Here is a 72,089-nt window from a genome sequence, read left to right on the forward strand (position 1 = left end):
AAGCTCTGTGTGACGTGGGAGGTGCTGATGACTACAGGCCTTCAAGACCAAGCTGTTCATTTTCCAGGGGACGAAACAGATCTGTCGGCTGGTGATCTGTCCAAGACCACAAGCCTAGTTAACAGCCAAGGTAGTATGAGACACTCTTTTATTAGTAATCCAGCATCAAACGTTTTCATAGTTTACCTAACAAAGTCAGCTACCACATGAATTTAATTATGTCAGCAAGTTTCTTTTGTAACTTTTATCCAAGCATATGATTTTTCTTCTGTAACTTTTATCCAAGCACGTGATTTTTTTTTTTTTTTTACCATTTTAAAAACATTTACACTTTGTCTTTTTAGACTGTCTAAGGACAGGATTCAAATTTATCCAATAACCACTAATGCCAAAGATGAGGAAATTGAAGATTTTTACCAACTCCTGCAGTCTGAAATTGATCAAACATGGAATCTAGATGCATTGGTTTGATTGGAACGTGAAAAATGGAAACAAAAAAGAAGGATCAGTAGATGGAAAATATGGCCTTGGTGGTAGAAACACATCAGAGATCGAATGACAGAATTTTGCAAGACCAATGACTTCTTCATTACAAATACCTTTTTTCAACCACATTAACGGGGACTATACATGTGGACCTCACCAGATGGAAAACACAGGAATCAAGTTAATTACATATTTGGAAAGACACAGTGGAAAAGCACCATATCATCAGTCAGAAATAAGGCTGGGGGCTGACAGCAGAACAGACTATCATTTGGTCATCTGCAAGTTCAAGTTGAAGCTGAAGAAAATTAAAACAAGTCTATGAGAGCCCAAATATGACCTTGAGTATACCCTACCTGAATTAGAAGGTCATTGCTAGAATAGATCTGATGCATTGAACACTAACGTCTGAAAACCAGACTAACTGTGAGAAGATATCAAGGGCATCATACATGAAGAAAGCAAAAGACAGGAAAGAAAGGATAGAACAAAATGAATGTCAGAAGAGACTCTTAGAGATGGGACCAAGATGGCAGAGTAGTCAGACACTTCCTGTGGTCCCTCTTACAACAAAACCAAAAACCAAACCAAACTCATTGCTGTGGAGTTGATTTTGACTCATAGCAACCCTATAGGACAGAGTAGAACTGCCTATAGAGTTTCCAAGGAGCACCTGGTGGATTTGAACTGCTGACATTTTGGTTAGAAGCCATAACGTGTAACCACTACACCACCAAGGTTTCGTCTTACAACAAAGACCTGAAAAAACAAGTTGAAATACTAAAGAGAGTCCTCTGGTTAGAAAATCAATACTATCAGATAACAACCCAAGACTAGAACACAGGACAGAAAAAACAGATATCAGTCCAGATAGGGAAGTCACAAAAATAGATCAAAGCTAGAACACTGAAAATAGGAAGACAGACGTCAAAACGTAAAAGACGGCAACATCAAAACAAAAAAGAGGGACTAAATAATGTAGCCATAGATCTTTCATATGGAGAGGAAGTCAAGGCGATATAATTGGTTTAAACTTAGAAAGATAGAGGTAAATTTTAAGGTAACCACAAAGGAAACTAATAATCCTACAAATTAAAATAAAAAAGAAGGAAAACGTAAAGATTCAGCAAATACGAAGTCAACGAAAATGAAAAAGATGAAAAGAAAATACGTAAAGAAACATGACTCATTGCAAAAAATTAAATGAAACAAAGAAACTGTCAACACACACAAAAAAAAATACATCAAAATGACAGCACTAAACTCATACCTATCAATAATTACACTGGATGTAAATAGACTAAATGCACCCATAAAGAGAGAGTGGCAGAATGGATAAAAAACCAAAATTCATCTATATGCTGCCTAAAATATGCTCACCTTAGACTTAGAGACACAAACAAATGAAAACTCAAAGAATGGAAAAACATATATCAAGCAAACAACAACCAAAAAAGAGCAGTAGTGGCAATATTAATCTCTGACAAATTAGATTTTAAACCAAAATCCACTGTAAAGAATAAGGAAAGACACTATATAATGATTAAAGGGTCAATACGCTGGGAGGACATAGCCATAATAAATATTTATGCACCCAAAGACAGGGCTCCAAAATACGTAAAACAAACTCTAACAGCACTGAAAAGAGAAATAGACAGCTCCTCAGTAATAGTAAGAGACATCAACACACCACTTTCAGTGAAGGACAGAACATCAAGAAAGAAGCTCAGCAAAGACACAGAATATCTGAATGCTGCAATCAACCAACTTGATCTCATAGACATATACAGAACACTCCACCCAACAGCAGCCAAGTGCACTTTCTATTCAAATGCACATGGAACATTTGCCAGAACAGACCACAGATTAGGCCACGAAGCAAGCCTTAAGAGAATCCAAAACATCAAAATATTACAATGCATCTTTTCTGACCACAAAGTCATAAAAGTAGAAATCAATAACAGAAAAAAGCAAGGAAAAAAAATTAGACACATGGAGACTTAACAACTTGCTCAAAAACTACTGGGTTATAAAAGAAATTAAGGATGGAATAAAGAAATTCACTGAATCAAATGAGAATGAAAACACATCCTACCAGAACCTTTGGGACACAGCAAAAACAGTGCTCAGAGGTAAATTTACAGCAATAAATGCACACATCCCAAAAGAAGAAAGGGTCAAAATCAAAATATTAACCGTACAACTCAAACGGGTAGAAAGAGAGCAGCAAAAGAAACCCTCAGGCATCAGAAGAAAGGAAATAATAAAAATTAGAGCTGAATTAAATGAAATAGAGAATAGGAAAACAAGTGACAGAGTTAACAAGACCATAACCTGGTTCTTTGAAAAGATCAACAAAATTGATAAACCATCAGCGAAACTGGCAAAAGAAAAACATGAGAGGAAGCAAATAACCCCAATAAGAAATGAGGTGAGTGATATCACCACAGATACACCTGAATTTAAAAGAATCATTTTAAACTACTATGAAAAATTGTATTCTAAAAAATTTGGAAACCTAGAGGAAACGGACAAATTTCTAGAAACACACTACCTACCTAAATAACATGGAGCAGAAAAACTAAATAAACCTACAACAAAAGAAGAGATTGAAAAGGTAATTAAAAAAACTCCCCCCTCCCAAAAAAAAAAAAAGCCCGGGCCCTGACAGCTTCATTGGAGAATTTTACCAAAATTTCAGAGAAAAATTAACACCACCACTACTAAAGGTATTTCACGGCATAGAAAAGGAGGGAATACTCCCAAACTCATTCTACAAAGCCAGCATAACCCTGATACAAAAACCAAGTAAAAGACACCACAAAAAAAGAAAATTACAGACAAATATCCCTCATGAACATAGATGCAAAAATCCTCAACAAAATTCTAGCCAACAGAATTCAACAACATAGCAAAAAAATAATTTACCATGACCAAGTGGGATTCATACCAGGTATGCAGCGGTGGTTCAACATTAGAAAGGTAATCAATGTAATCCATCACATAAATAAAACAAAGGACAAGAACCCCATGATCTTACCAATTGATGCAGAAAAGGCATTTGACAAAGTCTAACAACCATTCACCCATTCATGATAAAAACTCTCAGCAAAACAAGAATAGAAAGGAAATTCCTCAACATAGTAAGGGCCTTTATACAAAGCCAACAGCCAACATCATCCTAAATGGAGAGTCCAAAAGCATTCCTCTTGAGAACAGGAACCAGACAAGGATGCCCTTTATTAGCGCTCTTATTCAACATTGTGCTGGAGGCCCTTGCCAGAGAAATTAGGCTAGAAAAACAAATAAAAAGTATCCAGATTGGTAAGGAAGAAGTAAAAGTGTCCCTATTTGCAGATGATATGAGCTTATACACAGAAAATCTCAAAGAATCCACAACTGGAACTAATAGAAGATTTCAGCAAATAATCAGGATACAAGATAAACAAGCAAAAACTACTTGGATTCCTCTACACCAAGAAAGAGAACTTTGAAGAGGAAATCACCAAATCAATACCATTTACAATAGCCCTCAAGAAGATAAAATACTTAGGAATAAATCTATTCAGAGACATAAGACCTATGCAAAGAAAACTATGAGACACTTCTGCAAGAAACCACAAGAGACTTATATAAGTGGAAAAACATACGTTGCTCATGGACAGGAAGACTCAACATTATGAAATGCCAATTCTACCCAAAGCTATCTACAGATACAATGCAACCCTGATCCAAATTCCAACAACATTTTTTAATGAGATGGAGAAACAAATCACCAGCTTCATATGGAAAGGAAAGAGCCCCTGGATAAGTAAAGCATTACTCAAGAAGAAGAACAAAGTGGGAGGCCTCACACTACCTGATTTTAGAACCTATTATACCACAATGGTAGTCAAAACAGCCTGGTACTGGCACAACAACGGATACATAGATCAGTGGAACAGAATAGGGAATCTAGACATAAATTCATCCACCTATGAGCAGCTGATATTTGACAAAGGCCCAGAGTCTGTAAAATGGGAAAAAGACGGTCTCTTTAACAAATGGTGCTGGCGTAACTAGAAACCCATTGCATAACTGGATACCCATTGCATTAACTGGATATCCACCTGAAAAATATGAAACAAGACCCATACCTCACACCATGCACAAAAACTAACTCAAAATGGATCGAAGACCCAAATATAAAACCTAAAATGATAAAGATCATGGAAGAAAAAATAGGGACAATGCAAGGAGCCTTAATACATGGCATAAACAGAATACAAGACCAAACAACGCACAAACACCAGAAGAGAAACTAGATAACTGGGAGCTCCTAAAATTCAAACACCTAGGCTCATCCAAAGACTTCATCAAGAGAGTAAAAAGACAACCTACAGGCTGGGAAAATATTTTTGGCTACGACATATCCGATCAGGGAGTAATCTCTAAAGTCTACAAGATACCACGAAAATGTCAACCACAAAAAGACAAATAGCGCATTTGAAAAATGGGCAAAGGATATGAACAAGCACTTCACCAAAGAAGACATTCAGGCAGGTAACAGGTACAGGGAGCAAATGCTTATGAGATCATTAGCCATTAGAGAAATGCAAATCTAAACTACAATGAGATACCATCTTACCCCCAACAAGGCTAGTATTAATACAAAAAACACAATGTAATGAATGTTGGAGAGACTGGGACACTTATACATTGCTGGTGGGAATGTAAAATGGTACAACCACTTTGGAAACCAATTTGCTGCCTCCTTAAAAAGCTAGAAATGAAGTATCACAGGATCCAGCAATCCCACTCCTTGGAATATATCCTAGAGAAATAAGAGCCATCACACTAATAGATATATGCACACCCTTATTCATTGCAGCACCGTTCACAATAGCAGAAAGATGGAAATAACTTAGGTATCCATCAACAGATGAATGGATAATCAAATTACGGTATAGTCACACAGTGGAATTGTACACAACAATAAAGAACAATGATGAATCCCTGAAACATAACATGGATGAATCTGGAAGGCATTGTGCTGAGTTAAATAAGCCAGTCCCATGGGGGGTCACAAAAGGACAAATGTTGTATGAGACCACTATTGTAAGAACTCCAGAAAAGGTTTAAACACAGAAGAAAACATTCTTTGATGGTTACGAGGGAGGAGAGAGAGGGAGAGGGTTATTCACTAACTAAATAGTAGACAAGAATCGTGTTAGGTGAAGGGAAGGACAACACACAATACACAGGAAGTCAGCACAACTGGACTAAACCAAAAGCTAAGAAGTTTCCTAAACATAACCAAACACTTTGAGGGACAGTGAAGCAGGAGCAGGGGTTTGGGGACCATGGTTTCAGGGGACATCTAGGTCAATTGGCATGACAAAGTTTATTAAGAAAATGTTCTGCATCCCACTTTGGTGAATTGCACCTGGGGTCTTAAAATCTAACGAGCGGCCATCTGAGATGCATCAATTGGTCTCAACCCACCTGGAGCAAAGGAGAATGAAGAACACCAAAGACACAAGGAAAATATTAGCCCAGGAGACAAAGGGGCCACGTAGACCAGAGACTCCATCAGCCCAAGACCAGAAGAACTAGATGGTGCCTGGCTACCACCAATGACTGTCCTGACAGGGAACACAACAGAGAGTCCCTGAAGGAGCAGGAGAAAAATGGGGCATAGACCTCAAATTCATGTAAAAAAAAAAACAGACTTAATGGTCTGACTGAGACTGGAGGAACCCCAGAAGACATGGCCTCCGGACTCTCTGTTAATCCAGAACTAAAAGCATTCTCGAAGCCAACTCTTCAGACAAAAAATGGACTGGACTATAAGACATAAAATGATACTCGTGAAGAGTGTGCCTCTTAGTTCAAGTAGATACGTGAGAGTAAATGGGCAGCTCCTGTCTGGAGGTGAGATGAGAAGGCAGAAAGGGATAGGAATTGGTTGAATGGACACAGGAAATCCGGGGTGAAAAGGAGGAATGTGCGGTCACATAACAATGTGTGTATAAATTTTTGTATGAGAAACTAACTTGAGCTGTAAACTTTCACCCAAAGCAAAATTTAAAAAATAAAGAGGAGACTCTCAAAGTTGCTGTTGAACGTAGAGTAGCTAAAGGGAATGGAAAACGATGAAGCAAAAGAGCTGAAAAGATTTCAAAGGGCAGCCAAGAAGACAAAGTAAAATAATGAAATGTGCAAAGATCTGGAGTTAAGAAACCAAAAGGGAGGAATACACTTCACATTTTTCAAGGTGAAAGAACTAAAGAAAACAATTCAAGCCTTGAGTTGCAATTTTGAAGAATTCTATGGGCAAAATATTGAATGACACAGGAAGAATCAAAGCAGATGGAAGAAATACACAGAGTCATTCTGTCAAAAAGAATTGGTCAACATTCAACCATTTCAGGAAGTAGCATATGATCAAGAACCAATTATGTTGAAGGAGGAAGTCCAAGCTGCACTGAAGGCACTGGTGGAAAGAAAGGCTCCAGGAATTGACATAATACCAATTGAGAAGTTTCAACAAAATGATGCGGAGCTGGAGGTGCTCACTCGTTTATGCCAAGAAATTTGGAAGACAGCTATCTGGCCAATCAACTGGACGAGATCCATCTTTATGCTCATTCCAAAGAAAGATGATCCAATAAAATGCAGAAATTACCAAACAATATCATTAATATCACATGCAAGTAAAATTTTGCTGACAATCATTCAAAAGTGGTTACAGCAGTACATAGAAAGGGAACTGCCAGAAAGTCAAGCTGGATTCAAAAGAGGAGGTGCAACAAGGGATATCACTGCAGATGTCAAATGGATCTTGGCTGAAAGCAGAGAATACCAGAAAGATGTTTCCTTGTGTTTTATTGACTATGCAAAAGTATTCTGCTGCATGGATCATAACAAATTATGGATAATATGGCAAAGAATTGGAACTCCAGAACACTTAATTGTGCTCATGCAGAACCTGTACATAGACCAAGAGGCAGTCATTTGAACAGAGCAAGGGGATGCTGCAAGGTTTACCATCAGGAAAAGTGTGCATGAAGGTTGCATCTTTTCACAATATTTATTCAGTCTGTATGCTGAGCAAGTTATTTGAAGAAGAATGTAGCATCAGGATTGGTGGAAGACTCATTAACAACCTGCGATAGGCAGATGACACAACCTTGCTTGCTGAAAGTGAAGAGGGCTTGAAGAACTTACTGATGAAGATCAAATACTACAGCCTTCAGTATGGATTGCACCTCAACGTAAAGAAAACAAAAATCCTCACCAATAAGCTATATCATGATAAATGGAGAAAAGATTGGCCTTGTCAAGGATTTCATTTTTGTTGAATCCATGGTCAAAGCCCATGGAAGAAGCAGTCAAGAAATCAAACGACATATTGCATTAAGCAAATCTGCTACAAAAGACCTCTTTAAAGTTCTAAAAATCAACGATGTCACTTTAAGGACTAAGGTGCACCTAACTCAACCCATGGTATTTTCAATTGCGTCATATGAATGTGAAAGCTGGATAATGAATAAAGAAGACCAAAGAAGAATTCATGCCTTTGAATTACGGTGTTGCCGAAGAATAGTGACTATACCATGGATGGACTGCCAGAAGAACGAACAAGTCTCCCTTGGAAGAAATACAGCTCCTTGGAAGCAAGGATGAAGAGACTTAGTCTCACATATTTTGGACATGTTATGAGGAGGGACCAATCCCTGGAGAAGGACATCATGCTTGGTGAGTTTCAATGAAAAAGAGGAAGACCCTCAACAAGACAGATTGACACAGTGGCTGCAACAATGGGCTCCAACATAACAACAACTCTGAGGATGGCACAGGACCAGGCAGTGTTTTATACTGTTGTGCATAGGGTCACTATGAGTCAGAACTGACTCGATGGCAACTACTTTCAGCTAATAGCTCATTGAGACACGACCAAGGTTCCGGATTTTCCACACTGCAACTCTCCATATGGCAGTGGTTGAAGGATACACCACTGTATGTAAAAACCAAAGGAGTCATACCAATTCAGCATGCTGACAAGGAAGGCTTCAGAGGCCAAAGTTGTTTTGGATTTAGGCACCGCAACAATTTTTCATCTGTGTTGACTCTTTGGAATTGGTCCCAGTCAAGTTGGTAATGGATTTGCTGCCTTCCTCATCAGTTCCTTTTTTCTCTTCCCTGAAAAGAGGGAGAGGATTACTGAAGTATCAGAACTAAACCCCACATGCCTCTGCAGAAACACAAATAATGATGTTGAGTGCTTGCGGTAAATGCTTTACAGGTGTGGACTAATTTAATCTCACAAGAACCATATGAGTTTCTTGAACCCCATTTTACAGAATAGGAAGTGGAGGCACAAAGAGGCTGGAAAATTTCCCTTTGGTTGCACAGCCAGAGACGTGGCAGAGCTCAGATTCAAACTAGGAAAGCTAGTTCCAAGGCCTATGTTCTGAGCACCAGGCTACACACACACGCGCACATGTACGTAGAAGTACACATGTCACATGTGTGTGCACATATGCACATTGATGCACCCAGGAACACATGTATCCATAAACACACCATGGACACACATGCTCATGTATACGCACATAAGTACACACCACACACACACGCACACACCACACACACAGACATGCAGACGCATGTTCATGTACACATGCACACACACAGATGAACACACACACCACACACATGCATAAGCTCACACTTGCGTGCACACGTGTACACATATGCTACCCTTTCTCTTTCCCGCAGTTTCTGGATGCTTTATAATCGACCACGAGCATAGCTCAGCATGAGTCTACAAGGCCATCTCCGCTAATAGGTCCACACATGCTTATTAACATATTGCCTTCCTGTCTCCTTCACATCTTTCCTTCTCACTCAGGCTTCCCTTGACAATCTTATTTCAAGTTGCCAAGACCAGCGCAGCCTCCTCTCTTTGCTGCTTCATTTTTCTACATACTGTGAATCACCGTTTATGGTATAATTTACTTATTTGTTTTGTTTACTGTCTGCCTCCCATCTCCTTGGGTGCTCAGGAGGTCAGGGACTTTTATCTTATTCATTGCTGTATCCCCAGCATCTAGGCAGGGCAGATGCTCAGTCAATATTTGCTGGAGGAAAGAACATGTGGACGAATGTTCATATCCTATTGTGATAAACCCGATTCATTTACTCAACGCCAGCCTCGTGCCTTGCACTCTCTAGGCACTGCAGACACGCTGTAAGATAAAATGAATGCAGCCCCGACCTGTGTGGGGTTCACAACCCAGTGAGGAGCCCAACAATAAGTAAATAAGCAAGTAAATGAATGATGATACATTACTCTGAAGAAGGTCAATAGGGGAGAGTGATAAAGAACGATGGGTGTGTGAGGGGGTTTCAGGACACACCCTGATGTTCCAGGGAAAAGCAAGAGAACATCTAAGCCATCCAGACGGCCCTTGTCATTGGATATCTACCCCCACCCCACATTCACCCCCACACCAGCCATTCCTACATCTGGGAGCAGCCTCCCCTTCCTAGATATCCATCCTCTGAGATCAGGAAGCTTCTCTCAAGCCCGGGTGAGGATTCTACACATCTGCTCGAAGCCCCAGCTCTGCGAGCTTTTCCCGGGTGACCATGAGCTAACTGCGAAGCCACAGCCTGCTCAATGAGGGGCCCAGGAAGGGAAGGCGGGGTCCTGAGCTCTCAGCCGAGTGCAGGAATTGCCAGTTCTCTCCAGGAGAAGGCGCTACCTGGGCCTCTCCTTTCCCACCTGTTAGCTCCTTAACACTATGGGCCCTGGCTTCATCCCCAGCTAGTGCTTGCTGACCTTAACAAAAAAACAACAATAACAATGGATGGTTAAAATCCAGGGGTAAAAGTAACATTTTCCTTTCACCCCTTCCTGGATGTCTTTTACATTTAACTACTAGAGGCAACACTGACAAAAAAAAAAAAAAAAAGTCTTACTCTCCATTATCTGATGATAGTTCCCCAGAGAAGTATCCTTCAGCGTGCAGCCCCTGGGATGCTTGTGAAATACGCAGATCCTGAAGCCTCAGTTTAGGTACACAGAATGACAATCTGTGGTGTGACAAGTGTGATGGCTGGTCCTCAAGATGGCCCCAAATGATTCTGTCCTACCCTGTTAGGGCACAGAGCTCCCCCATCAGAGGGGGAGCCCATGTCCCCTTCCCTTGACCAGGGCTGGACCTGCAACTCCTTTGGCCAATAGAACGCAGAGGAAATATAACGTTCTGGGACTTCCAAACCTAAGTGTTAAGGGCCTTGTGGCTTCAGCTTCCTCCCCCCTTGGAGCCTTGAGCCCCCCTTTCCGAAGTCCAGGCTTCATCACTGGGGAGGCCAGCCTGGTGGCCCTGGAGGATGAGATGCCACGTGGAGAGCGTGCACCCAGAAGGGGGTGCATGCTGGTGTCAGCCTTGCAGACTTAGCCCCAGCCATGTGTTCATCTGACTGGAACAGCTGGAGAAATCCCAGCAAAGGCGTAGAGGAACTTTCCAGCTAAGATCCAGCTAACACTGGTAATTGTGAGATATAACAAAACAGTTGTTGTTTTAGGCGACTAAGTTTTGGGGTGGTTTATCATGCAGCAGTGGATAACTGAAACTCCTGGGAACGTGCATAGTAATGTCCTCGCTAGAGCAATGCTGTTCGATAGGAACATAAAGCGATCCATGCATACAATTTTTAATTTTCTGGTAGCCACATTTTAAAAATGTAAAAAGAAACAAGTTAAATTAATTTTAATAATGTTTTATATGTAATGGAATATATCAAAAAACATTATCATTTTAACACAGAGTCAATTAAAGTAATATTAATAAGAGGAGTCCCTGGGAGGTGAAATGGTTAGCCTGCTCGGCTGTTAACCAAAACATTGGAGGTTTGAGTCCACCCAGAGGCACCTAGGAAGAAAGGCCTGGTGATCTACTTCTGAAAAACCCTATGGAGCACAGTTCTACTCTTACCACTGTAGGGTTGCTGTCTTAGTCATCTGGTGCTGCTATAACAAAAATACCACAAACAGGTAGTTTTAACAAACAGAAATTTATTTTCTCACAGTTTAGTAGGCTAGAAGTGCAAATTCAGGGTGCCGGCTCTAGGGGAAGGTTTTCTCTCTCCCTCAGCTCTGGAGAAAAGTCCTTGCCTCTTTGAACTTCTGTTCCTGGGTGATCTTCATGTGGCTTGGCATCTCTCTTCCCCCATCTCTACTTCTCTCATGCTTGTTTAATCTCTTTTATATCTAGAAAGAGATTGACCCAAGACACACCCTACACAAATCCTGTCTCGTTAACATAGAAAGACAACCCATTCCCAAATGGGATTATGACCACAGGCATGGAGATTAGGATTTACAACACATATTTTGGGGTACGCCCGTCAATCCATAACAGTTACCATGTCAGAATTGACTTGACGGCAACTGGTCTCTTCGTCTCGCCACCACTTAAGGAGGAGGAAGCGTCAGGTTCAATGCTAGCAGCCACAGGTGATGGAGCCGCATGCCCATCAGAGCCTCAGCCCAGACCTGTCTTCACACTGGTCTTCCTGTGGTTCCTGTGGGCTGTGCTTATGGGATGACAGAGGAGGCGCTTCATGAAGTGGTGAAGCAGCTGCTCTTACCAGTGACAGTTCTGCCCTGGTAAGAGCATGCTTTCCCAGGGTGGGACCCTCGCCCGTGGGCACAGCGCACATTGTGCCTTGGGCTCTGCCACTGGCTGTTCAGTTCTGTGCTTTCAGTGACAAGATCACAGAAGAACAGTTCATTTTTTCTGCTTAGGGAGCCATATGCTCTTCATTAAAGGGATGACTCTAGAGAGTTTTTGTCGTTCTAAGGTGTTGGGTAAAGATTTAATTGATCTGACAGTGTTGACTTTTTGTGTCTGCAGTTAACTTCTTGCCTTCTGAGTTCCTATAAAGACTGATTTGCACTTATCACAGCTGGAAGGAAATACCAACCCAGATGTTGAAGTTTTAGGGGGGCAATAATTAACACCTCTTTCTTTCCAATTATGGAACCACAGGAGTCAGACAGAGAGAGAGGAAAATATCAGCTTTGTTAGCACAGCAGTGTGGCTCTGGCTATGGATGCAAAGTTGGCACCAGACTCAGGAGACACAAATAGGCCTTAGCTCTTCTGTCAGGCACATTGGAAAGAGAGAGGCCTAAGGGGTTGAGCAGACTTAGTTCTCTTTCAAAATTAACTAAAAAAGACTTGCCATCAAGTCGATTCTGACTCCTGGTGCCATCATGTGTGTCAGTATAGGATTGTACTGCACAGGGTTTTCAATGGCTGTTTTTCAGGTGTAGATGGCCAAGCCCTTCTACTGAGTTACCTCTGGATGGACTTGAATTGCCAACGTTTTGGTTAACAGCTGAGTGCACCAACCATCTACACCACCCAGGGACTCCATTACAAAATTACCAAACAGAATAATTCACACTCTCCAAGGGGTGAGTGATGGGTGGGAGAGAGAAAACTGAAGTCCCACCACTTAGAAGCATGGAGCCAGGAGGATAGAGGTTCCCCTGACACATGACCACCTTGATTTAGTGAGAAGATGCTGGCAGACCAAGTGCCTGCCCTGTAGCAGGCCTCCAGAGAAGGCCAAGTCTGTCATAGACAGTTGCAGTGTCACCTCCAAGTGGGAAAAGTGATGGGAAACACCCAGTGCCCAGATGTAGGTTTCTAGTACTATTCTTTGATAAAAGGAACCAAGACTCCTTGGAAAATGGCTGATGCTAGGACTGGAACAGGGAATATTCAAGTCTAGACAGTGAGGAAGTGTACAAGAAACCAAAGGATGGCGTGTGTCAAAGGAACACCATGTCAAAGGGAACCAACTGAAAGGGCCCCCAGGGCTGGAACTGGAGCAATCTGAGTAATAAAATACACAGCATAGTATTGGATTATAGCCCAAAGTATAAAATAAATATCCATGAGTCTACACTTATAAATGAATGAATGAGCGAATGAATAAGTGGAGTAGAAAAGCTAAATCTTCCTTAAAGAAGAATTCCAAATAGCTTTTGTATTAATCATTAATTTATGTAATAAGGAAGTGTGGGCTGTACTTAACAGCTTATTGGAGTATGGGAAAGGGGAAAAAGTAACCTTACAGTGGAGAAAACTGAGAAACACTACCTCAGCCAGGTGGTTAAGGTCAACATCATCAGTGACGATCACGTTGATAGCATATTCCCTTGATCTGATATGATAAAAATAGCACTTTAGCTCTCCTGGGACTTTCTCAAAGCCCAATGACCCCAGTTCAACCATGAGAAAAACATCAGACAAAGCCAAATCGAGGACCATTCTACAAAATACCTGACCAGTACTCCTCAAAACTGTTGAGGTCATTGAACACAAGGAAAGTCTAAGAAAATGTCAAACTGAGAGGAGACTAAGGAGACATGCTGACTGAATGTAATAAGGTATCCTGTGTGGGATCCTGGGATAAAAAAGGGACAACAGTGGAAAAATGAGTAAAATCTGAATAAAACCCATTGCCATCGAGTCAATTCCTACTCATAGCGACCCTATAGGACAGAATAGAACTGCCCCGTATGGTTTCCAAGGAAAATCTGAATAAAGCATTGAATTTAGTGAAGGGTAAACCACCAATGTCGGTTTCTTAGCTATGATGAGTAGACTGTGGTAATGTGAGATGCTGGTAACAGGGGAGGCTGGGTGAGGGGCAAACAGGAGCTCTCTGTACTGCCTTTGCAGCTTTTCTATCAACCTAAAACTATTCCAAAATTACAAGTTTATTTAGAAAAGTAATGGAGAGTTAGTAAGCATAATTTTAATTGGTGCCTGCCCCTTCATCACCCTGTAATGGGAAAACACAATCAGTAAAAGATGTCCCTTGAATACTGAAAAGCCATGCTCTTCGCTGGAGCCCTTGTTAGCAAATTGCTTTTCCTAGCGATTGAAATTCAGATACTGTGGATTCCAAAAGAGTGAACCAATCAGTCTTAGAAGTGTAACCAGAGGGTTCCTTAGTGAGAATGTTGAAACTTCAACTCACTTATTTTGGACACTCCATCAGGAGAAATCAATCTCCAGAAAAGGGCATTGTGTTTTGTATATTGGAGGGCCAACAAAAACGAGGGAAACCCTCAATGAGATGAATTGACGCAGTGGCCACAACAGTGGACTCGAGCATACCGATAATCGTGAAGATGGCTCAGGACTGGGCAGTATTTCTTTCTGTCATACATGAGATTGCCATGAGTCAGAACCAACTCCATGGCAAGTAACAACAACAACAACAGTGGCCGAAATTTGAAAATTCACAGACCTCTCACACTTTCCCAGGATAACTTTTTGCTTTCTTGAATTGGGTGTTGTTACTACGTCTTCCTTGGTTTGCAGGGACGTGTGTTCACTGGACTAGAGGGATTCATGGCTATTTGGTTTCCTCAGGTTGGATTTATGTGTGACATTTCTTATCTTCTAGGATCTGAGTAAAAATTCTTTTGCAATAATGTGCTTCAAGATGTGGAGAAAGAAAATGAGGAACCCAGGGCCTGCACTGTGTAAAAAATCGCCATCCTGGTTTCAGGATGCAAGCAAAGCAGGGGGCAAGGGAAAAGCCTCATTAGTGTAAGAAAGCCATTTGGTAATTCGATGGGGGTGCAACATGGTAGATTGGAGAGGCTGATGAGTCCCTGAGCTGTGGTTTTTCTTAAAGCCAAGGTAGGATTTCAGGTTGTTGCCCCCAACTGGTCACCGCTTTATCAGAGCTGTGGCATTTGGAGCGCAAGCGTCTTTAAAGTAGATGATTGATACTTATGTATGCTAACAAATGATTTAATGCAGGTGGGAACCTTGGCAGACAGCCATACCTTTTCCAGGTGTCTACTCTCTTGTTTAGACACCTTTGTTTTTTTTTCATTCTAATATGCAAAATTGGCATCATTAAGCACCAAGATTAAAAATGCAGCATGGAAAGAAAAAGTACTGAGTGCAGTGAAATCCGTAATCTTAAGTAAAATAAACCAATATAAACCTTAATCCTCAAAGATTTGAGGTTTTAAAAATGAGAGACAAGCTAATCAAAGAACAGGTGTTTTTCTTGTGCGTATGTGTGTATGTGTATGTGTGTATGTGTATGTAGATAGATATCCACTGAGCTAGAACTAAATGGATAATTTACCATTCACTTTCATGATTTACAAGTACATTTTAATATAGCTTAGCTATTCAATAAGACAGTGTACTTTCCCCACTGTTTTAAAGAACAAAGTTTCCGTGGGGTTTATATTGAATAGATAGTTCAGATGCAAATATTTCATATATCAGGAAAAACAAATTATTAATATAGCACCGTTTATAGCCTTTCTGGCTTCTTGACTCCTGAACATTTGTGTTGATGATTAGAATATTGTGGGGAAAGAGTTGCATAATTGGAGGAAGCCAAATAGGCCACTGGAATTTTATACTGGAAAGGGACAAAACTAAAAGAAGAAAATAATTAATCCAGAAAGGCAGGAGGATGAGAATGCACTGAGTGGGGAGAACACTTTTAGAAAGCTTGGAGAGAGCAGAGGGACAGTCTAGGGGGACACTCCAGAGTGAGAGGAAGTATGAAAGAGAGAGAGATGGGGAAGCAGGAGTTTAAGACGTTTCATTGGAAGTGGCTACCCTTTGGTATTTTTAGAAAGACTCTAGTAAATATTCAAATTGATTTTTAAATTATTTTTTATGGTTGAATTGATGTTTATTGGAATGAGACACACAGAGGCAGGCTCTAGAAGAGACACAATTACATTTTTGTTAAATGTAATGGGAGGTGAGCATCTCAGATTTATCCTGGAATTGAAACAAAAGTAGACTCTATCACATCTGCCTTATCTACGGAATTTACAAGCTTATGGAGTATGCAAAAATAAGGCGTGAAGCATCATCTTTGTTAGAGTTACTCTGAAAGCCAGAAGGTCACCATGCTGAAATTGGGACACAGATTTTCAGAGAACATGTGATTTATGACTAGATGGAGTCCCATCTCCATTTGGTTTCAGTGAAGTCCCAGTCCTGTGTGATATCATGAGTGATTTCTAAAATGAGGAAGCCTGAAAAACTTCTTCATGAAAGTCTCATTTGGGTATTGAATTTTTAAAATAACACCCATGGAAGCAGCAATCAGGAGATCAAATGACTTATTGCATTAGGTAAATCCACTGCAAAAGACCCCTTTAAAGTGTTAAAAAGCAAAGATGTCACTGTGAGGATTAAAAAGAACCTGACCCAGACCATAGTATTTTCTATCGCCTCATATGCGTACAAAAGCTGAACAATGAATAAAGAAGACCTGAGAAGAACTGAAGCTTTTGAATTATGGTGTTGGCAAAGAATACTGAATACACCATGGACTGCCAGAAGTACAAACAAATCTGTCTTAAAAGAATTACAGCCACAATGGTCCTTAGAAGCGAGGATGGTGAGATTCATCTCTTGTACTTTGAACAATTATCAGGAGGACCAGTTCCTGGAGAAAGACATCATGCTTGGTAAAGTACAGGGTCAGCGAAAAAGAGGAAGACCCTCAGGAGATGGATCGACACAGTGGCTGCAACAATGGGCTCAAACACAGCAATGATTGTGAGGATGGCGCAGAACTGGTCAGTGTTTCGTTCTGTTGTACATAGGGTCACTATGAGTTGCAATCAACTTGAGGGCACCTAATGATAACAACAAAAATTTTAGAGGGTGTCCCTGGATGGTGCAAATGGTTAATGTGCTTGGCTGTTAACCCCAAGTTTAGAGGTTTGTGTCCACCCAGAGGTGCCTTGGAGAAAAGACCTGGTAATCTGCTTCTGAAAAATCAGCCACTGAGAATCCTATGGAGCACAGTTCTACACTGACTCACGTAGGGTTGCCATGATTTGAAACTGACTTGATGGCGGCTAGTTCTATGTTTTAGAACATTTTTATATTTACAAGAAAAATTGCCCAGATAGTAAAGAGAATTTCCATGTACCCCACACCCAGTTTGGGATTGGATTTGAACCAAACCTTAATAGTAACCCAATGTCTCAGTAAACTGGAGTCATCCAAAGGAGGGGCTAGAAGGCTGGTGACAAACACTTTGACCAGTTCAAGGCTTCTTTCCAGCACTTGCAGTTGAGACTGTGTCTCTTATTGTGGACTGGGCTAAGGCTGTGGGACTGCAGTCCAGCAGAGACCCATGGAACCTCCCAGTACCCATGAGTGATATTTTTGGACAGCACTACACCAGAGGCCGGAGTTTAAGACCATGAGCTGTGGTTGACTAATGCCACTGAAATGCCCCAGGGTCACGAGCCCAGGAAGGTTTAAAAATCTTCGATTGGGCTTCTCTGTTGATTTTTTCAGTTTTGTTTCCAAACTTTGGAGTGTGGACTCTGTGTTGCGGATGAGGTGAGCCAAGGTAAGTAGTGGAGACATGAGATACCTGGTCTCCGTGCTGTATATGTGCTTTGTGCAAATGCTGTGCATTTCATCCTTGTTTTTAAGATGTGTGACCTTTCCTCTCTTCATTAGTCTTTTAGTTACACGTTGTCCTTTGTTCCATTCCAGGAGCACAAAAGAGATGGTGATTTCTCAAGGTGGCTACTGCTGCCTGAGGAAGTATGGATTTGCATTTTTCCCCTTTTGTCTTAGTTATCTAGCGTCGCCATAACAGAAATACCACAAATGGGTGGCTTTAACAAAGAGAAATTTATTGTCTCACAGTGCAGCAGGCTTGAAGTCCAAATTCAGGATGTCACCTCCAGGAGAAGGCTTTCTCTCTCTGTTGGCTCTGGAGAAAGGTCCTTATCATCAATTTTTCCGTGGTCTAGGAGTTTCTCAGTGCAGGGATCCCAGGTCCAAAGGATGCACTCTTCTCGTGGCACTACTTTCTTGGTGGTATGAGGTTCCCATGTGCCTCTGCTCTTTTCTCTCCTTTATATCTCAAAAGAGATTGACTTCAAACACAATCTAATCTTGTAGTCCTGACTCATTAACACAACTGTCTCTAATCCTGCCTCATTGACATCATAGAGGTAGAATTTACAACACATAGGAAAATCATATCAGATGACAAAATGGTGAACAATCGCACAATACTGGGAATCAGAGCCTACCCAAGTTGACACATATTTTTTTGGGGTGGCACAATTCAATCCATGACACCTTCCATAGCACAAGGAATTTGCTCCAGTTGCACAAGTCTGTCACCACTTCTACCAGTTTACAAGTGATGAAAGCTTCTGTAAGCAGAAAAAACAATCTTTGAAATGAATGGGCCATAATCAGAAAGAAAATATTTATATGGCTTCATCAAGTTTACTTTCTAATTTTTCCATTGTCTAAGGTTTTTTTTTTTTTTTTTTAAGGGAGATCCTGGCCATTATAATGTATGATAGAAGTATGTGGGTGTGATGGTTAAGGTTGTGTGTCAACTGGCTGGGCCATGATTCTCAGTGTTTTGGCAGTTGTATAATGTTGAGATCAAATCCCTGTTGAAATTTGATAGGTGATCACCCCCATGATGGAATCCACTGAGTGGTACTGGCAGGGATGGGGCCTGTGGCAGCTCAACACCCCCTCAACCTTCATCTCTCTGCCTTCCGCCTCCTACTTCCTTCCTGCTTGCCTTGCAAAGGTTGTTGGCTTGTTCTGGATCTGGCAGCTGTCTCTTGTCTGACCTCTGGTTCTTGGGACTTGAGCTAGCATCTTACCTGTCCATCTTGAGATTCACCTATCTTCACAGCCTGCGAGCAAGAGTCCTGCTCCCTCACCTGCCTATCTTGAGTTTACCAGCCCCTGCAGCTAAGTAGCTCAAGAGAAACCTTGCAGTCTTTCCTGCCAACTTTGGGGATTCCTCGACCGTCACAAACTGTGAGTGGGAGCCCTGCTCTCCAATCTGCTTGTCTTGGGTTCACCCTCTTCTGTGGTTCCATGAATTAGGAAATGACTCTATCCTGATCCAAGGACTTGGGGTGTTCCAACCCCTACAATCACGTGAGCTGTCTCCTTAATATAAATCTCTCTATATATATTTACACGCATGACTGGTTTTGCTTCTCTAGAGAATCCAGCCTAAGACACTGGGTGTTGAAAACCTTTAAGTACCTGGCTACTAACTGAAAGGTTGGAGGTTTGAATCTACCCAGAGGTGCCTCAGAAGAAACACACATCCAAACTCCCTGAGGAACCAAGTTGCTGGGCTGAAGGCTGTGGGGACCATGATCTCAGGGACATCTAGCTCAATTGACATAACAGAGTTTATAAAGGAAATGTTCTACGTTCTTTTTTGGTGAGTAGCATCTGGGGTCTTAAAAGCCTGTAAGCAGCCACCTAGGATACTCCACTGGTCTCACCCCTTCAGCAGCAAGGAATAATGAAGAAAACTAAAGGCACTATGGAAAGATTAGTCCAAAGGACTAATGGATCACATCTACCACGGCCTCCACCAGGCTGAGTCTGGTAAATCTAGATGGTGCCTGGCTACCACCACTCACTGCTTTGACAGGGATCACAATTGAGGTTCCTGGACAGAGCTGGAGAAAAATGTAGAAAAGAATTCTAACTCAAAAAGAAAGACCAGACTTGGCCTGATAGAGACTGGAGAAACCCTGAGATTATGGCCCTCAGACACCCTTTCAGCTCAGTAATGAGGTCACTCCTGAGGTTCACCCTTCAGCCAAAGGTTGAACAGTTCCATGGAACAAAACAAGACTGAAGGGGTGCACCAGCCCTAGGGCAGGGACTGGAAGACAGGAGGAAATAGTAAAGCTGGTAATAGAGAGCCCAGGGTTGAGAAAGGAGAGTGTTGACACATTGTGGGGTTGTTAACCAATGTCATAGAACAATGTGTGTACTAACTGTTTGATGAGAAACTAGTTTGTTCCGTAAACCTTCATCTAAAGTTTAATTAAAAAAAAAAGAATTCAAAATAAAGGATAATAATTGAGTATGGAGAACAAAAAGAAGAAGAAGAAAGCCCTGGCAATTTACTTCTGAAAGATCACAGCCCCTGAAAACCCTGTGGATCACAGTTCTACTCTGAAACACATGGAATTGCCGTGAGTTGGAATTGACTCAACGGCAATGGGTTTGGTTTTTCATCATGTAGATTGATACAGTACTAACATTTACTCATTTGTTTCCCATGCAACCAACCTATAAATTAGGTGCTATGAGGAAAAAGAAGAGAATGAGACATTGCGTCTACCCTGAAAGCACTTTTATGCTAATAGGGAGACAGATCCATGGTCAACTAGCTGAGACACAAATAATAATAATACTAATAATAAACCTGACTGTTATAATCATTTACTGAGGACTTACTAAGTGCCAGGCTTTGCGCTAAGTGTTTTATGTACTTTATCTCATTTATTTCTCACAACAATAAAATGACTTAGAACTTTCTCCACCTCCATCTTGCAGATGATGGAAGTCAGTGTTGGAGAGGGTAAATAGTGAGCCTATTGTTGAACATAGCCAGTGTTATGCCTTACCATTATTAAACAGATGAAAAAGAAAAGCACTGGGTAGCTATGGAAGGAGGCACAATTAATTCCAACTGCAAGGAGTAAACCAGGAGGAGGTGGCATTTGTGCAAAGTTTTGAAGAAAAAGTAGCTTTCTGAGTGGTGGAGAAAAGGAAGGTAGAGGAAAAAAGGGTGTTCTAAAAAGGCTGACTAGCAATAAGGGAAGTAAAGAGTCATAGTATCAGGTAAGGATTACATCTACACAGGCTTAAAATAACAGTGGCCAAAACTGGAACGGGTTTTTGTTGTTGTTTTGTTTTTTCTCTCACATTATATGAAGCCCAGAGAAAGGTTGCTCAGGACTGGCTTGATAATGTCATCAGGATGCCACAGTCCTTCTCTATTTTGGTTCTGCCATCCTTCATTCTTGGCTTCAAGGTCACTTCATGGCTACAATAAGACTGCTGAGGCTGCAATCATCATGCCATACATAGTTCCAGAAAGAACTAAAACAATATAGGGAAGGGGAAAAGGACAATCAATACCTGAGTAAGCTCTATTTCAATTTTTTTTTTTCCTTAGATCCCCATCCAATGACATTTATATCTCATTGGCCACCGCTACTTATAAGGTAAGTTAGGAAATGGAGGATTTTTTTTTTTTTTTTTTTGAGTGTGGGTACATTGTCTCCACTGACGTTCTGGAGATTCTGTTAGGAGAAAGAGGAACATAGACACTGAGGTGGTAATTAGCAGTTTTTGGCCCAGGCATGAAGATGTGCTTGGGAAAGAGTGAACAGACTGCACGTGAAAAGTGGGGAAGTGCTCTGGAGGCTGGGGTCAAGCCCAGAGGGAGGGCCTTAACTGCCATATTGAGAAGCTTATATTTTATCCTCTAGATAGCTGGGAACATTTGAAAAGCTTTGAGCAGGGGAGTGGTGGTTTTAGGAAGATCCACCTGGAAGCAACAGGAAACATATATTGTTGTGGCTGTTAGCTGCCATTGAGTCAGCACCGGGCTCATGGCAGCGCGACGTACAACAGAAGAAAAGGCTGCCCAGTCCTGCACCATTCCCACGATTGGTTGTGGATTGGACCATTGTGATCCATATGGTTTTCATTGGCTGATTTTCAAAAGTAGATTGCCAAGTCTTTCTTCCTAGTCCGTCTTACTCTGGAAGCTCCACTAAAACTTATTCGGCATCATAGCAACAAGCAAGTCTTCGGTGACAGACGAGTGACTGCATAAGAGGTATGTTAGCTGGAAACTCAACCCAGGCCTCCCTCATGGAAGGTGAGAATTCTACCACTGAACCACCACTGCCTTGAAACATGATAGAGAAAATCCTGTTGGTAGAGGGACTGTTTGGAGTCTGGAGCATATTTCAGGCAAAAGATGAGGATAGCAGGGTGTAGACAGTGGGTGTGGAGAGGAGGGGACACATACTGAGACTGCAGCCAGAATCAACAGGTCTGGGTAGCTGTTTGGAGGTGGAAGTGGGGTGGCCACAATGACTGTGAGGTTCAGTCTGAGGGACAGGGAGGGCACAGTGGCTTCCCTGACTGTCTTATCACGGCCTTGCTCCACTGTTAGAGAAATCATGCTCAATAATGTATCGAGTACTAGTCCCAGCAGTCTACTCTGATATTTCAAAGGCAGGCAAGAGTTTCTGGCAAGGTGCCTGGTAATCATAGTGAAGAAGGAGGTTCCTGATTTAGGCCACTTTGCTTTTTGGATCGTTATCTTACTTCTGAGAGTTCATCATAAGCTTCTTTCTTAGGCAGCAGGAAAATCATAGGGCTCCACAGGAGTCTGTGGGCCAAATTTGGCAACTGCCTGATTTTATAAATAAAACTTTATCAGAACATGGCCATGCCCATTCATTTCTGTGTTGCCTATGGCTGGTTTCCCGCCATAACAACAGGGTTAAGTAGTTGCAACTGCAAAGCCTAAAATATTTGCTATTTGGCCCTTTACAGAAAAAGTTTGTGGACCCCTGACTAAAGCTTCAGACTCCACCTGATTCCTCTTCTTTCAGGTGTTTTTCTATAGAAGGAAGATACTATGGATCCTTTTGACCCTGGATCTGAGATTTAGGTACTTAATTAGTAGTTCTAATAATGTTTCAAAGAGGCCAGAGGTGGTTCAGTGGTATAATTCTTGCCTTTCATGTGAGAGATCCAGGCTCAATTCCTGGCTAGTGAACCTCTGCAGCAGCCGTTACCTGTGTGTCTGTGGAGGTTGTGTATTGCTGTGATGCTGAATAGGTTTCAGTGGCACTTCCAGACTAAGACAGATCATCAGGAAGAATGGCCTGGTGATCTGCTCCTGAAAATCGGCCAGTGAAAACTCTGTGGATCACAATGGCTTTATCCATAACCCATCATGAGGATGGTGCAGGCATGTTTTTTTCCAGGGTCACTATGGGTTGGGGGCAACAACAGCATAATGTGTAAGCTTTCCTCTGAAACAAAGTTTTAAAAATAATAACATCAAACAAAACAGAAGAATATAATAAAATTTTGGTTCAGTTGCTTATCCTCCCAAATGATTCTCCAAACTAGGTGGCCATAGAGGCATATAGTAAATTAATTGAGAACTCTGACAGGGCTTTTTTATGTTTCACATTTAATATATGTTTGTTATTGCCCTCTCAAGTGTGAGTATTGAGTCCTCAAATTTAAATTGTCCTCCAGTGAAGCAAATAATAAAAGTAAAACTCTTAATTATTTATGGCCAACTTTAATTAAAGGTCAGTTTAGGATTATGATTTAAGATGTCATTTTGCACTTCAACACTGGGACAAATGTTTGCATGGATGATGGAAACAGAGAATAAAGCTTCTGTGTGGTGAAAGAATAATTCTTTTGGGTGGCCTTTGTTATGCAAACGACTGGTAAGGCAGCCCCTCTAATTGCCTGTGTAGCTTCACATTCACTAAACTAAGAGGGAAAAAAAAACAGGAATAAATCAGACACCATCTGAGCTTACAAATGAATGTGGCTATATAGAGTTAACTCCATGTGCTGTACCCCCAAGCCCTCAGCAGGCTGGAATTTTGAGTTGGCTCCATCAGAGCCCAGCTGAGGTAAAGAGTTGTGGAAATAAATGAAGACCACTCAAACGAGAACAAGTAAGGGAGTCCCCTGGGTGATGCAAACAGTTAATGCACGTCGCTGCTAACTGAGCAGTCAGTGGTTCAAGTACACCCAGAGGTGCCTCAGAAGAGAGGCGTGGTGATTCACTTCTGAAAAAGTGGTCATTGAGAGCCTTATGGAGGGAGGAGGTACCAAGATGGGAGCCTAGTCAGGTGTACCATGACATTCTGCTCCACCAAAGACCTGAGATACAAAGTGAAACAAATACAGATAACAGTTCTGGAATCCTGAGTATCAGTTGAAAGGATACAGAATCAAATCAAACATCAACTGGAAAAAGAAACTGAGCAAGGACAGTGAATGAGGAGGGAAACAAGGAGGAGGTGCCTTGCCAGCTGGCCCAGCAGTGGGACATCTTGAGACACAGCCAGCAGTGATCCTGGCTGAGGAGCACAGGGAGGCAACATTATATAGCGCCTAAGAGGAGACAGAGAAACTATGTAGGTACACCTGGCATGAAGCAAGGTACTGATTACTGGCTGTGCCCAGCAGGAATTGCACAGGCATCACTCCCCCCACCCACAACCAAAGGAGTGCACTCTCCCTCTCCCCACACTCTTGGTGATTGGCAGCATAAACCTCCCCTCATCCTTACTATGCTGACCACCAGGGGTCTTAGTATGACTGACTCTTTTTTCTTTTTTTTAATTCTTTCTTTTCCTTTTCTCCCTCCCACCACCTAGTCTCGTCCATCAGTCCTTTCCCTGCAGACTGGGTGAGGTGCAGAGTGAGAGAGTACCCTCAGACTGTCCACCCTGCTCCTCCCCCACCAGAGAGAGCACCTGCGTACTCTCCAGCTCCCTGTCTTGCCACTCCACTCCACCCCACTGCTGGAGTGAGCACCTGCACACACCCCACTGGCTGCTCTGCCTCTCTCCAACCAAGGAGAGCACCTGCACACAACCTGGCCATCTGCCCAACCCCTCCTCTGACAGATAGAGTACCTGTGTGCTCTCAGGCCACCTGCTCAGCCACTCCTCTGCCAGAAAGAGTGCTCACACACTCTCCGGCCACCTGTCCCATCACTTCTCTGCCAGAGTGAGGGCCTGTGCACACTCCAACCAGCCAACCTGCCCCTTCCCCTACCAGGAGAGCAACCTGCATGCTTCCCAATGGCCTGCTCAGCCCCTTCCTCACCAGAGAGAGTGTCCATGTGCTCCCCAGCCCCACGCCTCACCCCTCCTTTGCCAGAGAGAATGTCTGAGTGCTCCCCAGTTGTCTGTCTTGCCCCTTCCCACCCTTTACCTGCTGCCCCATGGAGCAGGCAGAGGGAGTAGCTACACAATAGTGAGCATTCCTTTGCTGCCACAGGGGAGGCAGGTGGCAGCCAGGATCTGTTCAGCACACCCACAGCAGTCTCTCACATCTAGTGAACAGCAATGTTGGCTTGCCCTGCTGGCCACAGCAACTTCCACCTGGAGACAGGTGGTGAACACTTTCGTACCACCAGACGAACTATCGGCAAAGCACATCTGACCAGCCCATAACAACATATCAAAACAAAACAAAAAATCATAAATAAAATGAAAACTAAATGCCACAAAGACACCGGACAATATCAAATCAGTTAAAGAAACAGGACAAGATGGCTCAAGCAAGTGATCAAAATAAAGAGGCAGAAAACCTTACTGAGAAAGAAATGGTGATGGAACTACCTGATAAGGAATTCAAAAGACTTATATATTGGGTACTCAAACACATCAAGGAAAACATTGACAAAACTCCAGAAGAATTCAGAAAAAAAAGACGAGGACAAAACAGACAACTAGAAACCATACAAAAATAGCAAATAGAAATCCAGAAATTAACCAAAAACTTTCAGAATTAGATAACTTAATGGAATCAATGGAAGACAGAATCAGCAAAATAGAGAATAAATATCTTGATACTAATTTGTTTGAGGAGAATTCAGAGAAAAGAATGAAGAAAGCCTAAGAGTTATGTGGGATACTATCAAAAGAAATAACTTACATACGATAGGAATCCAAGAACAGGGAAAGACAAAAAAAAAAAAAAAAAACAGAAAATTTAGGTTGAAGATTTACTGACCGAAAACTTCTCTAATATCATGAAAGATGAGAAGATATCCATCCAGGAAGCTCAATGAACCCTATACGGAATAGACCCCAAAAGAAAGTCGCCAAGACATATCATAATCAAACCTCCCCCCAAAAAACACAAAGAAAGAATCCTGAGAGCAGCTCAGGAACAAACTGTCACATACAAAGGGGAACCAATAAGACTAAGCTCTGATTATTCAGCAGAAACCACGCTGGTAAGAAGGCAATGGGATATTATAAATAAAACTCTGAAACAAAAAAACTGCCAGCCAAGAATTTTATACCCAGTAAAATGTTCTCTCAAACATGATGGTTAAATTAGGACATTTACAGATAAACCAAAATTAAAGGAATTAGTAAAAACCAGGTCAAACTTGCAAGAAGTAATAAAGCAGTCCTTTGGGTAGAGAAATAATAACACCAGACAACCAGATTAAGACACATGACAGCATCACCCATACACCAACCAAGATAAAGAATTTTAAAAAATTAAATAAAGCTACAAGACTGAATAAAGAGCACCAGAGACATCAATCTGTAAACAACGACACCTTCAAAATAAAAGAGAAAATAAATAGTGTAGTTACAGAACTTCTATATGGAGAGGAAGTTCAAGTAGTATCAAGATAGGACAGACTCTTTTAAACCTACGAAGATAAAGGTTAATTTCAGGGTAAACATAAAGAAAATTAATAAGCTTATTCACTAAAATAAAAAAAGAAGAAAACCGTAAAGACTCAACAAAGGATTAACAACAATGAAGGAAAAGAAAAGAAACTTTATAAGCAAAAAGAAGTGCAGAAAATCAAGCAGAACAAAGAAACCGTCAACACCACAAAAAAAGCACAATGAAATCACAGTGGTTAATTCATACCTATCTAAAATCATGCTAAGTGTAAATGAGTTAAATATATCAGTCAAGAGACAGAGACTAACAGAATGGATTTTAAAAAAGACCCATCAATATGTTGTCTACAAAAGACACATGTTAGACACAAAGATATAAATAATCTAAAAATCAATGGATAGAAAAAAAAAATACCAGGCAAATAGTAACCAAAAGAAAGCAGGAGTGGCAATATTAATCTCTGATAAAACAAACTTTAAGGCAAAATCCACCAGAAAAGACATTACATAATGATTAAAGGCTCCATTCACCAAGAGAACATAACCACAATAAATATTTATGTGCCCACTGACAGGGCTCCAAAATACATGGAACAAACTCTAACAGCATTGGAAAGAGAAATAGTTCTACAATAATGCTGTTGTTGTTAGGTGTCACTGAGTTAATTCTGACTTGTAGTGACCCTATGTACAACAGAACAAAACACTGCCTTGTGCTGCTCCTGCCTCACGATATTTGCTATGCTTGAGCACATTGTTGAAGCCACTGTGTCAGTCCATGTTGTTGAGGGCTTTCCTCTCTTTTTCTGACCCTCTACACAACAATAGTAGGAGACTTGCACATAACTTTGGATGAAGAACAGGACAATTAAACAGAAACTCAACAAAGATACTGAATATCTAAACATCACAATCAAACAACTTGACCTCTTAGACATATACAGAATACTACACCCAACAGCACCATGAAACACATTCTTCTCCAATGCACATGGATCATTCTCCAGAATAGATCATATTTTAGGCCACAAGGCAAGCCTCAATAAATTCAAAAATAGTGCAAGGCATTTTCTCTGAAAATGCTGTAAAATTAGAAATCAATAACAAGAACAAAAAATAAAATAAAATGCATGGAAACTGAATAACACCTTACTCAAAAACTACTAGGTAATAAATGAAATAAAAAAGTTTCTTTCTAGAATCAAACAAAAATGAATACACAACATAACAAAACATTTGAGACACAGCAAAGGCAGCAGAGGACAATTTATAGCAATAAATGCACATATTAGAAACGGAGAAGAGGCCAAAATAAACACCTTAACCCTACAACTTTAACAAGAAAAAGAACAGCAAAAGAGGCCCACAGCTATCAGAAGGAAATAATAAAGATCAGAGCAAAAATAAATAAAACAGAAAAATAAGCAAAAGAATCAACAAGACTAGTAGTTGGTTCTTTGAAAAGGTCAATAAAATTGACAAACCACTAGCCAAACCTGACAAAAGAAAAGTAGGAGAAGATGCAAATAATCCAAATAAGAAATGACATTGGTATCTTCTCAGCGAAGTTCAGCCCCAACAGTTCCCAGTTCCTGCTGGTGTCTTCCTGGGAAATATTTGTGCACCTCTACAATGTGCCAGCCATCTCCACGTTGCTCAAGTACCAGCACACCAGTGCCATCCTGGACTGTGCCTTCTATGATCCAACTCATGCCTGAAGTGGGGGATTAGATCATCAACTGAAAACACATGATTTGAATACTGATCAAGATAATCTTGTTGGGACCCATGATGCCCCATTAGATGTGTTGAATACTGTTCAGAAGTGAATGTGATGGTTACCGGAAGTTGGGGTCAGACAGTTAAATTGTAGGGTCCTAGAACTCCTTGTAATGCCGGAAACTTCTCTCAGCCTGAAAAGGTGTATACCCTCTCAGTGTCTGGGAAAAGTCTGATTGTGAGAATGTTGGGCCGTCAAGTGTTGTGTAGGACTTACAGGACACGGGCTGTGTGCAGCAGCTTTGGGAGTCTAGCCTGAAGTACCAGACCCACTGCATACAGGCCTTTCCAAACAAGCAGGGTTATGTATTACGCTCTACTGAAGGCCAATGGCCACTGACTACTTGGACCCAAGCCCTGAGCTACAGAAGAAGAAGTATGCCTTCAAACATCATCTACTAAAAGAAAATAATGCTGAGCAGATTTACCCAGATGATGCCATTTCCTTTCACAACATCTGCAATACATTTGCCACAGGTGGTTCTGATGGATTCGTAAATACTTGGAATTCACTTAACAAAAAGTGACTATGCCAGTTCCACCAGCAACCCACCAACATTGCATCCCTTGTCTTTAGTAATGATGGGACTACACTTGCAACAGCATCATCATATATGTATGAAATGGATGACACAGAGCATCCTGAAGATGGTATCTTCGTTCATCTAGTGACAGATGCAGAAACAAAACCCAGGTCTAACCAACCATCCTGTAAAAGTGGTTTCTCTACGGAAAGCTTTGATTACTTCCTGCAAATACATGATTTTCCCCTAAGGGATGTGTTATAGCCATTGTGAACATGTTACTTAGTTTGTGAGTTTCTCTGCTTTCTGTCTTGAAAGAAACTTGTCTGTGTACCATTTAATACTTACTTTGTTTAGGATCAGGAGTCCATGTTCTTGTCAGTTGAAGGGTTGAAGTCCAATAAATGGGAAAACAAAAGTCTCTAGCAAGTCTGAAGAATCATTTTCTCCCCCAACAAGCCCAAAGCTGTGTCTGAGCAGCTTGAGCTCTTTTTGCAACATAGTCTCACCTGTTATTTCCGTGTTGTCTAATAAATTAGAGATTCAGAACCCTTAAAAAAAAAAACCCAGAGACTGCACAAGAAAGCTAGTAGAACTAATAGAAGGACTCAACAAAGTGGAAGGGTACAAGATCAACATACAAAAATGAATTGGATTCCTCTACATTAACAAGGAGAACTCTGAAAAGGAAATCTGTAAAACAATACCATTTACAATAGCCCTCAAAAAGATAAAAGTTCTTAGGATAAATCTAACTAGGACTGTAAAAGACTTGTACAAAGAAAATTATAAAACACTGCTGCAAGATACCAAAAGAGACCTACATAAATGGAAAAACATACCATGCTCATGGATTGGAAGACTTAACAGTGTGAAAATGTCAATCTACCCAAAGCGATTTACAAATAAAATGCAACCCCAACACAAATTCCAATAACATTCTTTAATGAGATAGAAAAACTAATCACCAATTTTATATGGAAAGGAAAGACACCCTGGATAAGCAAAGTATTATTGAAGAAGAAGAACAAAGTAGGAGGCTTCACATTCCCCAGTTTCAGAACCTACTATACAGCTATGGTAGTCAAAACAGCCGTACTGGGATAATGACAGGCATATAGAACAATAGGACAGAATTTAGAAACTGTAAGTAAATCCATCAGCTATGGACAGATGATCTTTGACAAAGGGTTGAAGTCCAATAAATGGGAAAACAAAAGTCTCTAGCAAGTGGTGCTGCAAAACTGGATATCCATCTGTAAGAAAAATGAAACAAAATCCATACCTCACACCATACACTAAAATCAACACAAAACGGATCAAAAACCTAAATGTAAAACCAAAAACAATAAAGATCAATGAAGAAAAAATAGGATCAATGCTAGAGTCCCTAATATATGGCCTAAATAGTATAACAAACATAACTAAAAATGCACAAACACCAGAAGATAAACTAGATAACTAAGAAAAAAAAAACTAGAATCTCCTAAAGAGTAAACACTTATGCTCATCAAAAGACTTCACCAAGAGTAAAATGAGAACCTACAGACTGGGAAAAAAATTTTGGCTACAACGTATCTGACAGGAACCTCGTCTCTAAAATTTATAGAAAACTTCAACATCTCAACAATAAAAAAACAAACAATCCAATTAAAAAAACGAGCAAAAGACATAACAGACACTTCACCAAAGAAGATATTCAGGCAGCTAACAAACACATGAAGACATGCTTGTTATTAGACAGATGCAAATCAAAACTACCATGAGGTACCACCTCACCCCAGCAATAATGGCACTGTTCAAAAAAACAGAAAACAGCAAATTCTGGCAAGGTTGTGGGGAGACTGGAACTCTTATATGTTGCTGGTGGGAATGTAAAATGGTAATACTACTATGGAAAATGGTATGGCACTTCCTTAAAAAGCTAGAAATAGAATTATCATATGATCCAACAATTCCACTCCTAAGTATATATCCAAGATAAATAAGAGCCCACAGGAATAGACATATGCACACCATGTTTTTAGCAGCACTATTCACAATAGCAAAAAGATGGAAATGACCTAAATCCCCTTCAGCTGATAAGTGGATAAACAAAATATGGTATATACACATGATAGAATACTACACAATGATGAAGAATAATGATGAATCTGGGGAAAATCTCACAATATGGATGAATCTGGAGGGCATACCACAAAAGGACAAATATTGTATGATACCACCATTATAAAAAGTCAAGAGTAGGTTTACATACATAAAGAAATACTCTTTGATGGTTACCGGGGGGGGGGGGGAGGAGGAGGGAGGGAGAATCACTAGCTTAATAGTCAGCAAGTGTTAAGTAAGGCAATACACAATATGGGGGAAGTCAGCACAGTGTGACCAAGGCAAAGGAAGACACTGAGAGGTACCCAAGAGTAAGTGGCAACAACCATAAATGCTGTAACGTATACAATCCTGCAACAACAGTAACACCACCATATATATAATAGAGCTTACAGGGGGCACAGTTATGAAACTACTTACACATTGGGACTGAACTACTGGACATGAAGGTGGAGGACCATAATTTTGGGGACCTCTAGAAAAAAATTTTTTTTTCCTAGGTCAATTAGCAAAACACAGCTCATAAAGATAGTGTTCTATATCCTAGCCTGGTGAGTAGCATCTGGGGACTTAAAAGCAGCCATTTAAGAAGCAACTATTGGTCTCTTCCCTCCAGCAACAAAGGAGAATGAAGAAAATCGAAGACCCAGTGAAGCAATTAACCCAAAGGATTAATGGCCCACGTGAAACACAGCCTCCTCTAACCTGTGACCAGACAAACTAGATGGTACCCAGCTACCATTACCGACCATGCTGATCAGAATCACAATGGAAGTTCCAGGGTAGAATAGGTAAAACTGTAGAACAAAATTCAGATCAAAGACAGGAGAGAAAAAAAAAAAAAGACCAAACTTACCGGTCTGAAAGGGACTGGAGGAATCCCCAAGACTCTTGCTAGTTTGAAACTATAGACAATTTTTAAGCCAAATAATAAACCCACAGTAAGGCTATAAAATCAACAATAACATCCGTGAAGAATATGCTCCTTAGAACTATCAGCTATATGTGACCAAAAGAACAACATTTGCCTAAAACCAAAGACGAGAAGACGGGAAGGGACAAGAAAACTGGACTAACGGAAACGGGGAGAGTGCTGACACATTGCAGGGGACTGCAACCAAGATTGTGAAAAATTTGTGTAAGAATCACTGCATGGAAAATTAATTTGCTATATAAACCTGCAGTGGAATTTCGTCTGGCCTGAGTCCATCAGTTTATATTAAGAAACAGCCCTGTGAGACTCATTGTGTTTTCCACAATCTTATTGAGAACGTAGGGCTCTACATAGCATCTCCCTAAGGGGACCCATGGCGAGGCCTCTGTACTGGAAATAGTTGTGCTTCTCCTCAGTGTCTCTTTTCTTTTACCTCTTGACATTGAATTTTGGAATGGATTATGCATGTTTAGAGCCCTGGTGGCTCAGTGGTTAAGAGCTTGGCTGCTAACCAAAAGATCCACAGTTCGAATCCACCAGCTGCTCTTTGGAAACCCTACAGGGCAGTTCTTCTGTGTCCTATAAGTTTGCCAAGAGTCGGAATCAATTCTATGGTGAAGGGTTTGGTGTTTTGGTTTTGTATGCATCTGCAGAAAGCACAGAGCCACGTGGGTGGCCCACCTCTTCCTCGATAGAGGAATTTGGGGGTACTCATTTTGTTGACTTCGTTAAGTTTTGCTATCCTTGTTTTCTCTTGTCATCAGGTTCTGTTCCTATTTAAGTTACTTTTTTCCTCATTGTAGTGTCTTTAAGCCCTTACAAACTGCCTGAGTTTGTTTGGGGTTTAAGGCTTCATAGAGAGCTGCAGTTCTTAAACTTGAGCTAAGCATTCATCAGAATCATCTGAAAGGTTTGTTAAAACACAGATTACATCCCCCACCTCCTCTGATCCCCGAGCCCCTACAGCCGGGCCAGGGCCTGAGACTTTGCATTTCTAACACATCCTCAGGAGATGCTGATGCTACCGGTCCAGGGACTACGCTTTGAGTACTTAGAGAAGTTGTCAAGGATTTCATTTTACTTGGATCCACAATCAACACCCATAGAAGCAGCAGTCAAGAAATCAAATGACACGTTGCTTTAGGCGAATCTGCTGTAAAAGAGCTCTTTAAAGTATTAAAAACCAAAGATGTCACTTTAAGGACTAAAGTGCACCCGACCCAAGCCATGGTGTTTTCAGTCACCTCATATGCATGGAGAGCTGGACAATGAATAAGGAAGACCAACAAAGAATTAATGCCTTTGAATTTCATTGTTGGCAAAGAATATTTAATATACCATTGACTGCTAGAAGAACGAACAAATCTGTCTTGAAAGAAGTACAGTCAGAATGCTCCTTAGAAGCAAGGATGGCAAGACTTCATCTCACATACCCTGGACATGTTATCTGGAGGGACCAGTCTCTGGAGAAGGACATCATGCTTGATAAAGTAGAGTGTCAGCAAAAAAGAGGGAGACCCTTAACCCGATGGATTGGCACAGTGGCTGCAACATTAGGCTCAAGCATGGCAACACTGCGAGGATGGCGCAGGACCAGGCAGTGTTTCGTTCTGTTGTACAAAGTGTCACTATGAGTCGGAAGCGACTCAAAGGCACCTAACAACATCTTAAAAAAACAAAACTGGTTCCTTATAATAGCAGCCCACTTATCAAGCAATGAATAGAATGTTCTGTTTTAATTCTTAATTATGCAACTGGCACTGAACAAGGCCCTGTGGGGTGAGGTGGTTCTTGCCCTAAGGGAATGTTCTGATTGGCTGCAGAGATAAGAAACACATATAACTCAGAGAAAAGAACAGTCTCCAAAAGTACAGCTGGAAAAAAAAAAAAAAAAAAACCATTGCCGTTGAGTAGATTCCAACTCATAGCCACACTCTAAGGCCTGTTCCAACTCACAGCCACACTATAGTGCTGCCCTCGTAGGGTTTCCAAGGAGTGGCTGGTGGATTTGAACTCCAGAACTTTTTAGCAGCCAAGCTCTTAACCACTGCGCTACCAGGGCTCCAAAAGCTCAGGGATGAGGAAATTCAGTGTGACATTGGGTCTTTAGGAAGGGACTCAGAGAGAAAATAGGGTTGAGCTGATCTTTACAGGGTTAAATGATGGATAAAGGATGGTGAGAACAGGTCTTCTGATTAGAGGACTAGCTTGGGCAAAGGTCTGGCATTGGAGAAAAGCCCTTAAAAAAAACAAACAGATGTTTAACTCCACAGAGCTGTGTACCCTGCAAATCCATAAAGGAGGCGGGTCCCCACGATCTGGAATCATCTTTGGTTTCATCTTCTACCCTATTTTCCATTTTATCAGATCCTTCATGGTTCTCTGACAACATCCTGCATTTTTCAATGTTGTTCTCTCATCCCTTTTGTCTTAGTTTCTTAGTGCCACTATAATAAAAATACCTTAAGTGGGTGGCTTTAACAAACAAATTTGTTTTCTCCTGGGTTAGGAGGCTAGCAGTCCAAATTCAAGGTGCTGGTTCTAGGGGTAAGATGCCTTGGTGGCACAGAAGATAAAGTGCTCAGCTGCCAACCAAAAGGCCAGCAGTTCAAACCTACAGCTGCTCTGGGGAAGAAAGATGCTGCAACCTGCTTCCTTAAAGATGTACAGCTTTGGTAACCCTACAGGGTGGTTCACTCTGTCCTACAGGATCTTTGTGAGTCATATCAACTCCATATTTTGGCTCTGGGGGAAGGCTTTCTCTTTCTGTTGGCTCTGGGAGAAGGTCCTTGACTCTTTTCAGCTTCTGATCCTCAGATACTTGGCAATCTTCATGTGGCATGACATCTATCTTTTCCCATCTATGCTTCTTTGCTTCTGTGCCTATCTGTTGTTTTTAGGTGCCATCAAGTTGGTTACGACTCTTTGTTGTTTTTAGGTGCTGTTGAGTTGGTTCCAACTCATAGTGACCCTATGCACAACAAAAGGAAACACTGCCAGGTCTGGTGCCATCCTCACAATCATTACTATGTTTGAGCCCATTATTGCAGCCACTGTGTCAATCTATCACCTTGAAGGTCTTCCTCTTTTTCGCTAACCCTCTACTTTACCAGGCATGATGTTCTTCTCCAGGGACCAGTCCCTCCTGATAACATGTCCAAAGGAGGTGAGACGAACCTCCTGCATTCTAAAGAGCATTCACTGGTCTTGCAAAATTCTATAGTGCAATCTCCGGTGTCATTTCTATCACCAAGGCCATATTTTCCAACTACTGCTCCTTCTTTGGAGTCCTGGTGGCACAGTGGTTAAGAGCTCAGCTGCTAACAAAAAGGCAGTGTGAATACACCAGCTGTTCCTTGGAAACCCTATGGGACAGTTCTAGTCTGTCCTATAAGGTCTCTATGAGTCAGAATCGACTGGACAGCAATGAATTTTTGTTTTGTTTTGTTTTTAATCCTTCTTTGGAGTCCTGGGTGAACTTTATGGTATGTGGAGGCCTGGGGGTGTAGTGGTTAAGAGCTCGCTGCTAACCAAAAGGTCAGCAGTTGGAATCCACCAGCTGCTCCTTGGAAACCCCGTGAGAGAGTTCTACTCTGCCCTGTAAGTTTGCTATGAGCTGGAATAGACTTAGTGGCAATGGATTTTTTGTTTGGATCCTCCTTCTTTGTTTCAAACTTTTGAATTCCAATTGCCAGTAATTATCAATGCACCTTGATTGCGTATTGGATCAATTTCAGACTGCAGAAGTTGGTAAAAATCTTCAATATCCTCATCTTTGGCATTAGTGGTTGGTTCGTAAATTTGAATAGTAGCCATATTAACTGGTCTTCCTTGTAGATATTATCCTATCACTGACAGCATTGTACTTCAGTATAGATCTTGAAAGGTTCTTTTTGACGATGAATGCGATGCCATTCCTCTTCAATTTGTCATTCCCGGCATAGTAGACCATATGATTGTCTGATTCAAAATGGCCAATACCAGTCCATTTCAGCTCATTAATGTCTAGGATATCAATCTTTTTGCCTTCCATTTCTTTTTTGATGACTTCCAATTTTCCTAGATTCATACTTTATACATTCCATTTTCTGATTATTAATGCATGTTTACAGCTGTTTCTTCTCATTTTGATTCATGCTTAATAAACTCCTTTTAAGTTTCAAAAATGATTGGTTTAAGTAAGACACACCTTACACCTCATTAACCTAACAAAGAAGAATCTATTCCAAATGGGATTACATCCACAGGTATAAAAAAAACCAAACCTTTTGCTGTTCAGTTGATTTCAGTAGGGGTTAGGATTTATAACACATATTTTTTGGAGTCCCAATTCAATCCATACCACCCCTGTTGTCTCCTTCACCTGAGACATAATTTTCTCCTCTCTCTACCAGTCCCGCAAGACCCAGCTCAAATACCAGCACCACTTAATTAAAATATTCCTCGTTCTTCCCCCAAACTACTTTCGTGATTAGCTAATAGCTTGCTTTGAAGAGAACAGCATTCCTTCCCCCATTTACTTGTGTTCACGTTTTACTCATGGGGGCAGTAGTGGTTCACTGGTAGAATTCTGCCTACCATGGGTTCAATTCCTGGCCTGTGCACCTCATGTGCAGCCACCATGTGTCTACCAGAAGAGGATTCCACGTTGCTGGTAGCTAACAACAATGGTAAGTTTTCCTTACCATCTCTCAAGTCTATTTTCCCTGTGATTTCCTTTTCTCCAAGTGTGGTCCACAGACCAACAGTATTAGTCAGCCTCTCCTGGGAACTTCTCTAATGTAGATACTCGGGCCCCACCCCACTACTGAATGGAAACTCTGTAGGTGGGGCCAAAATAGTACTAGAGTTTTTACAAGCTTTCCAGGTGATTCTGATAAATGTTGCTCTAGGAGGAAAGGGAAAACCCTGGTGGTTAGTGGTTGAGAGTCTGGCAGCTAACCAAAAGGTTGGCAGTTCAAGTCCACCAGGCATTCCTTGGAAGCCCCGTGGGGCAGTTCTACTCCTGTCCTATTGGGTCACTATGAGTCAGAATCCACTCGATGGCAATGGGTTTGGTTTTGGGGTGTGAGGAGAGCTAATTATTGGCAAGTGGCCAGCAAAACCCTCCCAGAGGGACTGTTCCCTCCTCCCAGAAGAAACCCCTGCTCTCTAATTACCAACATTCCATTTTAAGAGTCAAGATTCTGCATTTCCTACAAGAAGAACAGTTTTAATTTCCTCAACAGTTTGCTTTAAAAACGAGGATGTTTTCTCCATACATTTAACATTTCATTGACTTATTATGTAGTACAAATGCCCTGACCATTTTTTAAAGTGATTATAATTCAACCATACATAATGAATCCTTTAGAGTGCAGTAACAAATTAGATAACAATGAATTAATAAAAATCAAGCTGTCTGTAACAGTAGGAAGAAAAACCCTGCCGATTAATTTTATTTTCCTAAAAATCCTGCTCATTTAAAGGATATGGTTCCCTTTAAATGGATATAGTCCTTGGGTGGACCAAATTGTTCACAGCCTCAGCTGCTAACTGAAAGGTTTCAGGTTTGAGTTCACCCAGAGGCATCTCGGAAGAAAGGCCTGGTGATCTACTTCCAAAAATTCAGTCATTGGAAACCGTTCTAGCACAGTTCTGGTCTGATATGTGGTGTTTCCGTGCATCTGAGTCGACTTCACAGCAACTGGTTATGAGAGCAAGGCCCAGCCGAGGTACGGTAATGTCTCAGCTGAACCGCAAAAGTACGGTCTCTTCCTGAAACTTAACATAGTTTCTGTTCTGTCCTGATTAGAACCACAAAAGAACACTCCAAAGTCTCTGACAGTTTTTCAAAACTAAGATAAACTCCTCCTTCTAAACCAGCTTGAGCCTGCTAAAACTTAAAAGTTGCCAAAGGCCTCATTAGCATAGTAAATTTACCACCTCAAGGCGGAGTTAGACGCCATTTTCTCTACATGCTAAGAAAAGCGTGTGTAAACAACTCTGCTGCGCCTGCGTGCCATGACAGCATATGGAACCCCTCATATGTGCATGAACTTCCTTGTTTGAAACTGTATAAAAGACTGAGCTCCAACAGATGGGGAAGCAGAATTTGAGGAATCAGCTCTCTGCTCTTTACTGGTATACTTGCAAGACAGCCTTCTTCCTCTCTCCTCACCTTGGTGTGCTTTGATTGACTAAAAGCCTCACTGGGTGGGGCCTACTTTGGTAACAGTTACTGGCATAACCCATTGCCGTCCCATATCTAAAACCTTCTAATGACTTGCTTAATCCTATGACACTTACTCATAATAAAAATTGAGAAAATAATTAACTCTAGATACACAGCAGTGTTCAAGGATTTGCAATATATTGCTTATTTTCCAGTGAAGTTATAGCTGCTTGGCCATACACATAGAGTATGTAAGATGTTTTTTCCACACACAAATCTGTGTATATATACACACAGATACATAAGCAGTATATAGGGTTGCTATGCAGTGGAATCAACTTGATGGCAACGGCTTATATAATATATATTTTATAATATATAATATGTATGTACAAATTTTAGATTAAAATAGTATCTAAGATACATTCTCTTTGTTTATTAATTTTTTTCTTTTTTAACTTAAAAAAAAAAAAACCACTACCATCCAGTAGATTCCAACTCATAGCTACCCCGTAGGACAGAGTAGAACTGCCCCATAGGGTTTCTGAGGCAGAAATCTTTACAGAAGTAGACTGCCACACCTTTCTCCAGCAGAGCAGCCGGTGAGTTTGAATCACCAATCTTATGGTTAACAGCAGAGCACTTTAACCACTGCGCCACTTGAAGTCAGTGTAGCTTAATTAAATTTACTGAGTTATATGATAGTTTAGGTTGTGTGTCAACTTGGCTGGACCATGGTTTGGCAGTTATGATGTAGTTTGGCAGTTATGTAATAATGTAATCACCTCCGTGATGAGATCTGATATAATGTAATCACCTCCATGATGAGATCTGCTATGAGTAGCCAATCAGGTGAAAGGGCATTTCCGTGGGGGTGTGGTCTGCATCCAATATATATGGATTTTGTGGCAACAGTTTCTGGCTTTTGCTGTGCTCTGGATCCTGCATTTGGCTCATTATCATCTAACATCCAGTTCTTGGGAACTGAGCCAACAGCCTGCCTTCTGACCTACCAATGTTAGATTCATCAGCCACTGCCGCTACCTGAATCAGAAGCCTCCAAACTTAAGCCTAGCCCAATGACTTGGAACTTTCCAGCCTCTACAACTGCGTGAGCCATTTCCTTGATATAAATCTCATTCTCTCTCCCTCTCTATATATGTATATGTTTCACTGGTTTTGCTTCTCTAGAAAACCCAGCCTGAGACAAGGTACAATTCACATAATATAACTGCATCCATTTAGAGCATATAGTTACATGAGTTTTGATAGTTACACTCATGAAACCATCACCATAAAAGATGCAGAACATTTTCATCACTCTCCGAAATTTCCTTGTGTAAATTTTCAGTCTACCCTTCCCCCCACCCCTGGTCTGGGACAACACTGATTTGCTTTTTGTTACCCCATAGCATTCTATGTAAATGGAATCATCTAGTATATACTCTTTTACATCTGCCTTCTTTCACTCAGCACGATGATTTTGAGATTCATTCATATTGTTGTATTTGTCAGTAGTTCGTTCCTTTTCATTGCTGAGTAGTTTTCCATTGTATGAATATACCACTTTTTGTTTATCCATTCACATGCTGATAGATTTTTGGATTGTTTCTAGTTTTTGTCTATTTCAAATAATGCTGCAATGAACGTTGATGTACAAGTCTTTGTGTTGTCATGTTTTTTATTTATCTTGGGTAAATACATAGTGAAGAATGGTTGGGTCATATATTACATGTAAACATGTTTACATTTGTAAAAAACTTCCAGTTTCCCAAAAAAAGGTTGTATAATTTTACATTTCCACCAGCAGTGTGTAAGAGCTCCAATTGTTCTACATCCTCACCAACACTTGGTATTATCATTTTTTTATTTGTGGTCAATCTAATGTGTGTGTAGTGATATTTCTTTGTATATTAAATTTATATTTTCTTAGTAACTAACATATTCATATTATTGAACAGCTCTTTATTTGCTTATTGGCCATTTGTATATCTTTTATGAAGTTTCTGCTCAAATAGTGTGCCAATTTTTTTTAGTTGTTTTTCTGATTAAGTTGTAAGAGCTCTTTAAATATTCTGCATAAAAGTTCTTTATCAGCTACGTGTTTTGTACATAATTTCTCTCAGTCTATATCTTTTCATTTTCTTAATGGTGTCTTTCAAAGAGGAAAACATTTTTATTTTGATGAAGACCATTTTTATCTTTTTTTTTTCTATAGTATGTGTTTTTTGTGTTCTTTTTAAGGAATTGTAGCCAACTGCTAGGTCATAAAAAAATTTTTCCTATGTTTTCATGTAGAATGTTTATAGTTTAGCTCTTACATTTAGGTCATTGTTTTTTTTTTTTTTAGTTAATTTTTGAATGACGTAAGAATATGAATATGGATATTCAATTCTTCCAGCACCATTTGTTGAAAAGATTATCCTTTCCCCATGGAATAGCCCTGGTATCTTTGTTGAAAACGTATTAACAACATGTGTATGTGGGCTAATTTTTTTTGTTCTTTTCCGTTGCTCTGTGTGTTTACCCTTATGCTAACACTGCACTGCCTTGATTATGGTAGCATTATAGTTAATCTTGAAATCAGGTAGTAAGAGTCCTGCAACTTGATTTTTATTTTTCAAAATTGTTTTGGCTATTCCAGTTTATTTGCATTTCCATATATATTTTAAATTCAGGCTGTCAATATCTACAAAAAGTCTGCTGGGGTTTTAATTGAAATTGTGTTGAATCTAGAGATTCATTTAGAGGAAATTTGACATATTTAATAGTATTGAGTTTTCCAACCCATCTCTCCTTTTATATAACATTTAAAAATAATTTTTCTCACCCACATCCTTAGTATTTTGTTGTATAAGTCTTGCATGTCTTTTGTTAAATTTATTCCTAAGTATTTTATGTTTTGATTCTATTGTGAATGGAATTGTTTTATAAATTTTATTTAGTTATTTTTCATTGAGAAAATTTTATTTTTTAATGTATACTGTTGGTATATAAAAATACATATTTTTTAATATTAACCTCATATTCTATTACCTTGCTAAATTTGCTTCTTATATTTAATATTTATTTTCTAGATTCCTAAGAATGTAAATGATAACATTGTAGGAAATGATGATGTTAGTTTTACATCTTCTTTTCTGATCTTTTTGATTTCTTTTTCTTGCCTTCATACAATGGCTAGGATCCTCAGGACAGTGTTGAATAGAAGTATTGAGAGCAGATATTCTTGAATTTTTCATGATCTTTGGGAATAAGAGTTCAATATTTCACCATTAAGAATGATATTGGCTGTAAGTTTTTATAGATAACCTTTACCAGATTGAAGCAGCCCTCTTTTATTCCTAGTTTGCTGAGTTTTTTAAATCATGAATTGATATTGCATTTTGTCAGATATGTTTTATGCATCTTTTGAAACAATATGATTTTTCTCCTTTATTCTATCAATATGATGAATTACATTGATTAGTACTTGAAGGTTAAACTAACTAAAAGGTTAGTGGTTCAAGTTCACCCAGAAGTTCCTTAGAAGAAAGCCCTATTTTCAAAAAAAATTTTTTTTAATCAGCCTTTGAAAACCCTATGGAGCATAGTTTTCCCTGATACATATGGGGCCCCTATGAGTTAGAATCAACTGAATAGCAGCTGGTTTGTCCCCAAGAGGCTGTGAAAATCACTTCTCAGCCTCTCAGCTGCCTTTGATCATAGGTATATGCCCTGTCACATTAAGTGACAAAATGGTGGACAATCACACAGTACTGGGAATTATGGCTAGCCAAATTGATACACATATTTTGGGGGAACACAGCTTAATCCACCCTTTGGCCCTCAAAAATTCATATCCCTTTGGACTGGACAATGGGTTGGAGAGGGATGTTGGTGAGGAGTGAGCTTCTTGGATCAGGTGAACACTTGAGACTATGGTGGCACCTCCTGCCTGGAGGGGAGATGAGAGGGTGGAGGGGGTTAGAAGCTGACAAAATGGACATGAAAAGAGAGAGTGGAGGGAGAGAGCGGGTTGTCTCATTAGGGGGAGAGTAACTAGGAGTGTGTAGCAAAGGTGTATTTGGGTTTTTGTGTGAGAGACTGACTTGATTTGTAAACTTTCACTTAAAGCACAATAAAAATTATAAAAAAGAAAAAAAAATCATATCCTTGCCACATGTAAAACACACTCACTCTGGTGACTCCACCCTTAGGGGAACACCAGAGGCCATGGCTCCACCCTTTGAGACCCCAGAGGTCATGGCCATACCCTTTGAGGCTGAGGCAGCTCAGCTTCTTGTGTTCCTTGTCTCTTCAACTTCTACTTCCTGGTTCCTTGGCCTCTTGGGCCCCATTGCCTGCATCTGTCCTGCTGGCAAGTGTTGAAAAGCTCTGTAGCTCCACCAATAAGTGCCTAGAGGGACCCCACTCCACCAGTAAACTTTGGCCAGAAGGCACTCAGCTCTCTTTCTCTGTGGGTCACCAAGCCTAGCTCCACTGATAAGTGGTCCAAAGCCACCTCCCTCCACCAGGAAGCCTACTGCACAAAGGCACTCAGCTCTCTCACTCCATGGGTGGGCTCTAGCATTGTCTTGAGCTAGTCTCCTGGTTCTGTTGCTGTAGGTCATCTGCTGCTTCTGGTCCTCTGCTGCAGCCAGTCCTTTGCTCCTGCTTCTCACCATCTGTGCCTTCTCTGGTGTTAACAGTTCTACTTACTTCCTTCTGAGTCCTCCATCCATTCACAGTCTCAAAACCGCTTCCACACCTTAGGTATCTGTTACAGCAGCACTCTACTCCCAGCACCAAATTCTGTCTTAGTTATCTAGTGCTGCTATAACAAAAATACCACAAGTAGATGGCTTTAACAAAGAGAAGTTTATTCTCCCACAGTATAGTAGGCTACAAGCTCAAATTTAGGGCATCAGCTCCAGGGGAAGGCTTTCTCGTTCGGCTCTGGGGTAAGTTCATGTCATCAATCTTCTCCTTGTCCACAAGCTTCTCTGAAAACGAACCCTGGGTCCAAAGGACACTGCCTGCTCCCAGTGCTGCTTCCCTGGTGGCATGAGGTCCCCATGTCTCTCTGCTTGGTTCTGTCTTTTATATCTCAAAAGAGATTGGTTTAAGACACAATCTAATCTTGCAGGTCTCATCAACATAACTGCCACTAATCCGTCTCATTAACATCATAGTGGTAGGATCTACAACGCATAGGAAAAACATCAGTTGACAAAATAGTGGACAATCACACAATACTGGGAATCATGGCCCAGCCAAACTGATACACATATTTTTGGAGGATACAATTCAACCCATGACAGACCCCTAGGGAGAAAAGTTCAAATGCCAGATTTACCATGATGGATTCCAGCTTTTCCAATTTTAGCAGATAATTCCTTACTATTTAGCTAGCTCTTTGACACCTTTAAGATGACTTTTAAAAATACGTTTTATCTAACTTTTCACTTGTCTTCAAAGGGAGGTTTGGTTTGACTTAACCAAATCAGATGCACTGCTGTTGCTTCCTTTAAAAATTATTCCTAGGTGATATTCCCAACATTTATTCATTTCCCTTCTGTTTTCAGATTATTACTTTGACCTGTTGTTGGGGAGGAAGTAATTATTTCCCAAATACAGTTGTTTGCCTTGCTACCAGAGTTGCTGCAGCCAGTCTCTCACCCGTGGACATTTTTATGCAGAGTTGAGTCAGACACCAGTCCATCATATTCTGCACTCCAGGAAACACATATAAAGGCCCCTGAGTAGTCTTCTTAAATTATTTCTCACTAGATTTGAGATGAGAGCCAAGTACCACTTTCCTCATGGTTGTTAGCCATACTACATCAATGACTCTTTCAAAATAAAATTATCTCAAGCCCAACTCCTGGCCTTTCCAACTTTAACCCTTTCATCCTCTCAAAGTAGGTTACTGGTTAGGGTTGCAAAACTGGTTTTCTGATGCTGGCATAACTGGATATCCATCAGCAAAAAAATGAAAAAAGACCCATACCTCACACCATGCACAAAAACTAACTCAAAATGGATCAAAGGCCCAAATATAAAATCTAAAACAGTAAAGATCATGGAAGAAAAAGTAGGGACAATGCTAGGAGACCTGATACGTGGCATAAATGGAACACAAAACATTACTAACAATGCACAAATGCCAGAAGAGAAACTAGATAACTGGGAGCTCCTAAAAATCAAACACTACGTTCATCAAAAGAGTAAAAAGACAACCTACAGACTGGGAAAAAATTTGGGGCTACAACTAATCCTATCGGTGTCTAATCTCTAAAATCTATAAGATACTTCAAAAACTCAACAACAAAAAGATAAATAACCCAATTAAAAAAATGGACAAAGGATATGAACAGGCACTTTACCAAAGAAGACTTTCAGACAGCTACCAGATATATGAGGAAATGCTCACGATCATTAACCATTACAGAAATGCAAATCAATACTATAATGAGATATCATCTCACCCTAACGAGGCTAACATTAATCCAAAAAAATACAAAATAATAAATGTTGGAGAGGTTGTGGAGAGACTGGAACACTTAAGCACTGCTGGTGGGAATGTAAAATGGTACAACCACTTTGGAAATCAATTTTGTGCTTCCTTAAAAAGCTAGAAATAGAAATAGATCCAACAATCCCACTCCTTGGAATATATACTAGAGAAATAAGAGCCTTTACACAAACAGATATATGCACATCCATGTTCACTGCAGCACTGTTTACAACAGCAAAAAGATGGAAACAATCTAGGTGCCCATCAACAGATGAATGGATAAACAAATTATGGTATATTCACACAATGGAACACTAGGCAACTTTAAAGAACAACGATGAATCCTCGAAACATCTTATAACATGAATGAATCCGGAAGGCATCATTCTGAGTGAAATTAGTCTCAAAAGGACAAATATTGTATGAGACCACTATTGTAAGAACTCAAGAAAAGTTTTAAACCCAGAAGAAAACACTGATGGTTATGAGGGTGGGGAGTGAAGGAGAGGGGTATTCACTAACTAGTTAGTAGACAAGAATTATCTTAGGTGAAGGGAAGGACAGCATACAATACAGGGAATGTCAGCACAACTGGACTAAACCAAAATCTAGAAAGTTTCCTGAATACAACCAAACACTTTGAGGGACACAGTAGCAGGGATGGGGGCCTGGGGATGATGGTTTCAGGGAACATCTAGGTCAACTGCATAACAAAGTTTATTAAGAAAATGTTCTGCCTCCCACTTTGGTGAGTGGTGCCTGGGGTCTTAAAAGCTAGCAAGCGGCCATCTAAGATGCATCAGTTGGTCCCAACATTAAACAAGGAAACTATAAGCCCAAGAGACAGAAGGTGCCACATAAACTAGAGACTCCATCAGCCTGGGACCAGAAGAACTACATGGTGCCCAGCTACCACCAATGACAGCCCTGACAGGGAACACGACAGAGTCCCTGACAAAGCAGGAGAAAAGTGGGATGCAGAACTCAAGTTCTAGTAAAAAGACTGGACTTAATGGTCTGACTGAGATGGCAAGGCAAAAACGGACAGGAGCTGGTTGGGAAATCCGGGGTAGAAAGGAGGAGTGTGCTGTCACATTATAGGGAGAGCAACTAGGGCCATATAACAATGTGTGAATATATTTTTGTATGAGAAACTAACTGAACTGTTAACTCTCACTTAAAGCATAATTTTAAAAAACAATTGATTTTCAGAAAGTCCCTTTTTAAACATTTGAAATCCAGGTGATTGGCACATATTGCCTTGAATGCGGAAGTTGAAATATGTCAGTTCCCATTATGTCTTTTACAAATGTTTTTCCAGCTTGTCATTTGCCTTTTCCTTTTCTGTGGTGTTGTTTTGATGTAGCAATGTTTCAAATTTTTATGTCATAAAATCTTTTTGTGGTTTCTGTTCACATTTTGTGCTTCTAATGTTGTTTAGATATTCACCAATATTTTTTTCCGGTACTTTTGTTAAATTTATTCCCAAAGGAAATTCCTTTTCTACATCTAAATATTTAATCCATCTGGCATTTGGTAAAACAGGGATCTAACTTTCTTTTCTAAATGTTGAGTTTTTCAAATATATATATCTATGCTTTTTCCCCTAGATTTGTATTTTGTCTGACTATTCTGTTAACAATGCAACTGATTAATTGATTAAAACCAAATGTATTTGTCAAAGTATTAACACTAATTCTGATGATGTAATTCTTCCGCAGACAATTACTTTTAAACTAAATAACCTTATCTAAAATCTGCCGAAGTAACTATACTTAAATGAAAATTTTGTAAATTGAATTACAGATTCCCTTTGATTTCAAGTGTAATTTTTGGTTGTTGTATGACAGAGATAACCACTAGTTCTCATGACTCAGTCAAAGGGAGTTGTATGGCTGTAAACAAAATACGTTTGAGGTTGTGCCAGTGTCAGTCAATGGTCTGAATTTCACCTGCTGACAGTTAAAGATTCTGGCTTCTATGGCATTCTTACGGTGAAATTCGAAGTTAATAATTAACTCCCATTGTTAACCAAGCTGAGTGGCTGGAAGCAGCAGACTCTTGTGTTCCAGACACAATGCACCAGTGTTTGAGACATCAGGCACATTGTTTTCATGGCTCACAGAACTCCTGTGCTTGGATTTTGTAGACGATGCCAGGTGTTTTGAGCAGTTGCATGGTTAGAGGGCAGCCAAGGGGAACATGTGGGCATCTTTGAGCCATATCAGAGTCTCCTTCATCTGATGTGGAATTCAAGTAGCTGTGAACAAGAGTGGACTCTTTCTTTGGTGAGTGATCTGAAAGGGCAGGGGAGGCTGGAAAGAGGGAACTTCTTGTGTTTTCCTCTTTCTGCAGGTAAATAAACACAGACAAAGACATTTGCAAAACGTTACCAAAGAATTTTCATTTTTGTTTACCAAATTACATAAGAAAGTCATTTTGTAAATTTTTAAGTCATTATTTATTTATTCTTTAGTTTCTCCTGAAAGAATTTGAAGTGTTTATAAAAATGTTTGAAATATAATTTTTTTTTTAAGATAATATTATCAGGGCAAAAGGAAAATAAGGGTCAGACAGAAAGATAAAGGCAAGGCGGAATAAATCCTCAGAAATGACTGCTAATTTATCCTTGAGCAATAGTGAAGTCACCGCACAATTGACTGAATTCTGGGATCTAGGAACAGAGGTGAGCACAATCAGTCACAACAGTTCCATTGTCCACAAAAGGAAAACAAGCCAGTTGCTCTGGGAAAAGCTTTTTCATAGGAGTAAATTATGTCTACGAGAGACACTTCTCCCATGGTTTCTTTTACGGTGGCAATGTTGCTATCTATGTTAATTTTCTTGATGCTGTTTAGGGTTTTGTGCTTTGTAAATAAATTGTATCCTGTGTATGACAAATACATCCCCCAGCCAACTTCACACTGTCATGTATGTATATGTGTGTGTGTGTGTGTATTTTGTTGTTGTTAAGTGTCTGTATGTGTGAATACTGTGTTTGGTGCTGATGGGATACAAAGATGAAGTACAGCAGTCGCCACCTTAAGGAAGAGCTGGTTGGGGAGATGGACATTTAAAGAGGGAATTTTTACGTTAGGAGGCCTTGGTGTTTTGGTGGTAGAATTCTCACCTTTTATGCAGGAGAGCTGGGTTGGATTTCCGGCCAGTGCATCTCATGCACAGCCACCAGCCATCGGTCAGTGGAGGTTTATGTATCGCTATGATGTTGAACAGGTTTCAGCACAGTTTCCAGACTGAGGGACTAGGAAGAAAGACCTGGTGACCTACTTCTGAAAATCAGCCAGTGTAACCCTACGGATCACAATAGTCTGTGTTTCGTTCCACTGTCTGTGCACGGGGTCTCCATGAGTCAGGGCTGACCCCATGGCAGCTAACAACAACTTTATATCGCCATTTCACCAGTACACTGGCATAATGTGCACAGAGAAGGGATCAACAGATACAGCTTGGAGAGGTAAGATGCAGAAGGTTAGCTGAGCTGGTCTTGACAACACCTATGAGCTTAACAGCTGAAGAAAGAGGAAAAAGCTTTCTAGGCAGAGGAACCAGGATGCTTGAAGGTATGCAAGTGTGATTAATTCATTGGCAGTCCCAGATGATGAGAGTGCATCTGTGGATTAGCCCTGAGGACAGACAGACAAGAGTTTACTGGCAAGAAGACTAAGACTTAGATACCTGTCCTTTTCAGTTACCTGATCTCTGAAACTTGGTGCTGGCCATGCTTTCAGCTTAGGTCCTGGCAGTGAAGCAGGTAGGTTGGATTAACACCTAAAAAAAAAAAAAAAATTTTTTTTTTTTAGTATACATGGGGTTACCAAGAGTCGGGATCACCTTCATGGCAACTGGTTTTTTTAGAAATGGGGGTTTCAGTGTCCACGAGTCACATTCTTTTGGGTCCTGCACAAGACGGCGAAATACAGAAAAGTTGTCTAGTGCACCCCTCTGCCGTCTCTGAATCTTCTCTCTCTCTCTTTTTTTTTTGGCCCTTTTTGAGTCCTCTTTGCCCTTTTAAAATACTCTGAGGAAAATCCCCCTTTTTTGTCATATATTGGTGTATTAGCTCTCCCAGGGATATTGAATTTAAAGGCTTTTCTAGAATTATGCAATCAGGTGTTTGGAGTATCAGGACACATGTGTTTATTAATTTTTGGAAGGAAGAGCCCACCCACCCCCTATCCCCATAATGCCTACTTTAGGCCCCTGTGCCCACAAGCCTCAGAACCATGGCCTTCTCCTCTGCCCTCATTTTTACCCTCCCTCCCAAAAGGCAAAATGTTTTTACCCACACTGGGTTACTGTCTAGGGATACAACACATACTATACACTTATCAATTCGAACCAGTCACTCATATTGATCGCCAGTCTCTCTAATGTTGCCAGGTTACTTGCTCATGAGCAATGCAGATGGACAGCAAGTTAGAACCACCTGAAGGAATTTTTACAGGTCATCTATTCCAGTTGCTTACAATTTCATCAACTGAGATCCAGAGAAATAGATTTTATGTCATGGTCCCAGCGTACATGTACTACTGAACAAAGGATTATAGAAAAGAATACTTACCCTGATTACATATGATGGACTCTAATTTCTATTCTATTCTGCTCCATTCTATTCTATTCTATTCATTCCATTCCATCCGACCCCATATTTTAAAAACTGTGGGTTGCAGCAATTCTACTGCTAGATATGTATTCAACAAAAGCACATACATATGAAATTTTTTCATAACAGTATTATCTGCAATAGTCAAAAACTGGAAATAATCTACACATCCAGCAAGAGTATAATGGATAAGTAAATCGTGTAATATTTATACAGTGGAATACTAAAATAAAAATGAACGAAATATTATTATAAGCAAAATCATAGATGTACCTCATAGAGATAATGTTGAAGAAAAGAAGTCAGACGCATAGCTGTATCGAATGATTCCATTTATAAAAAGAAGAAACAGCAGACAGAGTAATCTATGGGTCGGAATGGGTCAGGACAGCGGTTGCTCTTGAGGCGTGGTGACTGGACCAGGTGTAGTGATGGGAAGGGAGCAGGGGGGTGCTACTGCGGGTGCTGGTCACGTTCTGTTTATTGGTGTGGGTGTGAGCAGTCATCAAGTTGTGTGTTTATGTTTTGTGTATTTTTTTGAATATATATTATACTTCAAAAAGTAAATTTATTTTTTTACAAAAAGGTGGTTGTAACTCCTAAATTGATTTACTAATGTCGCGACCAGCAAATTAAAGAACATTGGTCTGGCTCAATCCCCTCACACTACAGGTGAAAAGTGAGACTTGGAAAGGGGCAAAGACCTGTCCAAGGATTGAGGGTCTGGTCCCACATGGCCTCATATCCTGCTCAACACTCTTTCTGTGATGCTTTGTTTCTATTTTAAATGTAACTCTATTTAAACTTGTTTCTTTTGCTTCTTAATTTTAGACATCTTTTACTTTTTTTTTACTTAGTTCTGTACTTTGTTTTCTTAGTAAGCAAACCAGCGCATTAAACTTTTTTGATGTATCATTTGCTTCAATCCTTGAGGATTTTGTTGCTGTAGATGAATTGCTTTTCCAATCAATTAAGAATTTAAGGTAGAGCCATTGAAGCACACAACTGAATGTTGCGTTCATATCTGCAATAAGCTGACACTCAAGTATCTGCAAGGAAGTTTTCTCTCTTTATGTTTAAGATCGTCTTTAAATATGTTGTTGTTGTGTGCCATTGATTCGATGCTGACTATAGGGACTCTGTAGGACCAAGTAGAACTGCGCTATAGGATTTCCTAGGTTGTAATCTTTATGGGAGCAGATCGCCAGGTCTTTTGTCCCATGGAACCGCTGGTGGGTTCCAACCACTCATTAGCAGACGAGTGCTTAACCATCGTGCCATCAGGGCTCCTTGTCTTTAAATATAGGTAGGTTATTTGTGTTATATGGGTAGATAGATACATAGGTAGCTTCCATTGAACCTGTTCCAACTCATGGTGACCTTATGTGCAAAGGAGTGAAAAGTTGCTGGTTCTGCACCACCCTTACAATTGCCAACAAGTATGAGTCCATCGTTGTGATTATTGTGCCAATCCATCTCACTGAGGTTTTCCCCACCCTTGTTGGCCCTGTACTTCACCAAACATGATGTCGTCTTCTACTGATTGATCCTTCCTCATGATGTGCCCAAAGCAAACCAGTTGGACAATGTTCCATTGTGATCCATAATGTTTTTACTGGCTAATTTTCAGAAGTAGATTGCCAGATCTTTCTTCCTAATCTGTCTTAGTCTGGAAGATTCCCTGAAACCTGTCCGCCACGGGTGATCCTGCTGGTATTTGAAATACTGGTGGCATAGCTTCTAGCATCATAGCAACACGCAAGCCACCATAGTACAACATAACGACAGACAGATGGTGGTGTTTATGTTAAGAACTACTTTATGATGCTGTCTTATAGAAACTGAATTTAGAGTATACAATAGTGCTACCCTATAGAACTTAATACAATGATGGAAATGCTCTATATTGTGGTACCCAATATGGTAGCCACTAGCCATGTGTTGCTATTAAGTGCTAAAAATATAGCTAGTGAAACTAAGGAACCAAATTTTAAATTTTATTTAATTTTAATTAATTTAGATTTAAATAGCCACATGTGGGGTTGGTGGCTACTTTACTGGACAGTGCAGCTATAGAGACATGACATAGGCCAACAGATGACCCTTTCATTTGACTAGTCACAGATTACACTGACCAAGATACCACAACATGACTTTGTCTGAGCCACTGAAATGAACCAAAGTTTAAGTTCTAGTCAACCACCAAGGCTTTCCCTTTTTTTTTTTTACTGCATTTTATAGCATTAAACAGTGATGAGGAAGAATTGGCAGCAATATTGGCTTGCTATATATTTAGTCATGCTGTCGGAGGGATATATGAGCATCAGTTTTCTCTAGTGACTTGCATTTAACAGCTTTTTAATTGTTGGTGGTTTGGCAGCCAATAATGAAGTTCTAACCTGAAAGAGTTTGGAGGAATGTCCTTTTTCTCCTGGTCACATCTCTTTCCTGAACAGGAAATGACTGTGCTCAGGATATTAACCTGCATAAGAGAATGATCCCCGATGTCATAGATTAAATTGTGTCCCTCTCCAAAATATGTGTTGGAATTCTAACCTTTATATCTGTGGATGTAATCCTGTTTAGAAATAGGGTTTTCTTTGTTATGTTAATTAGATCATATCTGAGTAGACAAAAAAAAAACAAAAAAACATTGCCGTCGAGTGGATTCCAACTCATAGTGACTCTACGGGACAGAGTAGAACTGCTTCATAGTCTTTCCAAGGAGCGGCTGGTGAATTCAAACTGCTGACCTTTTGGTTAGCAGTCATAGTTCTTAACCATTGAGTAGAGTGGGTTTGAAATTGAATCACCTCTGAGTTCTCAAAAGAGCAAGCAGATTAGACACAGAGAGACACACACATATGGGGGAAGACAGATGCCATGTAAGGATCTCTAAGGAATCAAGGAATTTCTGGGACAACCAACAAGGAAGGATTCAACAAGCCTGAGACCCGGATTTGGACTTTTAGCCTCCAGGACTGTGAGAATATAAATTTCCATTCTTTAAAGCCACCATTGCAGCACTAGGTATCTAAGACACCTGGTTAGGGTAGCCATCATAACGGAAATGGGGATACACTAAGGTAACCCACTAACTACCATCCTGTCCAGGACATGAATGCCACAGGCTAGAGCCTGAGGTTCAAGCCTCCAGCGTATGCTTTGGTGTGGGGACAATTGTTGTCTCCTCCAATCTCATTCTTCGTTTTCATCCATCACTTGTTGTCCCACTGCGTACTAGCCCTGTTTTAGGTCTGGCTGCGCTTGCTCTAGAAGCCCTGGTGGCATAGTGGTTAAGAGCTTGGCTGCTAACCAAAAGGTCAGTAGTTCAAATACACCAGCTACTCCTTGGGGCAGTTCTGCTCTGACCTACGGGGTTGCTGAGTCGGAACCAACTTGACGACACCTAACAACAACGAGAACAATGTGCTTGCTCAGATAGGAATCACTTTATTACGTTCTGTGACTCTGCACAAACCCTTCTCAAGATTATGAAGCTTTCTGCCATTCTAGTTCTTCCTCAAGGTGGTTGGACAGGTCCAGCAAGTGTTCAGAAATTTCTACCCTGTAGAGATGAAATTTCTCCATAACTCTACCCATGGTACTCATTTGGTCTTCTGGGATTGCACAAAATAATTCTACCCCAGCCCTTCTCTCTCTCTCTTTTGATTTTTTAAAAAATAATATTTTATTGTATTTTGGTGAAAGTGTACCCAGCAAAACAGGTTCCCATTCAACAATTTCTACACATATCGTTCAGTGACATTGGTTATATTCTTCATATGGTGTCAACATGCTAGCCCTTCTCTTTAAGTGTCTGTTCTTTATATATCTGAAGACAAATCTCATGCCTTATATTAGCTTTCTCTTGGATAAACATCACTGGTTTTTCCATCACTGGTTTTTTGTTTCTGTTTTAGTTCGGGTTTCACCATCTTGAATGTACACTCCCTGATGCTCTCTTGTTTGCCAGGGTCCAGGGTGATCTTGGAAATCCTGGTGGTGTAGCGGTTAAGTGCTACAGCTGCTAACCAAAGGGTCAGCAGTTCAAATCCACCAGGCACTTCTTGGAAACCCTATGGGCAGTTCTACCCTATCCCATAGGGTCGCTGTGGGTCGGAATTGACTCAACGGCAATGGGTTTGCTGATTTGTTCTTTTAGGGTGATCTTATAATTTACTTCCCCAAATTGAGACACATTTGAAAATAAAGGGATACCGAATAATTATTGTGAGATGGGTGGACACAGTAGCTGCAGAAATGGTCTCAAACATACCAATGATCATGAAGATAGGGCAGACCAGGAAACGTTTCATTCTGTCATATGTAAGGTTGTCATGAGTTGGAGCCAACTGGGTTGCAACCACCACTACCAACAACAATAATTACAGTGAAACAAGAAGTGTAAACAGGGACTGTCCTAGCCAAGCCAAGACATAGGATTTAACCAAGAAATCTCACTTACAATGTGTGATGTAAAACTAAACAGATAAATTCTTACCAACAGAGCTACACATGCACTCTGACTTCCTAAGATCTACATGTTTTACTGCTATTAGTGCAGCTAAAGGCTGAATTTCTTAGTAGGTGAGCTTTCCTCTTTGTATACTGAGAGTCTTTGACAAAGGTTATTAGTTTAGTCATTTATTTAACAAATATTTAAGAACTAACTAGGAATCAGGTACTGAGCTAGGGGATGGGAATACCCAGATGAACGAGGTAGCTCCTGTCCTCCAGCTGCTGTGTCCAGAAAGACAGACGGATGTGGAAACACGCCATCACGGTGGTGGCTACAGTAGAAGTGTATGAATGATTTAATGGGAGCACTAAGGCAGCGGCGATGGATGCTGCCTGAGATTGGGGTGGGGGAGAGGAAGGGAGGCAGATTCACAAAAGAGGAGATTCTCGTGCATAATAAGAATAAGCCAGGCAAACGTACTTGGGGAGAAAGGCATTCCAGGGAATAGGATGTGTTAAGGCAGACAGGTGGGAAACAGCCACCAGCCACATGAGCATGGGATGATAGTGGCGTTGTGTCTAAGCGTCACCCTGAGTTCCCCAGCACAGAGCTGAAGGCGAGTGCATCAATGAATCAATGACTTCCCTGCCCAAAAGCGCAGCCAGGGGCAGTATTGGCTTTGCGGTGGTAGCTGAACAAATCCTTCGTCTGCCAGGTGACCAAGCTGGGGCAGGGTGAGGTAGGCAGAGAGAGGAGGAGCTGTGGTTGTCAGAGTTTGTATGAACTCAGTCTTAAGAAAACCACTCCTGAAAATACACCATCACTGACGGAGGAGACTGATCAAGGCCCTGAGACTCAAGAATTCTCTATCCCTACACGCACACACACACACACACACACACACGCCATGCTGATGGCAATGCCACAATCCCCACAATGTTGAACTGCTGACGTGACTGCAGAGTCACATGTTACTTTACACCCTGGTCCGCTGGGCTCTGCGTCAGTGGGCAGCCCACAGCTAGTTCCTGGACTTGTCTTTCTGGTTGATTGTTTGGAGAAGACTTAAGGGTGTATGGGTGCATTTCTTGTGACCTCCTGTCTGTTCTCAACCCTGTTTGTCAAATGCAATGAACAGTTCTAAGCAGGCCACGCAAGCTTCCCTCCCCAGCAGTGTCTGTATCTGGCTGTCTCAGGGGAGGTCACAGTCACCCTTGTATTTGCTTTGTGGACAGGGGCCACACTGTTTTGTTTCACAGTATACTGGGACACTCAAGAGTTAAACAAACAGCTCTAGGGTGAGAGGGGAGGACTCCATGGCTTCCGGGTGCTGACTTGGGACAGCAGAACCGCCCTGGCCCAGACTGACCGCTGTTATGCTTATTGCTCATGGGGTGGTTAAGCCGAGGGCTGTGTGCTTTGTCATTCAGGGGACAGTGTCCAACCCTGGTGAGGACTAACAATGGCCAGGCCTCTAGGAGCATCCTTGCAGGTTCATGCTTTTGTTTCTGTATAACCTGGAGCTTCTGCAGCCTAAAACCTGGGCGTATCTTTTCCTTTATGTCCTGTTTATTCTGTATTTTTTTCCTAAAAAGTAACATGTCTCTATACCTTAAAGCAAAAAAGTATTAACTGGATATTTTAAAAAATAGTATAAACAGAATAATTTGCAGTACCCACTCATGTTCTTTAGTTATTTCCTTGGCTGTATTTTTCTCTAATACCAGGTCTCTGGCAGTTTTCTGAAAACTCTATTTTTATATGGCCTTCTTATTTTCTACAGACTTCTTTCTTATTTTCTACTGGCTTCTTCAAAATCCCATCTTACATTTACAAAATCTGAGATGATTGACACTTTCAATTTATTTTCCTCTGTAAACTATCAGATGTTTAATTGATATATTATGTTCTCTGTAGGTGTTAGGATGCCTAGTAAACTTGAAATGAACCCTGCTAAATAGAAAGTCCTCTCAATTCCAATGCTTACTGTATTGAAATCTAATAAATATATCAGCCATTACTTTCACAAATTTTATTTCCACTCAACAAATATTTTTATAAGACAAACTCGTCAAGTAAGCTATTTATGATTATTTTGATTATCTTGACAAATTTAAATGCTGCAAATTTGTTCTTTCTCCCTTGGAGAGGCTGGTGGTTTCAAACCGCTGACCTTTTGGTTAGTAGCCGAGCACTTAACCACCGTGCTACCAGGGCTCCTTAGGCCATCTTAACTTTATTTCGTTTCAGTGCAGAATGTAAAATTATCCAGTTAAAAGTAGGAGCCCCATCAAAAGCTTCTTTCTATAAATCAAGATATGCCAAAACACAATTGGAATATTTCACAGCTGTCTCTTGTTTATGATGTAAATTGTAATTATTTAATTTGTTCATTTCTTCTCTTGCTTTTATAGGAGTACATTCCAGTATATTTGTTTTCAAGCTTTGTTTTATAATAATTGAAATTTGCTTTGAAAGGATTCTAGAGCTCAAGTTTTTGATACTCAATTCATTGAATAAACCAAAAACCAAGCGAGTTGCCATCGAGTCATTTCTGACTCAAGGCAACCTCATACGCATCGGAGTAGAACCGTGCTCTGTAGGGTTTTCAGATAACCAGGCTTTTCTTCCAATTCATTGAATAGTTGATTAAAAATGTACAAATGATGCTGAGCAAAGGTAATCAAAATTTAGAGGACTTATTTATAAAATGTTCAATACCAGTATAGAATAAAAAAAAAAAAATCAGGTTAATTTACAAAGTAGTTGTTCAAAGCTCGCATCTTTTAAAAAATTGATTCATGTTCCACAGCAAACCAAGAGTATTCTGCCCTGTATTTACATTTCAACATCAGCTTTACAAATTTTTTAGGAATTTAGTTACTGCAGCAGCATATATGTAAAATTATTTGTAAATTTTGACAACTGGGGTATTTATTTTGATTAGAAGGTATCATCGCTTGTTTGGTTCTAAATACAGATTGTGTGCACACCAAAACTAACTCCTAGTACGTTTCCGCCTCTTAGGATTCTCAGTTTAGAATGACCATTGTCTTTTCTATAGCCTTGTGCTCTATCAGAACTTGTATTCATGTTATTACTGAGAAATAATTGTATCTTTAATGTAGATCTTCTCGGTTGAATTTACAATGGCATTGGTAACTGTCTTAGTTATCTAGTGCAGCTATAACGGAAATACCACCAAGTGGATGGCTTTAACAAACAGAAGTTTATTTGTTCACAGTCTAGTAGGCTAGAAGTTCGAGTTCAGGGTGCCGACTCCAGAGAAAGCCTTTCTGTCTCTGTCAGCTCTGGAGGAAGGTCCTTGTCATCAATCTTCCCCTGGTCTAGGAGCTTCTCTGTGCAGGAATCCCGGGTCTAAAGGATGCGCTCTGCTCCCAGCACTGCTTTCTTCGTGTTATGAAGTCCCCTGTCTCTGTGCTCGCTTCTCTCTTTTATATCTCAAAAGAGATTGGCTTAAAACACAACCTAATCTTGTAGGTTGAGTCCTGCCTCATTAACATCATGGAGGCAGGATTTAGAACACATAGGAAAATCACATCAGATGACAGAATGGTGGACAATCGCACCATACTGGAAAATCATGGCCTCCCCAAGTTCACAGGTGTTTTGGGGGGACACAATTCAATCCACAGCAGTAATAATGTCCGATGTTTCACTTTAGGCAGAAAGATCTTATAAAAGCTTTGCTTTTACTCCATTAGTTGGATTAAAAAAAAAAAAAAAAAAACTAACCTTTATTGAAATTAAATGATTTTCTCTTTTAAGTATCTGATTCCTTCAATATAAAACAGGTATCGTTTAACTGTTCAGGAAATTCCTCTGTTCTTGGGACTGTATTCATTTTCTAGTGTTGCCAAAATTAAATGTCACAAGCTAGGTGGCTTATAAGAATAGAAATTTAATATCTTATAGTCCAAATCAGCATGTTAGCTGGGCCATATTCCCACCAAAGTCTCTAGGGGAAGACCCTTCCTTGTCTCTTCCAGCTCCTTGTAGCCCCAGGCCTTGCTTGTCGATATAACTTCACATGGCTGTCCTTCCTCTGTGTCTTTTCTCTTTTATAAGGACACTACTCAGATTAGATTAGGGCCCACCCTGCTCCAGTATGACCTCACGTTAACCCAAATGATAACACCTTAAAAGACCCTATTTCCGAACACGTACCCAGGCTTAGGACTTCAACATATTTTGGAGGGACAACATTCAATCCGCGATAGGGGCCAACCCATTAACAGTTACACATTGGTTTTATGACAAGTACAAGAAAATTTGGAATAAAAAAATGAATTAAATTAATTTGAAGAACAGTAGTTTAGTTCATATGAAAATTCAGGCTTTCTTGAGTGATATTTAAGCGTTCCTTTTCTTTTTTTTTTGTCATATGTGCTGATTTGTTTTATGGCGCAGACTCCTTACCTTAACTAGTCACGTGCTACATAACATTCATTCGGGCAACGTTGCACCGCATTATATTCATCGGTGGTCTTGTCAAGTTTTTTGTTTTTGTTTTCTGTAAAGGGAAAGCAGCTCTGCTTTTATTATTTGTCCCTAATGATTTTAAAAACCCCAAACCCTCAGGAGTGAACAAGCAGTCAGTGGGGCTCCAGGGTGCATCCTAATCCCCTAAGGGCCTCCTCCTCCTTCTTCTCCTCCTGGTTTCAACAGCCCAACAGTCAGGCAGCCATTCACTCCCCGTGCAGGGCGCTGCTCCTCCGCTCCTACCTCGGGTGTTGGCTGGGGTGCCCACTGACTGGGGCATTTATAGGCTCCCTGCTCCCAGCAGCAGTTGTGGCTCCACATGGTCAAGAAGCAGTAGCACCAGCAGGCTGCCAGCCACAGTCCTGGCACCTGCTGCCCACCTGGTACCCACAGCCACCTCTCCTTGCCCCATATTCTCCCCCTCCTGCCCTGTGCCCAGATGTGCCCAAAGTCCCTATCAGGCTGCCCACTTAGCCCCTGCTGGCTGCAGCTGGCAAGGCCAATAACCTTCTATATCCAGTTGATAGAGCTTTTGGGCTTTGTCCAGCAGGGAGGCTGGCAGGCAAGGTGGAAGGAATGGAGTAGTGGGGTGGGGTGTAGGGGCGACAGGGTTGCTCCTGCTCCTCAAAGAGTGGAGCAGTGGGCGGGGCTAGGGACCACCCCTACATAATGTGGTATTCGCACAACGTCCAAATAGTATAACGTCCTGTTTCACAAAATGGTATCCTGGATGTTAAGCAATGCGTGACTGTATTCAATTAACTCTGAATTAATTGCTAACACATCAGCAGATTTGTGTCTTCTGGTTTTCAAGTGATCATTGATATCACAGTAGTTCCGTGGCAGATAGTAAATATCAACATTTTGCTCGAGTTATAGTCTAATCATCAATTTTTCTTTTTTACAAAGGGAAATTTCATGCTTAAGTTTTCATAAAGCATGTACTTTCATTGTTTTAGCTCATTGTTGCTGAAAGGACTTATCTCACAAAGTATGTTATCAAGCAATAGAATAGGTAAGTAGTCGTAGATTTATACCTCCGTCATAAGAACATTCAGATGAATTTACTGGTAGAGCTCCCCAGGCTCTATTTCCTGCGTATTTTCATGCGCATCTAACATATCACTTCCCGAGTTTCCCCCTCACTTCTCTGGCTGGCCATTGTGTATCTTGCAGGCCATGGGTGTGTCCATGGTGAAACTGGCTGGTGTACCAACTGCTGGCTGAAGCAGTAGCTTCCAGTACTTCTACCACTACCTGCACCAGAAGGAGTTAGCTGTCTCTCGTATACTAGGACGTTTTCCTTGTAAACTGGGGAGGGTCCTGCATGCTGTGTTTGAGAGGCAGTATTAGTTATATGGCATTTGGAAAGGATTGGTAAAAGATGGGTTTTTCAGATTGAACCATACACTATTTAAAGTGAAAACTCTGTTTACTGCCCATGAATCTTACACATTACTAGACAAAGCCCTGACATGATCTGGACATACAAAGTGGAAAAGACCAAAAACCAAACCCACTGCCATCCAGTCAATTCTGACTCATAGAGACCTTACAGGAGGGAGTAGAACTGCCCCACAAAGTTACCAAGGAGTGCCTGGTGGATTTGAACTGCTGACCTTTTTGTTAGCAGCTGTAGCATTTAACCACTACACCACCAGGGCAAAGTGGAGGCCTCACAAATTCATGCTGGCTTATCGTAATATAAAAATAATAACACTTCATTAAAAAAGGAAAAACCCAGGACAAATGCTAAATCAGATGGAATGCAGCTAGGACCACAGGCACAAACCAAGACTGTCCTGTGCAAACCAGGAAGGTCTGGGACAAACTAGAATGATTATCCCACTGTTAGATAGTCAAGTGGAGGTAGCAAGTAAACAGAGAAATGAGTCTGGAGTCCCTGAAAGGGGTCTGTTCCCAATGCACACCTTTGGGAGTCATCATATTTAAAGCATAGAGATTGGGCGACATCACCAAGGGAGGGAACATAATCAGGCATGAGGAAAGGTCCAAGGACTATGCCCTGGTGCACTAAACATAGGCAGGGAGGAGAAGATGAGCCAACAACAGAGACCGAAAGTCAAAATTCAAATTGCAGAATGTCACTTATCAGGTTACAAACAGTGCTTGAATTTCAGAGAACTAGACTATTTACTGAGTGCTTGCTGTGTGCTAGGTGATTTCACACCCTCCCAGTGCTACTGAAGAACCAAAACCAAACCAAACCCATTGCTGTCGAGTCAATTTCGACTCATAGTGACCCTATAGGACAGAGTAGAACTGCCCCATAGGGTTTCCAAGGAGTGCCTGGAACCACTACACCACCAGGGTTTCCTTGAAGAAGAGGTACAACTCAAATGCCCACAAATTGGCCAGGGAACACAAACCCCTGAAGCAGGTCAGTGTAAGACAAGAGGGAGTAGCAAAGACTGTGCCAAACACAAGAAGGCAGGCCTAGTCTAAAGGAATTTGAAGAATAATTTTTCCAAATTTTGTGAGCCAAGGAAATTATGCTTTTGGACCAGATATGACCCATGGACCATTGTGATGTCTGCTCTGTATTAACTCTTCAAAAGTTATCTTATTCCCCTTTACAGGCAGGGAAGCAAAGAAGTCACCTTGATAGCTAAAAGACTCATGTGATCCAAGCCATGGTCTTTTCAGTCACCCACCTCATATGCATATGAAAGCTGGATGATGAAAAAGGAAGACAGAAGAAGAACCGATGCATTTGAATTGTGGTGCTGGTATAGAAGGAACAAGTCAGTTTTAGAAGAAATACAAGCATGATTCTCTTTACACATGAGGATGGTGAGAATTTGTCTTGCTTACTTTGGACACTTCATCAGAAAAGACCATTCACTAGAAAACGACATATTGTTTGGAAAATAGAGGATTAGCAAAAATGAGGAAAACCCTCAATGGGATGGATTGATTCAACAACCACAACAATGGACTCAAACATATCATGAAGATGGCTCAGGACCTGGTAGTTTCATTGTGCTTACATACAACTCATGCAACCCTATGTACGCTACATTATACATACATGTTATATATACACAGGGCTGCATGAGTTGGAGCTGCCTCGAGGGCAACTAACAACAATTGAATTCCAAGGTCATGTAACTATTAAGTGGCAGATCCTGGGATGGAAACACATCTGCTAACTGCAGAGCCTGCATTCTCTTGTCACTGCAGCAAACTACTGATCTGAATTTCTGAAACCAAATCATTCCATCAGTTGGTGCTTAAATCTAAGCATCAAACTGGCTGTGTCTATATTTGTTGAGGTGAAGGAAAACAGTGGAGAAAATTATGTTTTGTTTGTTCCAGAATATTCTCGTTGGTACTTTTAAGTATCTCTACCCTCACCCGGAAACGCTGGTGGTATAGCAGTTAAGAGCAATGGCTGCTAACCAAAAGGTTGGCAGTTTGAATCCACCAGGAACTCCTTGGAAACCATATGGGGCAGTTCTACTCTCTCCTATAGGGTCGCTGTTAGTTGGAATCAACTTAACAGCAGCGGGTTACCCTCACCTCATACAAGTTCTAACAGGAAAATGGAGATGCTTTTTTGTATTTTTTCACTAAAAGTCCCATATCCTCAAAGTCAGGGACCACAGATGAAAGAAGGATCATGCAGGAATCTTAAGGGTCTTAGTGTGCATTCGTGGCCCTGTTCAACAGGACTCTGGGGGGTTGAATGACACGGAATGCATCCATTGTTCTTTGAGTCAACTGCCTTTTTTTTTCTTTTCTTTTCTTTCTAGCTTTCCTTTGGATTCCAGCTGCCTGTTTATAGCAGGTGACATGAGTGTTTTCTGTTGGCTGTGCCACTTGTTTTTTTAAGGAACCCACAAAGGGCGGTAGGATGTTGACTTTGAGTCAGCAGGCTGGTGTTTGAGGCCAGACTTTTCCACCTACTCTCTAAGTGACCTTGGAGCAAGTCACACCACCTTGCTGGACCTCAAAAAAAAATTTTTTTTTTTTTTTTAATTCAAAAACAGGGATAAAAATACCTTCCTTGACTTCCTTAGATGGCTGTGACTCTATAATAAAGTGTTTGTGGTTTCACCTATGAGAGAACACTATTAACTCTATGAGTGTAAGAGGTCTTATTTTAAAAGCAAAAGGAGAAAGGGGGTATACTGGTGTGGAGAGAGGAAAAGGCAGGCTTTTGAAAAATTGGATTGTGTGCAAGGCAATTGCTGTGGGATAGGAATGTTGTTGTTAGCTGCCATCAAGTTGGCCCCCAAAATGAAATGCTGCCTGGTCCTGCACCATCCCCATGATTGGTTGTGGATCAGACCATTGGGATCCATAAGATTTTCATTGGCTGATTTTCGGAAGTAGATCACTAGTCCTTTTCTCCTAGTTCATCTTTGCCTGGAAGCTCTGCTGAAACCTATTCAGCATCACAGGAACACACAAGCCTCCAGTGACAGACCAGTGGTGGCTGCATATAAGGTACATTGGCTGGGAATCGAACCCAGGTCTCCTGCTTAGAAGGTGAAAATTCTACCACTGAACAACCAATATGCTCTGGGGTAGGAATAAGATCAAGAACTTGTAAAAGCCATATGCCAACTGTTTGTGCTTTAAAAGCACCTGCATTTTGAGCATTATGGGGGCAGTTGTGTGTACCCAAAGAGTGAGAACGCGATGTGAAGACAGAGAAGGATGGAGATCAACCCCAGGCCCAGCTGTAAGCTTCCTCACTGTGACTCAAAGCAGAAGGGATCAAGCATTCTGGAGCTCCTGGCCTGTCGTTCAAACTCTGACTGAAGAATAGTGACTGTGGATGGTATGTTCAGTGCTGGGGAGAAAGGGTTCTAGAAAGGTTTGAGTTTTTAATGCAAGGATAATAGCAAGGAGTCCTGAGGAGGCTGTTATTCAGCCAATTTTCAGAGGTATTTGTGGTTCACTGGGCTTTCCATATCTGATTTTTTCTTTGCTCTAACAGCAACATTATGATGGGCGTTAGTGTCCTCATTTTATGACGAAGGAATCCGAGGTTAGAGGGATGAAAGAAACTGCCTCCAAGAGCTGAGAAGCAGCAGAATTTAAACTGGAACTCGGGTCTGCTATCTTAGTATGCTCTTTCCCCTCTAAGTCATCTGGAGTCTTTATTTGATGAGGCCTAGAGAGATTCCAAAAGTCAAAAACCAAACCCATTGCCACTGAGTCATAATAACCCTATAGGACAGAGTAGAAAGGCCCCACAGCACTTCCAAGGAGTGACTGGTGGATTCAAAGTGCCGACCTTTTGTTTAGCAGTCGAACTCTTAACCACTGAGGCACCAGAGCTCCCAGAGGGGTTCAGTGACTTCTAAAAGGCCACACAGCAGTAAGTAACAGAGCCAGGCATTCAGACTCTATACCCTGTGTCCTCCGCACTACTCCACTTAGCCTCCCAAATGGGAAGAGGAAAGGTTATCTGACCACTGTGGGAACTCAGGATGTACCAGGGGTGACAACCTGGGCTCAGTGAGATGGCATTCCACAGCAGTGGGTGACATACCTGGCCTACCGTACCTGCTGGTGAAGATGCCATTCAACCCACCCTGTATAGTTAGGCACAGCTTTTGGAGTTTTTTTTATTTCCCTTCTTGGAGTTCGTAGTGGTGCAAATAGAAAACAGACTTGGCTGCTAACTGAAAGGTTGGAGGTTGGAATCCACCCGAGGCACCTCAGAAGAAAGGTCTGGTGATCTACTTCCAAAAAATCAGGCACTGAAAACCCTGTGGAACACAGTTCTACTCTGACACACATGGGGTCGCCATGAGTTGGAGTCAACTTGATGGCAACATGTTTGGTTTGGTTATTTCCCTTCTTAAGTTCCCTGTGGTTCGTGTCTCCAACACTCATGGAACAATACATTCGAGCGTTTAAACAGTAGGCCCCAAATAAACAGTGATAGCACAGTGATTACAAAGATGTAAAAACAGAATTTGGAATTACTTCAGATTTGGTATTCTATGTGACCACATGGAGATTTTATAATTAGATCGCCTGGCCTTTCTTCCAAGGCACTTCTGGATGGATTTGAACCACCCAGGAGCACTTAATGGTTTGCATCACCCAGGAGAGGGGGTGTTAGAAATTATCTCCTCCAGTCGTGAAGGAGTGCCACAGCTCCATGTAGTAGCCAGAGTGATTTTTTAAAAACTCAAGTCTGATCCTTGCTTAAAATCAATGGGTTCAAAACCCTCATCATGACCTACCAGGGTATGTGCAGTCTGACCCTGTCTGCCTTGCAGCCTCGTCATGGGTCACTTCCCACCTCACTGCCGAAATGCCAGTCACGCCAGCCTTTGTTCATTTCCCTGAGCCAAGCTCATTCCTGCCTCAGTGCCTTATTACACTGTCCCCTTTGTCTGGAACCATCTCCCCAGGTGCCATCCTCCCCCTTTCCCACATAAACTGCCCCCTCCTTCAAATTTCAGTGTAAACATCTCTTCCTGGGAGACCTTCTCTAACTCCCTAACATCGGCTTCACCTGCTATTAAAACAAGCAAACAAAATGTTACTGTCCAGCCAATTCTGACTTATATGCTTAACCAATAACCGAAAGGTTGGTGGTTGGAACCCATGCAGTGGCACCACGTGAGAAAGGCCTGGTGATCTGCTTCCATAAAGTTTACAGCCAAGAAAATCCTACGGAGGGAGCAGTTTTACTCTGTAACACATGGCGTCGCCACCTGCTATAATCTCCCAGTGTCTTGTACTTATTTAACATTTTTCACGGGTCACTAATTATATAATACATGAGGCCATTTAGTTAATGTCAGCCGCCCCGGTCTAGACTCTAAGTTGCCTGAGGACAGGCACACATCTGTAATGGCTACATCTCCACCATGTCTATGCCGGGCACATAGTTGGTGCCCAGGAACTTCTGTGGCTCATGACAGAACACCCAGAGACAGGCCCTTCCCCAAAGGCGCTGTCAAAGGGCGCTCTTTACGGTCTTTGTACCACTCCCTCCCCCTTCCCCAGCCCTCAAAGCAGATCCCAATCCCAGACTGCCACATCTTGAAGGATGACTGGCTGGTGGCTCTGGCTCCCCGTCACGACATCCAGGCTGTGACCGAGGATGGACTGAAGCTGTTTTTCCAGCACTGTGGGGATTTTCTTCAGGTACTGAGTACTTGCCATAGTATATGACACATTTTTCTCTCTGAAGTCACTGGGTGGTACAAACACTTAAGAAAGTTCGGCTGCTAACCAAAAGGTTGGAGGTTCAGTCCACCTAGAGGCTGTTTGGAAGAAAGGCCTCGTGATCTACTGCTGAAAAATCAGCCATTGAAAACCCTATGGAGAACAACTCTACCCTGACCCACTTGGGGGCGCCATGACTCAATGGTAGTTAAATTAGGTGGCGAGCACCTAATTTAACCCTATTTTACATATACACTCACACTAATTTTTCCACTTTTAGTATGTACTGAATTCCTCAGAAATGCAGCTAATAAGTTTATTGAAGAAAGAGTGTGCTTCGTTTTGTTTGGAAATTTACCAAGAGGTGTTCACGTCTTCAGAAAATGATGTCATCAATGGCATCACTGTGCGTTGTATTTGGGTCACCAAGACAATGCACCTAAAACAGTCTTCATTTATAGAAAAATATCGGGCTCCTGCTACTGTAAAAGTGACCCGAAATATGCTTCTTATTTTGTTACATAATTGTTTTTCTTCCCGAGGTGGAAAAAATGGGATGGCAAGATGTTTCAAGCCAGGTTTACAGATATTTCCTCCCAGAATATTATGGGAAAACATATATGTGACACGTGTAAAGTCATATATTTGTGGCACCAGTGAGGTACAGAGCATAACGCTATTGTAAAATATTTTGAAGATTGTATTGTTACCTTTTAAAGTTCCTGTTAAGATCATTAATATTTTGTTAGCCTCGTCCTATTGCTATGGCATCCATCTGCTCTGCATACATTTGTCCTCAAGGTTTCAGCAGCTCAATGTTTAAGTTGCACCTTCAGTTAAGGGTTTTCAGTGGCAGGAAATATTCCTGGGAGTTTACATACAATGGCAGTGTGATATAGTGGAGTGGTAAGTTCCTTGTTTAGCATGTTGTTGTTGTTAGGAGCCATCAGGTCGGTTCTAACTCATATCGACCCTATGCACAACAGAACCAAACACTGACGAGTCCTGTGCCATCCTCACAATCTTTGCCATGCTTGAGCCCATTGTTGCAGCCACTGTGTCAATCCACCTCATTGAGGGTCTTCCTCTTTTTCGCTGACCCTCTACCAAGCATGATGTCCTTCTCCAGGGACTGAGCCCTCCTGAGGACATGTCCAAAATATGTGAGTAGTCTCGCCATCCTTGCTTCTAAGAAAAATTCTAGCTGTACTTCTTCCAGGACAGATTTGTTTGTTCTTTTGGCAGTCTACGGCATATTCAATATTCTTCACCAATCCCATGGTACATTTCACGTTCCGATTATTAACGGATGTTTGCAACTGTTTCTTCTCAGTTTGAGTTGTGCCACATCAGCAAATGGAGGTCCTGGAAGCTTGACTCCAGCCACATCATTAAGGTCGACCCTACTCTGAGGAGCAGCTCTTATTCATTTGTATTTTGAGTGCCTTCCAACCCTCAGGAGCTCATCTTCCAGCATTATATTAGACAATGTTTTGCTGCTATTCATACGGTTTTCACTGGCTAATTCTTTTCAGAAGTAAACCACCAAATCCGTCTTCCTATTCCCTCTTAGTATAGAAGCTCAGCTGAAACTTGTCTGCCATGGATGACCCTGCTGGTATTTGAATGCCGGTGGCATAGCTTCCAGCATCACAGCAACATGCCAGCCCCGACAGTACAACAAACTGACAGACACGTGTTTAGCACAGGCACACACATAAATGCTCCTTCGAAAATTCTAGTCTGACTGAAGCTGTCAGTAAGAGTTTTGAATTTTCGATGAGAGTTTAGCTTCATCAGAATTCACAGATTAACAGTTTGGGAGGACAGAGGCTGTCTGCTTTCTGTTGACTTTCATGGATCAATTGGTGTGCAAATATTGGATTCCTTCCTGCTAAAGACACAGGCAAACAGCAGCAGATCTACTCTTTAGAATAGTAAAATTATGAAATAACCACTCAAAGGGTCACATGTATATGCGTGTGTATGTGTACATGTGTGTTTATGCCTGATTGTGTGTGTGTACTGAAATCTTTTTATCCAGGGAACCATAGCACACACCCATTGCTGTCGAGTCAGTTCCAACTCATGGTGATTCTGTGTGTTACAGAGTAGAACTGAGCTTCGTAGGGTTTTCTTGGCTGTCTTTTCGAAGCAGATCGCCAGGCCTTTCTTCCACGGTGCCACTAGGTAGATCCGAATTGCTGACCTTTTGGTTAGGTGATGAGTATAAACCATTTGCACCACACAGGAACTTACAGCACATAGTAGGGGCTAAGTAAAAATTTTTACCAAGAGTCACAGACATTTCATCTAAAACATAAAAAAAAAAGGGAATCACAAATTTTTTTCTTCAAAATTAGAAGGACCTTGGAAATGATGTAGCCTGTTTCACCTGCTTGCTGTACCCCCTGCCTCCCTCTTTTCAAAATGCTGATACCAAGGCTCGTGAAGTCTAATTGAATTCCTGGTAATGATACATATAAAAAAAAAAAAATACATACTTACCCTGTTTTAAGGGATTTAAGAAAAAAACAAAACAAAAAACAAGATCTTCTGGTATTTTTCATACGATGTCTTTGAGGACGTCTCTTTTGAGATAGCAAAAGTGTCATCTTCAAGAACTCTCTCTACTTTTTGCTTTTAAGCATTTGTCCTCCTCAAATACCATGAATTCTTAAAGTCTAAGCCAGGTCACACTTTATGAATTTTCCTCTTTAAGGGGACCCATGAGGGAAACATGCTTCTGAATAATGTGTTTGTTCTCACCTCATGGAACGTATGCTTATGCTTTCTTTCTTGCCTTGGCTGCTAGGAAATCCAAAATTAAATTTGTGAAATTAAACATCTTAGAAGGACACCAGAATTTATGCCTTTTTCTTTGTTGTTGTTTGTTTGCTTGTTTTTGGTTAACTATCCTAAGCATTTTTTATTTGTTAACTATCCTAACCATTTTCCAGACAGATTTGAGCCTATAACCCCCATCTAGGGTTAATGTACTATTTGAGAGAATTTTGGGTTAATTTCACTCTTATTATAAAGTCCTTCCATTTAGCTCTAAAGACCTTAAGACTTGAGAGAACCTTGTATTCTTTTCATATTTTTCCTACCTGGTAGGGCTGCCCAATTTTTTCAGTATTGAAAAGACAGCTAATTGTATTCTCTCTATCATTTAAGCCCTGTCTCAGTAAAATTTCTAAGATTGGCCTATTGACAGGACCTAGCATACATTGGTATTCAATAAGCTCTCAACTACTGGCGGAAAATTTGGAGGTGCAAACCCACCCAGGTGCACCTCAGAAGTCTAGTGATCTACTGCTGAGAGATCACAGCCTTGAAAACCCCATGGAGCAGTTCTACCTTACACACATGGGGTCACCACGAGTCAGAATCGACTTGACTGCAACTAAGAACAACAACATGACTCAGCCCCAAGAGGGCTTGGTGGGTCAATGGTAGAATTCTTGGCTCCCATGTGGAAGACTGAGGTTTGATTCCCAGTCAGTGAACCTCAAGCTTAGCCACCACCCTTCTGTCAGTGGAGGTGTTGCTATGATGCTGAACAGGCTCGGTGGAGCTTCCAGATTAAGATGGACTAGGAAGGAAGGCCTGGAGATCTACTTCAAATAGCAGCCAATGAAAAACCCTATGGATTACAACGTTCTGTTGTACATGGGATTCCCCACAAGCAGCTAACAATAGAAAATGACTCAACCCCAGAGACGTGGAACGTTCAATTATCTCCTTCTATAAACTGTATAATCCTTGTTAAAGATGTAAACAGGGCTCTGTCTGTCCCACAAGCACTGTGACAAACATTCATTCTGCATTCAAGCCAATAATTCTGGTAAAATATTGTTAGCAAGCTGGGGAGACAGCCCCGAATATTATGTGGAAAAGTAGCCTAGAAGTTACTTAGGATGATTTCAATTATTTTCCTAATGAGTTAGCTAATTTTGATCTTTGAAAGATTCTGAATTAAGGTGGGAAATATTTATGAATCAAACCGATGATATTCATATTTTTATGTAAACCATCTGTCCTTATTTGTGTTTTAACTATAATATGTAAGAGGATTTGGTTTCTGAAAGTAACAGCTTATCTTTTTGATTACCATTTAAAATGCGTACTTGAATAAATGATCTGTAGTTGTAAGCCAGGACTGATATCCAAGCTGCTTTGAGCCCTGATATTTCCCCTCCTCCATACTGAATGGTATCAGAGCATGGCTGATAAGTGTAACTGAGGTACTCGCCAGTAAAGAGATTAACGCTGAATTTCCAGGTGCTGTTTCCTTTTCTGCACCAGCTGCCCCGTTTTCCCTGGAGGTACTGTGCCCTTTCTCACCTGCGTGTGCTTCTCCCTGCTGCACAACTGCGGCAGAAACCCCCCAGCATTCCTGTCACTGCAGGGAAAAATTCCACCCATCCTTTCTGGCACAGCTGAAATGTCGTGTTGGCTGACATCTTCCTCCTCCTTCTCCATGAGCAGAAATTTACACAGCCCCCCTGGTGTTTTGCACTCACTGCCCTGAAATAAGGCACCTGTAGACTGGACTGTTGTCTTTGTTTCCTGCAGCTGCCGGCTGCAGAGACAAAATACCACAATGTGGGGTGGCTTCCAGGAACAGAAATGTATTTTTTCACAGTTCTGGAGGCTAGAAGTCTGAATTCAGGGTGTTGGCAGGGCTCTTCTCTCTCTGTCAGGTCTAGAGGAAAATCCTTCTTTGTCTCCTTTGGTGTCTGGCAGCCCCAGGCATTTATTTCTTGGTGTTCTTTGGCTTGTTAACAGATCCTCACATGCTGTCTTCTCTGTGGGTGACTCCGTTTCTGTCTGTCCTTCTCTGTTATAAAATGCCACGTAGAAGGCATTAAGATTCGGACCTACCCTAGCTATGGTCTGACCTCCTTAACTGATAACATCTAAGAAAACCCCTATTTCCTCAAACAAGGTTACATTCACCAAGGTTACATGCAGGGGTTAGGACTTCCACGTATCTTTTTTTGAGGGACATAATTCAATCCATAACAACTGTCAGCTGTGGGATCATGCATCCGTAAGGATCATGACTTAGGCAGAGTGTCCAGTTCATACCAGTCACTAAATAGATATTAAATTAAGCTAACCTTTTAATGAACTAAATTAGCATAAATTAAATGTTCCAGCTAGGTAGCAGACCATATTAGCTGGCCAGCTCCTACTTAAAACCTATTGCCGCTGAGTCAATTCCAACTTGCAGCAATCCTATAGGACACAGTAGAACTGCCCCATAGGATTTCCAAGGAATGTTGGTGAATTTGAACTGCTGACCTTTTGGCTAGCAGCCGAGCTCTTAACCACTGCGTCACCAAGGCTCCCGCTCTGACTTAGGGTGTTATAAAATCATAGGGAACTCTTAAGTTCTCTTCTGCCTGTTTCATATTTTTGTGCTTGACTGCTAACTGAAAGGTCAATGGTTCAAACCCACCAGCTGCTCCAAGGGTGAAAGATGTGGCAGTCTACTTCTGTAAAGATTACAGCCTTGGAAACCCTATGGGGCAGTTTTACTCTTTCTTATAGAGTTACTATGAGTCAGAATCAACTCAGTGGCAAGCTTTTTTTTTTTTTTTTAATGAGTTTATTTAGGTTTTAATTTGAATAATTATTTCTACAGTATAAAAAAGAAGTGCAAAAGCTACTGATTCTTCACCAAATCTTTTATTTTCAGATGAGCCTTTTAAAGATTTTTTAATATAAAAAATCTAGATATCTGATTTCTTTTGAAAAACTAAAAGACCTGGCGAATTAATTTCTCATGCTTGGAAAGATAGCAGTCTGCTGGTATACCTGCAGTTTGCCACAGTTGCTTCTGGCAAGCAGCTAGGGTAGAATATATATAATATGCTGGGGTAGAATATAGCTAGGGTAGGGGCAGTAGCAATCCCAAATTACCTTAATCTGGTCAGGAATTAAGACTATTTGATTCTGAGTTTCAGTCCCGTGAGAGATGGTCTATTTCTAGTTCATAATTACTCCCAGAATTAAGACCGTTGTTGTCCCAACCAAAAGCCTGGGAAGTATTTCAGCCTCCTCCTTGCTTTGGTGGGCCCTGAACACCAGTGTCTATCCCCACAGGCCCAAAATGATATTGAAGTTTGTGTTGGATCACTCCATTATCAATAATAGTCCCTCCATGTTCTGTTTCTAGTGTCTGTTTTGTCTTTTAATTTTTGATCGTGTTGTCTTCTAATGTGCCTTTTTTTTAATTTGTTTTGTTTCTTGATCAAGTATCATTTTGCACAAATAATTATACATATAACTAGTTAGAGACTAATTGAATCTGTTGAAAACTACTTATTTTTGCTGGTTCTCAGTAGCCTCTTTTGGAACTGAAAGACTCCACTGGGAGAAAACCAATGTTATATATTGACCTCATTTCTCTGGGTTCCTTTTTCTGCTACATCATGGCTCCAAAATTCATTACTGCCTTGTTATCGGATGCCTTCAAACAGATCTTTTCAAAATTTTTTATCCTTTATTTACA

The 72,089-nt window shown here is 41.0% G+C and overlaps 1 pseudogene; it reads left to right on the forward strand.

The window, feature by feature from the left end:
* Nucleotides 1–12,008: 12,008 nt before the first annotated feature.
* On the forward strand, nt 12,009–29,381 carry LOC126082503 (mitotic checkpoint protein BUB3-like; annotated as a pseudogene).
* Nucleotides 29,382–72,089: the final 42,708 nt, after the last annotated feature.

Source organism: Elephas maximus, chromosome 9, assembly GCF_024166365.1.
Source record: "Elephas maximus indicus isolate mEleMax1 chromosome 9, mEleMax1 primary haplotype, whole genome shotgun sequence".
Taxonomy (NCBI): Eukaryota; Metazoa; Chordata; class Mammalia; order Proboscidea; family Elephantidae; genus Elephas; species Elephas maximus.